This window comes from Cottoperca gobio, unplaced genomic scaffold (assembly GCF_900634415.1).
Source record: "Cottoperca gobio unplaced genomic scaffold, fCotGob3.1 fCotGob3_397arrow_ctg1, whole genome shotgun sequence".
NCBI classification, from domain to species: Eukaryota; Metazoa; Chordata; class Actinopteri; order Perciformes; family Bovichtidae; genus Cottoperca; species Cottoperca gobio.
Genome location: NW_021166986.1, coordinates 179,816 through 245,284, shown reverse-complemented (window position 1 = coordinate 245,284; position 65,469 = coordinate 179,816). Strand labels below are relative to the sequence as shown.

At 43.5% G+C, this 65,469-nt stretch overlaps 4 protein-coding genes and 1 long non-coding RNA gene across 7 annotated transcripts; 1 reads left to right on the top strand and 4 right to left on the bottom strand.

Annotated features, from left to right (window-relative positions):
- Positions 1 to 5,502: 5,502 nt before the first annotated feature.
- Positions 5,503 to 16,493, top strand: elp1 (elongator acetyltransferase complex subunit 1). The gene is given in 37 exon segments (XM_029427876.1): positions 5,503 to 5,652; positions 5,832 to 5,984; positions 6,075 to 6,156; positions 6,313 to 6,393; positions 6,518 to 6,603; positions 6,686 to 6,876; positions 6,977 to 7,100; positions 7,195 to 7,288; positions 7,365 to 7,595; positions 7,680 to 7,850; positions 8,167 to 8,245; positions 8,344 to 8,499; positions 8,582 to 8,688; positions 8,987 to 9,090; positions 9,191 to 9,244; positions 9,334 to 9,439; positions 9,826 to 9,941; positions 10,056 to 10,062; positions 10,065 to 10,128; positions 10,224 to 10,302; positions 10,396 to 10,475; positions 10,555 to 10,692; positions 10,817 to 10,902; positions 10,989 to 11,137; positions 11,266 to 11,389; positions 11,758 to 11,846; positions 11,848 to 11,856; positions 11,974 to 12,175; positions 12,260 to 12,321; positions 12,479 to 12,541; positions 12,619 to 12,679; positions 12,762 to 12,875; positions 13,252 to 13,351; positions 13,455 to 13,582; positions 13,725 to 13,876; positions 14,593 to 14,668; positions 16,342 to 16,493. Coding segments are annotated over 37 exon segments (3,939 nt in total). The 3' UTR covers positions 16,413 to 16,493.
- A 49-nt stretch (positions 16,494 to 16,542) lies between these two features.
- LOC115005910 (probable carboxypeptidase X1) lies at positions 16,543 to 31,350 on the bottom strand. Of its 3 annotated transcripts, none has more exons than XM_029427880.1 (15): positions 30,964 to 31,350; positions 30,064 to 30,231; positions 27,795 to 27,904; positions 27,554 to 27,693; positions 27,046 to 27,130; positions 22,074 to 22,233; positions 21,887 to 21,978; positions 20,689 to 20,812; positions 18,861 to 19,057; positions 18,582 to 18,761; positions 18,225 to 18,422; positions 18,029 to 18,125; positions 17,697 to 17,836; positions 17,508 to 17,610; positions 16,543 to 17,209 (listed from the first exon to the last, which is right to left on the bottom strand). In XM_029427880.1, the coding sequence occupies exons 1-15, from the start codon at positions 31,280 to 31,282 to the stop codon at positions 16,902 to 16,904; spliced, it is 2,421 nt and encodes an 806-aa protein (XP_029283740.1). In that variant the 5' UTR covers positions 31,283 to 31,350; the 3' UTR covers positions 16,543 to 16,901. The 3 variants fall into 3 exon arrangements, with proteins under 3 accessions (XP_029283740.1, XP_029283741.1, XP_029283742.1); XM_029427881.1 differs by having other exon boundaries at positions 30,076 to 30,231; positions 30,964 to 31,348; XM_029427882.1 differs by lacking the exon at positions 30,064 to 30,231 and having other exon boundaries at positions 30,964 to 31,339.
- Positions 22,161 to 26,480, bottom strand: LOC115005911 (uncharacterized). The gene is made up of 3 exons (XM_029427883.1): positions 25,909 to 26,480; positions 25,103 to 25,254; positions 22,161 to 24,696 (listed from the first exon to the last, which is right to left on the bottom strand). Exons 1-3 carry the CDS (start codon positions 26,143 to 26,145, stop codon positions 23,043 to 23,045), a joined length of 2,043 nt encoding a protein of 680 aa, XP_029283743.1. The 5' UTR covers positions 26,146 to 26,480; the 3' UTR covers positions 22,161 to 23,042.
- A 953-nt stretch (positions 31,351 to 32,303) lies between the features above and the next one.
- Positions 32,304 to 38,038, bottom strand: smu1a (SMU1 DNA replication regulator and spliceosomal factor a). The gene is made up of 12 exons (XM_029427885.1): positions 37,904 to 38,038; positions 37,165 to 37,375; positions 36,782 to 36,934; positions 36,279 to 36,389; positions 35,998 to 36,126; positions 35,765 to 35,884; positions 35,539 to 35,655; positions 35,102 to 35,229; positions 34,122 to 34,248; positions 33,825 to 33,992; positions 33,416 to 33,568; positions 32,304 to 33,142 (listed from the first exon to the last, which is right to left on the bottom strand). The coding sequence occupies exons 1-12, from the start codon at positions 37,927 to 37,929 to the stop codon at positions 33,044 to 33,046; spliced, it is 1,542 nt and encodes a 513-aa protein (XP_029283745.1). The 5' UTR covers positions 37,930 to 38,038; the 3' UTR covers positions 32,304 to 33,043.
- Positions 38,039 to 38,998: 960 nt separating this feature from the next.
- Positions 38,999 to 39,454, bottom strand: LOC115005914 (uncharacterized). Its single transcript, XR_003832000.1, has 3 exons — positions 39,360 to 39,454; positions 39,194 to 39,267; positions 38,999 to 39,098 (listed from the first exon to the last, which is right to left on the bottom strand). It is a non-coding gene; the product is annotated as an uncharacterized LOC115005914 (long non-coding RNA).
- Positions 39,455 to 65,469: the final 26,015 nt, after the last annotated feature.

Genomic DNA, 65,469 nt, shown 5'->3' with positions numbered 1-65,469 from the left:
TTTCCCTCAGACAGACTGAACGCACACGGAGCCTGAGTCTGGAGCCGGGGCTGCACAACACCTGAAACGCAAAAGTTAAACACGTTCGTGCTGAAAACATTGACGGATGCATCAGTACACCGTCATTACTGCGATACAATCACCAGATATCTGTCTGAGGTTGAGTTAATGTCATAGGATGAAATGCCTACAGTGTTCACATTAGAGTTCAGTGTGGCTGATCCTGGTGTGGACTATATTCTAAAAGCCCTAAAATATCATATCAATATTGAGACATTCCTTAAAATAAAGGACATCGGTCTTTGACACAGCTGTTAATATAAAGCTATAGTTCAGATCTAAAGCATTAGAGGCCTAATGTCTCACTGCCTGCATCTGTCTGCTGGTGTGTGGAGGAATTCAATCAATCCAATATAAAATAAAAAATATAAAAAATTATATATAATATATATATATATATATATATATATATATATATATATATATATATATATATATAGAGATAGAGAGAGAGAAAGAGAAGAGAGAGAGAGAGAGAGAGAGAGAGAGAGAACAACGCATTTGTGGATTCCGATTCACAAATGTAAATATTGTCTGTTCTCCATTTCATTTAATTGCACTTTCCAATCCTATGAGACACTTAGAAGGCATCCTGTTATCGGACAATACGGGTGTATGCTCTGTGTTGATGCTAACACAGCAACTACTTCCTTATCGGACACAGCTCTGTCCTGAGACTTTTTGATATCTAATCAAATTGGATTAATACTATTATTAAATTAATTAGCAAAAGACATGACAGCCAGGTTTATCATCATGTTTCGCATAATCACTCACGTGAATCTAGTATTTACTTGTTAGCCTCCTGAGCTTGTATCGGTATTTATTTTAAAGTATCAGTATCAATCCACAAAAGTCAGACAGGTAAATACCAAATAATAAGACATAATATAAAAATAATATAATATATAATAATAATAATAATAATAAATAATAATAACAATAATAAGAATAATAATAATGGTTTGTTTAGGATTTTCAGGGAGCAAACTGATGGTAGTAAAGGAGAGACTAAGCTACAGTGTGTCCGAATATGGAACCCGATGACGGCTTACCTGTTAAACTAGCAGGAGCGACAAGCGCAATAACTTAATTTTAAACCAAACAGAACATTAAGCTTTTAAACGTAAGAAAATTGCAAGAAACTGCAAAGACCTACACGAAAGAAGTAATAACAAGCTTTTTAAAATGTCCATCATCAACAACACAAAACATCTTGCATGTGGGCTGTCAGACCCATGACCTTTCACCTCTACGCAGACACTGAGGGAGCGGCGGTTGCGCCCCCAGTGGCGAGGAGTGGACATGCAGCCAGGAGTAAACTTTCTCCAGGACTTTTACATTTATTTGGTAAAGAACCAATAGAAAGAGGTGTTATCTGTTTACTTCAACTTGCCAAATTCCATAAACATAAATGAAAATGTTCTCCTATTTTATTTGAATGTATTACAGCTTTTGAAACGTTTCAAAATAAGAGAAAAGTTCATTAAGACACTCATTATCTTGATGATGATGATGATTTATAAGATTATTAGTTGAAACTTCTTTAATGTACTTCTTTAAACATTAACTAAATGCATTTCTATTGGACGTGAAAAGCACTGTGTATTTAAATTTTCCTGGCACTATGTTTTGTCTTTCCATCACTTATTTATGTATATATATTATATATATATATTAATATATAATATATATATATATTATATATATATATTATATATATATAGTATATATGTATATTATATATTTTATACTCTATATATTTTTCTATATAATGATATCATCTATATATATATCTATCTATCTATCATCCATATATATCATCTATTCATATATATATATATTTGTGTTTATTGTTGCTTTCACTAAAGGTAAAAAAACGTCCGTAAATGGAAGCTGTGCATGTCGACACCATCCCAATATGCTTTAAAACTTTCACTTCCTCAAGTAGGTCATATACATTTGAGACACCTACAATATTATATTCCTATGTATGGTACATATTAATTGGATTTATTTTTCACATTATGCTTAATGCATTATTCTATACTAGTAGCATATATGTCATATATGTCTATTATATACTACTGTATACATGATCGGAATAAATCAGAAAACTGCACCATAGATTTTGTTCATGCACACTTGTTATAATGTCCTGTATCAAACTTTCTATCTTTGATTCTTACGTATTTAAATGTATTTCTCTACCTGTGTGCATTCTGTTCTTATTTCTATCTCTTATATTGTTTTGTTCTGCAGTAATGCTAAATCTTCCTCCACCAAGTGCTTCTAAATTAAAATGCATTCTACTGTAAGCTCTCCTTTCACTCCACCTATAGTCTATACAAACATGCTGTTATTTATTTTACTTATTATTTCTTTTATTCCTAGCCAAGTAAAATATACAAACAAGACAGGGAATTAATATAAAGATAAGATAGAATTCAATCAACAACGCTGGAAATGATGGTGGTGAAAACAAAACAATAAACAAAGAGGTATCGTTCATCTGAGAATCCAGAGAGAAACATTTGAAAAAAAAGCAACAACAAAAAGAGAGAAATTTATCAGAGGTAAAATAAGCACGGTAAGAAACTGTTTATCAATTTTTATATGTGTTTCTCCTTAAAGCAAATGATAAATAAACACAGTGAAAGAGGGACTACTGCCTTTACTGCCTTCTACTTACAAGTATGATCCTATATTAACACAAGATTAGCAGTAGCTGAAATGTTTGCATTGTTGTTGTCCATAAATAAATTATAGTCCTAGTCAGTAAGTAAATGACAAATGTTATACATTTTTTAATGACAACCAATATGAATCTCACTCAAAACACCTGAAGAGTGCATGAACATTAAAATGTCATCGTTAATGGATGAGCAGAAAATACATGTTTTCGGCTTTTACTATGAAAATAAACCTGAATAAAGCTTTTATTTTCTAAAGAAACTGACAGGAAGTAAGTGTTGGTTTGTTCTGTCGCGAGATGACAGGCTGCTGACATGACACACAGTGAACGGGAGTCGTGACAGAGCGAGAGCGCTGCCTCACGGCGGGATTACAGACGTGTTGTGAGGACGGGGACAGAAAGGTAACGTTTCATTTCATATCTTTCCTCTCTGCTGTCTTTATCCCGACATGAGGCGGCAACAGACCGCAGTGTACCCCCCCAGACGAGGGGTTGTCTCTCTATCCGTCGCGCGTCGCGCAGTTTGCTAACGAGATGTTGATGTTTGAAGTCCCGCCGTCTTCAGAGTGGATCTCCAAGCGCGAGCGCATCAATCCAAATATCGTTGTTATTGGTTTCCGCCCACTCCTCTCATATCCTCTCATATCCCTCTCATTTCGCAATCAAACAAACAAATGCTGTTGTTGCTTCCTGTCATTTATTAACGTCACTCCCAAAAGATAACGTGTTGCCAACATATGGAGAGCACGCGCTACACACTGAGGTACTGCTTTATATTCTCATTTACAGGTGCTGCAGGTGAACGTGACGTTAACGGTTCACCTGTTTCACGTGTGCGTGTCAACATAGGAATATGTTGTTATTATAACATATATACATAACCTCTCGTGTAGAACCTGTGTGTTTGTGTGTTTGTGTGTGTGTGTGTGTGTGTGTTTGTTGTGTGTTCATATAACTGATTTACAGTTTCTGAAATCTATGCCAACTTCATGCCTTGTTATCTGTCAAATCTATAATAAAATATTTTATTATTAATAATGATAGTAATTATTGTACTTGTTTCAAAGTAAACTAACTCTCTGCCAGTATCTCTCTCCGAGCTTGGATGCCAGTCACCAACGTTACTAGTTTTCAGCACATCCTACCAGAAGCTACGTGTTTATGTGAAGCATCACGGTAGCCCAGGCGCGGACCAACCCTGTGATTACAGTCAAGCTTGGTCTATATTTAGCCCTCTTACTAAGTCTCTTCCTTCCACAGGCTCTGACTCTTCGTTGACGTTGCTCTTGTTGAATCACACCGTCCTCGCTGCACTGCAGACATCAGTCACTCTCTAAACTGTAACTCAAGGCTGCGTTTGAACATGATTTGTACACAGAAGTTTAGTGCACCTTGACATAGTTAGAGGGAGGGATGTAGCACATGTTGGCTGGAAGATGTTCCTGTAAGTGACTGTAGAGAGTTGTATATGCCTGAAGTGTGTTGTCCACTTAGCAGAAGCCTTATTGTGCTGTCAGCACACCTTCATTTGATCAATCAACAGTCCTGATAAGGAATCCGCCCTTGCAGCATTCCTCCCCTTACATACCGAATATGATGGAGATTAGCCTGCCTCCCTCATTCCAACCTCTTCGAGTCTGACTGCGATGATCCGCTTCCTTCGTTGTCCTCGGGGTTCGTCTAACTCTTTTCTATGTGGAGGCTTATAGGCACAAACTGAGAATGGGACATTGAGTCTGTGTGTTGGTCGCATCTTTGTTTCTGAACAAATGTTGCTCTTTAAGCTAAAAGGTGAGGGACAATCAGTACATCATAAAATAAGTTTTAAGTCTAACAGGAGTAAAGATCCTGCCTGTCAGTGGTCCATGATCTCAAACCACAGAGATTAGTTTAGAAAGGAATGACAGAACGTAACCCTGAACTCTGATAAAGCAGTCCCTGAGACTAGTACGCCAATTGAAAGTAAAGACTTCCCTCGGCACCATGAGCATGTCCAACCTTTATCTTACACACGTTCATCATCCCGGTCATACTTATTGTTTAGTTCACCAGTCCACGCATGCTAACACTTCAAACTACAGATTGTTAATAGTAGTAAACAGCGCATTTTAGCGTGTTAGCTCAAAATCACTGCGGTGTGTACGTACAGCCCCACACGGCCTGTGGCTTTACGTGCAGACTTTAATTCTTGTTCCAGATGCATTTTTTAAATGCTTTTGCAACACAAGTGGAGATTCTCTCCTTTGTGTCGTGACAGGTTGTCTCTATTACACCAGATTTACACAGCTGGATACCTCGAGGACAAACACACCCTTTTATACGTTAATGAATGAATGTTCATGCTCTAAAAATATATTAATAGTTCTGCAAACTTTACATTAGTGGCTAACTGGCATCCTGTGACGTGGGTAATGCCCCGTCCTTTAAATGCTTGTTAACTGTTTGAAATAACTACAACAATAAGCTTTTTATTGCCGTTGAAAAGTCCCAAGGAGTGAGCCTCTAAATCTCTTTGAATGTATACCCTTCCGCAGAAAAATTCCCTTTGCAATTTGGAAGAGGAAATGGGACGTCCCGCGGTGCTTTTGCTTTCCTGTGAGCGAAAACTTCCATCACTTCAACGGCTCGTTCTTCATTGGTCCCGTGCCAGTGCTTCACATCACAACTCACATAACAAACAAATCTAAGGTGTCGTCCCATTGGTCCCCTTCATGCCAACTGTGTGAAGACTTGTCGCCAATCGGGAAATGCGGAACTTGAAGCTGCTGAAGAGCCTTCGGAGCTCGGAGCTGCAGGGTCCAGGCTCCCCACAGTGTTCATCCGTGCGGGCTGACACCGGCTCGCTGCTGGTCGCTTCTCACTACTCCATCACAGAGTACGACCCACGAACTGGCCAGGTGAGCTGGACCCGACAACCTGTACTTGTCTCTTTGTCACACTAGCTCTGTCTTGTTTTGAAGTGTGTCCAAACGATAAACAAGTAATAAAGGAAAGGTGCAGCCTTTCAGTTATAAACTACATGTGGAGCTGAAAGTTGCTTCACTCATCATCAACTTTTCTCCGTTCTGTTCTGCAGGTGGTCAGTGAGGCGTCGCTGACAGCCGAGGGGTTCCTCCCGGAGGACGGCGGCGGAGCGGTGGTTGGACTGCAGGACCTGGCGGAGCTCGAGTCGGCATGTTTGGCCACAGCTGCTGGCGACGTCGTCCTCTTCAACTTCAACACCTCCCGGGTAAGCAGTTAGAATATTAGAGAGTTTGACGTTAAGGGGCTACACTGTCGCCGAGGGTCCTCACTGAAAGTGTGTGTTCATGTTCCACAGTTGGAGTGTGTTGGCAGTGTGGACAGCGGCCTGACCTCGATGAGTTGGAGTCCTGATGAAGAGCTTGTCGTTCTCACTACTGGTCAGTAATAAGCTGAATGAAAAGAGCGTTGTCATTATCAGCCTCTCTGCATCGCTGCACGGAGAACAACGCACCAAAACAATGGCCCAAAGATCAACGCTTAGTTAAACATGTAACGTTACCAGAGAATAAAACGGGAATCATTTGTGCTCGCAGGTCAGGAAACCATCATCATGATGACCAAAGACTTTGAGCCGATCACCGAGGTGGGAATCCACCAGGATGACTTTGGCGAAGGTACGGGGGCTCTGTTCAGATCACTGGTTCCCAACGCGAGGGTCGAGACCCACAGAGGGCCACAAGATGAAATATTTGTAATATGGCTAAACATGCTAACGTGTGTATGTTGTGTGTTCTGCAGGGAAGTTCATCACGGTGGGCTGGGGGAAGAAGGAGACTCAGTTCCACGGCTCGGAGGGGAAACAGGCAGCAAAGAAGAAGATCCAGGTCGGGGTTCAACCACAGAAACATCGAAGCTTGAAGAGCAAAATGTATCAAAGAATAACATGATGTTAACGTGCACCCACAGGAGGTGCAGCAGGCCGCAGCCTGGGACGACCGCACGCCACGGGTTACATGGCGAGGTGACGGTCAGCTGTTTGCCGTCAGTGCCGTCTGTCTTCTTACCGGAGCCAGGAAGGTCCGGGTCTGGAACAGAGAGGGCGTCCTGCAGGCCACCAGCGAGCCCATCAACGGCCTGGAGCAGGCGCTCTGCTGGAAGTACGGTTCATTTCAGTTCTTACTTTAGATTCAGATGTTTCCCGTGTGGAGAACGGGACATGTGATCCTGATCAAGTGTGAATTCATGGTGTGTTCTCAGACCCTCGGGCAGCCTGATAGCGAGCACTCAGCGTCATCCCAACAAACACAGCGTGGTCTTCATGGAGAAGAACGGACTGCTGCACGGAGACTTCACCCTCCCCTTCAGCAAAGACCAGGCCAGAGTACGTTCAGCCGAACAGAAAGATGGAATATGTATATATAATATATATATAATATATATAATATATATAATATAGGTTGATGTGCGTGTTTCAGGTGAAGGACCTGCTGTGGAACAGTGACTCCACTGTGTTAGCCGTGTGGTTGGAGGACATGACGGCTGGAGAAGACGAACAAGTCAACACTTTCAGTGAGTTCAGCGAAGGCTGTAGCAAATACACCATTACATGAAGGACCCACTTTAATGTGTCCGTGCCCCCCTGCAGTCCAGCTGTGGGTGGTGGGGAACTACCACTGGTATCTGAAGCAGAGCCTGGACTTCAGCAGAGACTCTCAGAAGGCTCCGGTGTGTGTCTGCTGGGACCCTGAGCGCCCCCTGAGGCTGCACGTGGTGACCCGCAGCTGGACAAGTATCACCTACGACTGGGGCTGGACGACTGAGAAGAGCCCCGGGCTGGACGCCACCGACAACGCCAACGTGGCTGTGATTGATGGAGGTGAGAGCCAATGAGGCGAGAGGTCACGTTGCTGCGGGATGGTTCCGACATTATGTTAATATCTATCTAAACCCCCCCCCTCAGATAAAATCCTGGTGACAAACTTCCGGCAGTGTGTGGTTCCTCCTCCCATGTGTTCGTTCGAGCTCCAGCTGACCTCACCAGTCAACCAGGTGACCTTCCTCTGCCGACCTCAGAGGACCAATCAGCTGGCAGCGTTGACTTCTGACGGACAGATCTCAGTCTACAGCCAAGGTGGGTTTTACAATGTTTCCCATGAAGACCGCAACTATCAGAATGAATGTGAATACAATGAAGTGGGGGGAGCAAAACATAAAGGATCTTGGGTAGAAGGAGACGGATGCTTACATGCTAACAAAACAAGCCCGACCTCGTCTGTTGCAGGCAAAATGTTCAAAACTCAAAAACTGACATCCGTAGAAAAGTTTCATTTTGAACCAGAACATCTGCAGATGATTCATACAGGATCTGATCTGAGCCACTTAATGCGAGTCAACTCTTCTGCTCTCTACTGAGTCTTTTTTGTTCTGGGTCTTGTGTGTTCTTCCAGATTCAAGTGAACAAGTTGACAAAACAGCCGATGGGTTCCGCATGTTGTCTCGTCCCCTGGTCCGCCACAAAACCTTCAGGTAACGAACCTGCAGCTGATCCACTGTCCGAACTTTAACCTCTTGTTTTCTGCTGTTATTAGAGTTTCTTCAGTGCTGATGATTCCTCTCTCCTTCAGAGTGTCGGTTCCCCAGGAGGAGCCTCTGGCCCTGCGGCAGCTGCTGTGGCTGCAGGACGAGCTGTTTGTGTGTGTGAGCTCCAGTCTGCTGCCAACCTCCTCCACCCTGCTGATCCTCCACCCTGCTCGTGATGCTGAGGACACACTCACTGTCAGGTCCGCGGAGCTGAACTGCAAACACTGTGGAATAATTCACTTTCACGGGAAACTAAACGAGGACGTGTTTCATATGTTGCAGGTGTGAGATGGAAGTGGACGGTGTCGTGATCAGTATGGCTCACTGCTCCCAGACCGGCACTGTGGCACTGCAGCTGGAGGACGGACAGATCAGGAAGCTGCGCTGGAGTGAGTCAACAACTCTTCTTCTTCTGCTGCTAAATGATGTGTTCATGTGTTCATGTGTCACTGCACAGCGTAGAGATTGTGCAGAGGGTTGGATTTACAGCCTCTTCGTGTTGACAGTCCTTCAATGAACTGAAGTTTCAAACGATCTAAACACAGATCTAAATGAGCTATTCATTAAAATAACATTTAAATATTTCTCATGTGTAAATGTTCTCTTTGTGCCTTCCTGCTTGCTTTCCTAACTGAGGAGAATGTCCCTGTTGAAGCAGGTGAACATAATGCTTTGAATGATCTGCAGATCATCCTGAGCCGTCAGTGGAGGATTGGCAGGACTCCAGCAGATGTAGCATCAACTTCCCCGTGAGCTGCGTTCAGACTTCCCTCTGCAGCATCAGCGGGGAGGTAGAAACACAACCTTATTATATACTTATATATATAATAACATGACTCAGTGAGTTCTTGTGTACAGGTCTAAGTGCACGTTTGTCTTCGCTGTCTTCAGGAACATCTTCTCGGCCTGACGGACAGATCCCACCTGTACGCTGGAGACACAGAGGTACGCTGTCAAATTCATTCCACCAGCTCTTCTTCATGTGTTCATCACAAGACGGCTCGTGTGTTCATGTCCGTCTGCTTCGTTCTCAGCTGGCCTCCAATATCTCCTCCTTCGCCGTTTGCAACGACTTCCTCCTCATCACCACAAACTCCCACACCTGCCGCTGCCTCCAACTGAGCGCACTGAGCGTCAAAGGTAAGAAACACACACACACGCACACACACACATGATGTTATTCCGCTCACATTAAACACAGTAAGGTAAAGGTTTATGAATTATAATTAGCAATAGTTCAGTTATAGATCCAGTATTTTAATTTCAAGTAATAGCAAATGTGCAATAATTATGTTTTCTGGCAACTTATTGTGCGGTTCCCAAGGATGCATTTTAACCTCTGTTCCAGGATCAGTGTGAATATTATTTCACCTTTCACCTGGAGGAGTTACGTCCAGTGTTTATAGGAAGTAGCTGCTAACATTAGCGTTGTTGTTCGCTGGCTGCTCCTCTGGGTAATGTGAACACGTGTGCTGTTTTGGTACCTTGTATGATGCAGCTGAGTTGAATGACCTTTGACCCCGCAGGGCTGCAGGCGGCCTTGGCGTCCGATGGAGGTCAGAATGACGAGACGCTGCGGCGGGTGGAGAGGGGATCCAGGATCGTCACTGTGGTACCGCAAGACACCCGAGTCATTCTACAGGTCAGATACACAGACATGTTGCCCGTGTGAACTCCACAGCACTGCTGCAAGTGGGATTATGTTTTTATACAGATGTGTGTGTGTGTGTGTGTGTGTGTGTGTGTGTGTGTGCAGATGCCTCGTGGAACCTGGAGACCGTGCATCATCGAGCGCTGGTCTTGGCTCAGCTCAGGAAGTGGTTGGACAGGTGAGTTTAATGTTCTGCTTGATGTTATGTAAACGTTGCATACTAATTAATACATTTGCACCATACTATATAAGTTAAACATGTTTTCTTTGCAGTTTGAGGTTCAGAGATAGTTTTGAGTGTATGAGGAAGCTGAGGATCAACCTGAACCTCATTTATGACCACAACCCAAAGGTACGTGACAGATTTAACCCTAACCTTTATTTCTGTTGCACAAAAGCAAAGGTTTCTGACGAGTCATGTTTCAATGTGCGTCTCTTCCTGCAGGTGTTCCTGGACAACATGGAGACCTTCATCACACAACTCGACTCCATCAGCCACATCAACCTGTTCCTCACTGAGCTCAAGTGAGACTCTTCACATCTGTCATCTTTTCAGTTGAGGAGAACTCCTCGCTTTACGTTATATTTCTTCTTTGGTACCCAGGGAGGAGGATACAACCAGCAGCATGTACCCCCGCCCCGAGAGCAGCCCGGTCCAGACCCCGCCCGGTTCTGGGCAGAAGAAGGTGGATGTAGTTTGTGATGCTTTACGGAGCGCCATGGAATCAATGGATCCGAACAAGTCAGTGAAACGTGTTCATGCGTCTGCTTAGAATCTTAATAATCACAATAACAATGTGTGGCCTCATCACTGCACAGCTGATGTTCTCAGAAGAATATAAAACCATCATATCGTCCACCTTCAGGTTCTTTCTGTCCGTACTGACGACTCACGTGAAGAAGAGCGTTCCAGAGCTGGAGACCGCTCTGCAGAAAGTCCACGAGCTGCGAGGTGAACAAAGCGATGAGCTGATGACGTTGTGATTACACTGACGTGGAGCAGATCCTGTTTCATCCTGTGTTTGTGTGTTTGTCCAGTGAACCCTCCTGAAGCTCCCGGCGCTGTGCGCGCTGAAGAGGCGTTGAAGTACCTCCTCTTCCTCGTCAACGTCAACGACCTGTACGAACACTCTCTGGGAACGTACGACTTTGATCTCGTGCTCATGGTGGCCGAGAAATCCCAGAAGGTATAAGATGGTAGAGGAGGAAGAGGAGGAAGAGGAGGAAACTTCCTCTTCATTATCTTGATCTTACAGTGTCATTGTTTATGTATTTATTACTGATGTACGTTATGTTTGATCTACAATCCCTGCAGGACCCTAAAGAGTACCTCCCCTTCTTAAACATGCTGAAGAGCCTGGAGCCAAACTACCAGCGCTACACCATCGACAAGCACCTGAAGCGCTACAGGAAGGCCCTGCATCACCTCAGCAAGTGTGGTCAGTATGAGCGTCTCCTTCAGCTCTGCACCTTTATGATGCTTCATTTTTATCAGGAAGCCATGCAGCCTCGGGTAACGGCCGCCATGCAGCCTCGGGTAACGGCCGCCATGCAGCCTCGGGTAACGGCCATGCAGCCTCGGGTAACGGCCGCCATGCAGCCTCGAGTAACGGCCATGCAGCCCATGCTAATGTTCCTTTGATGAGAACTTTGTTGATCTGTGCATCTAAAACGTGGAACAGTGCTAATGTTACGCAAGCCGGACAGGATGTTTAGTTTTTGTTCAGCTGCACAAGTTTACTGTGAGCTGATCTGATCTGATCTGATCTGATCTGATCTGATCTGATCTGATCTGCTTTGTGTTCAGGAGGGGAACATTTCCCTGAAGCTTTGCAGCTGGTGAAGGAGCAGAAGCTCTACAGTGAAGCTCTGCGACTGTACACAGCAGACGGTGATTTACTACAAGGTACAGACACAACTCTAATATTCTGTGTTTTACCCACAAGTTGCTCAAACAGTTTGTGATGGGCAGGTGTCATTCATTCCTGGGGTTTTAATAATGACTTTGATCTTTGACCTCTAGGCTCTGAGCTGCGCTTACGCCGAGCACCTGATGGAGCAGCAACAGGCGGAGCAGGCCGGCCTGTTGTTATGGCGATGCAGAGAGCCGGCCAGCGCCTTGCAGGCATTCGCCAGCAGCTCCAGTTGGAGGAACGCCATCTGTGTGGCGCAGCAAATCCCACTACCGCCCGACCAGCTAGCTCTGCTGGCCAGGGACCTGGCAGGTAACCATGACAACGGGTAGATAAGAATGCACGTTGTTGACAGACGGACAAAAAATCCTAAAAATGTTTGTTTCCTTCTTATAGAGAAACTGACGGAACAGAGACGGTACTCAGAAGCTGCTCTGCTGTTGGACCAGTACGCCAAAGTAAGATCCTCTAAAGCACGAAGCTGCTGCAGCTTCATCATAGACGTGCATACAAATATATAATATATATATATATATATATATATATATATATATATATATATTATTATTTATTATTATATATAAATATAACCCTTTCTCACGTGTGTTCCAATAGGACTGTGAGGAGGCCATCCTGGCTCTGGTCACGGGTTCAGTCTGGGAGGAGGCGCTCCGATTGGTCAGTCTTTAGCACTTTAGTTTATTCCTATATTTATTTTTGACATCACCATAAGATCTTTTCTTTGTCTGCTTCAGATTTACATGCACAACAGACATGACATCACTGAAACCAACCTGAAGCCTGCTCTGCTGGAAGGTAAGGCTCATGTTCAGAAGGAGCAGAGCGCTCTTTGTGAGTTGTTGTCTCTTTATGATGTTGTGTCGTTGTCTCGTGTCAGCTGTCAGCACCCAGATGGCGTTCCTGGAGGCCCAGGTAGTGACGTTCGCGCGGCACAGGACCCGGCTGGCTGTGGTTCGAGAGCAGAAAGAGAAGGCCAGACTGGACATGCTGGGTGAGAATACGCTTTTGATGACTTTGTCAACTCTATCTGTTGACTCCGTGTCAAAATGTAGTTTTTCACGGTGTAAAAGGTCAAAACGTTCATTATGCTCGCGGCTAAATACCCTCGATACTGTGACCAAAAACATTTAATGTGTTCAAACAAGTGAAACATTACTCTGGGATGAGGAGGACCTCACATGTGCGTATGAGACTGTGACTATTATTTATTCTTCATCATCGTTTGTTGCTATCACGATCATTTCGTCTTCAAAAGAGAGAAGTATCGAAGAGAGAAGCCGAAAAGGGATTGAGCTCCACCTTTAGAGAACCTTTAAAATGCTAATTAAAGCCGAGATGTGCAGTGACAGCTCTGTGCTCTTCATCAGATGACGAGGGTCCTGACTGTCCTGATGCTGAGCTGTACTCTGAAGCCAGCAGTGTGATGACCGGCTCCAAATACTCCCAGAGCAACTCCCGCGTCTCCTCGTGAGACACACACACACTCACACACACACTCACACTCACACACACACACACACACACACACACACACACACTCAACATTAACATGTCTCTGCTCCGTCCGCAGGAGATCCTCAAAGAACCGGCGGAAAGCAGAGAGGAAGAAGTTGAGTCTGAAGGAAGGCAGCCCGATGGAGGACAGAGCGCTGATGTACGCTCTGGGCGAGATCCTCACCACCGTGGACAAGATGAGAGGTGCAGACACTTACAGGCTCTTCATCATTTAGATGTACTGCACCACCATCATGTTGAACAGTAGGGGGCAGCAAGGCATGATGGGAAATCTTCTTTTCTAGAGAAGCATTAAATATAAGATATTAAATTCTCCTTCCTGCAGAGGAGGTGCACTGCCTGCTGAAGGCGCTGGTGCTGTTCCAGTTTGACAGACAGGCGGAGAAGCTGCAGCTGGCCTTCGAGGAGGCTCTGCAGATGATGGAGGCAGCAGTTCCTGAGGTGTGGCCCGAGAACCTGCAGAACAACCAAGCTCCGGTAAACATACCATATTACCGTATCTTTAGAGTTGCACTTGTTTCATCTCATTTTTGACGAACGAATGAGAAATGATTGTGCATGTGAGAAAGAATTACATTTAAAATATGAAGCAACCAAAAACAATGAGGAGAATATTGTTCATATTCTGGATGTAGGAAGGGATCAGCTCCTTCCTTACATCCAGGCCGCGGTCCAACCAGACAGCGCAGCGCGTTCACGTCGCTCTGCGTCGACTAATTGGCTCGCTGCGCCCTCACTACGAGTGGGACCCAGAGACCCTCAAACAAACCCTCCTGTTTGCTCTCCTGCTCCAACATGTCCTCCCCAGTGATGTGAGGACAGCAGACAGTCTTCACACCTGCAGACTGAACACTCACCTGTGTCGACTGCACCTCGACCCATGAAGACACTAAACAGCTGTTCTTTGTTTGTTGCACTTGTGTTGGTTTGGCTTGTTTATAGCTAATAGTTGAATTTGTATTCTGTTGTTTCTGGATGTTGCACTTAAACTGTTTGAAGACAGAGTTCACTGATACGATTGTGTTTGAAGCTGTTGTTCTTCCTGCTGTTCAGAGTTGTATCCTCTTGACTGTTTGCACTTATTGTGTCGCTTTGGATAAAAGCGTCAGCTAAATGATCTGTGATGTGATATTATTTTAGACGCTAGATACAAAGAAACTCTCTGGTCTCACGTGGTGTCTCTTACCTTTCAGCTCACTGGGCCAAACTCCACTGCAAACAGCATCATGGCTTCTTTCCAGCAGCAGAAACCTGCAGCTTCACAACAAGGTGAGCGGAAGACAGCTCTTATCTGCTCTGTGCCATCTGTGACACTCTGTGACTCTCTGTGACTCTCTGTGACACTCTGTGACTCTCTGTGACACTCTGTGACACTCTGTGACACTCTGTGACACTGTGACTCTGACACTCTGTGACTCTGACACTCTGTGACTCTGACACTCTGTGACACTCTGTGACTCTGACACTCTGTGACACTCTGTGACTCTGACACTCTGTGACACTCTGTGACTCTGACACTCTGTGACTCTGACACTCTGTGACTCTGACACTCTGTGACACTCTGTGACACTCTGTGACTCTGACACTCTGTGACACTCTGTGACTCTGACACTCTGTGACACTCTGTGACTCTGACACTCTGTGACACTCTGTGACTCTGACACTCTGTGACTCTGTGACTCTGACACTCTGACACTCTGTGACTCTCTGTGACACTCTGTGACTCTCTGTGACTCTCTGTGACACTCTGTGACTCTCTGTGACTCTGACACTCTGTGACTCTCTGTGACACTCTGTGACTCTCTGTGACACTCTGTGACACTCTGTGACTCTCTGTGACACTCTGTGACTCTCTGTGACACTCTGTGACTCTCTGTGGCACTCTGTGACTCTCTGTGACTCTCTGTGACACTCTGTGACACTCTGTGACACTCTGTGACTCTCTGTGACACTCTGTGACTCTCTGTGACTCTCTGTGACTCTCTGTGACACTCTGTGACACTCTGTGACACTCTGTGACACTCTGTGACTCTCTGTGACACTCTGTGACACTCTGTGACTCTCTGTGACACTCTGTGACACTCTGTGACACTCTGTGACTCTCTGTGACACTCTGTGACACCCTGTGACACCCTGTGACACTCTGTGACTCTCTGTGACTCTCTGTGACTCTCTGTGACACTCTGTGACACTCTGTGACACTCTGTGACACTCTGTGACACTCTGTGACACTCTGTGACACTCTGTGACTCTCTGTGACACTCTGTGACACTCTGTGACTCTCTGTGACTCTGACACTCTGTGACTCTCTGTGACTCTCTGTGACACTCTGTGACACTCTGTGACTCTCTGTGACACTCTGTGACACTCTGTGACACTCTGTGACTCTCTGTGACACTCTGTGACACCCTGTGACACCCTGTGACACTCTGTGACTCTCTGTGACTCTCTGTGACACTCTGTGACTCTCTGTGACTCTCTGTGACTCTCTGTGACTCTCTGTGACACTCTGTGACTCTCTGTGACTCTCTGTGACTCTCTGTGACACTCTGTGACTCTCTGTGACACTCTGTGACACTCTGTGACACTCTGTGACACTCTGTGACTCTCTGTGACTCTCTGTGACTCTCTGTGACACTCTGTGACTCTCTGTGACACTCTGTGACTCTCTGTGACTCTCTGTGACTCTCTGTGACACTCTGTGACACCTGTGACACCCTGTGACACCCTGTGACTCTCTGTGACACTCTGTGACACTCTGTGACACCCTGTGACTCTGTGACACTCTGTGACACTCTGTGACTCTCTGTGACACTCTGTGACACTCTGTGACACTCTGTGACTCTCTGTGACACTCTGTGACACTCTGTGACGTATGAAAGATCTTTATTTCCAGTCATTTCTCTGTTTTTGTTGCTTCATTCTCTTTGTTTTCTTCGTAGCTGCTGACGTCCTGACGGCACCAAAGATGAGAAACGGTGTGAAGTGGAAGCTCGCCGTTCTTACGTTCTAGTTTTGTTTTTATTATTTTTTAACTGTAAAGTCAAACTGGTAATAATGTAATAAATAAAGATTCTGTTAATGTCTCCTCTTACCAAATGTGTTGACTCTAAAGTTCAGAAATGTAACGACATGACATCTCGTTCAGGTATTCACATTACAGTTTAATGTTGATTTCAGTAACAGGTTGAGTGAAGGTGCACAATCATGCAGGTACTAAGACGGACTTCTGTGTTCTGGCTCTGCACACAATACATATGAACTGATGATGAGTGTCGCCCTCACTGGATCACAAGTGTTTTACCCTCAGAGTCCTTCAGTCCGGATCCAGATCCGCCCCCACAACGCAGGTGTAGACGTTCCCTCGTGTGCGCTGCTGCTCCAGCAGAACATGCAACAGAATCTCTCGGGTGTAAAATAATAACAGTGAAGATGTACAGTCTCTGAGCCCAGAGTGAACTGAACCAAGTCCAGCTTTGTTCTACATCATCTTCCATCACCATCACATCCTCTTCGCCCGTTTGGCGGCGGCGGCAGCGCGCCTCTGGTTGATGGCCTTGGTCGTGACGCGGAGCTTACGCAGGCGGAGCTGTCGCAGCCGGAGCTGCAGGTCCTTGGGGAGTTTCCCTCCCTTTGCCAAAATGTCTTTGAGTCTCTGTTGGGGCATCTTGGTGAGGCGGAAGTCGCAGATTGTGGGGAAGTGGTCGTACATGACCTGGCAGGTGCGCGAGGAGGGGAAGTAGCCCTCTGCGCTGGCTGTCACCCGGTACTCACCGGGATTCAGCAGCCGCCAGTAGTCTCCATCAGAAACTGGAAGAGGAGAGGCGGAGGTCATTAAGAGGGCTCTGAAGTAACAGACAGGATGTGATGTTACTTTGTTTAACTTATTACACGACATTTCTCAGGTCACAGGAAGTGTGTGATCAAATGTTTCCTTGTGTGTCAGCAGATTTAAGGAGAAGCTCCTGCAGCGTGAGCTGATGAACAACAAAGTGTTTATGTTGGATCGAGTAATGTACAAAATACAAAATGCCTTTAACAGAAGCTTCATATATTAGTTATACATACAGTTTTCTTGACGTGTATATAATCTGATGTGAGATTGTACCTGATCGAATATGATGATCAATGTCATCGACTTTAATGACGGCGTCTGGTATACCGGCCGCTGTGTCTTTGTCTCGCACCACACCCTTTAGTCCGCGGTGGACCTTTAACACAGAGATTACAGATTTATCTAAAGATCGATGTAGAGGAAGTGAATATGAAAAGATGTGAGCAGAACAAAGCAGCCGACCTGCTCCATGAAGACCAGCAGAGACTCTCTGTTGTTCTGCCACTCCATGGGGAGCTCACTGACGTGAGGAAACTTATCACAGGACAACTCCACGGTCACTGCGAAGCAGTTAGTGTGCAGGTAGCTGAAATCATTCATACCTGCAAGGAGAGAGAAACCACATGGAGTCTCTTCTGGGGTCAGGGTTCAACTTCTCAGATGGTCACCTGCAGACCCAAATCTCCCCTCACTATGGACAGCAACCCAAACTCTACCATACACACAAATATAATCATCGTATAATGATTTCAGCTTTGAATCAAACAAGTTTACTTTGAAAAACACATCCTTACTTCCTGGTACGGTGTGCCAGTCGGCTCCATTGATGATGTTGTTGTATCTTCGGAAGTCCTTGTTGTGGCAGGGCCGCCGGTCTGGGTTGGACATCACCTGGTTATATATGAGAAGCAGGAACATGTTGGTGTTTCCTGAAGATAGCGTTTTAAAAATGAGAGCAGGAAAGTGACAGGAGGAAGGGGGGGGGGGAACCTGATTGGTGCTGGCGTACACTGTGGCCAACCAGCGGAAGAAGCTCTCATCAGCAGTAGGCGTGTGCTCGCGAGGGGCCCAGTCCCGGGTCATGTCGTACGGGTAGGTGACCACCAGCTCTCCACCGTGGAGGTTGGCACTGAGAACAAACGGGATGTTCTGCATCCAGTTGATGACGGCTCGGGTCTCTGACGCCACCTGATGTTGGACATTCAGTCAGAGGATGGACTCAGTTTACACACATGTTGTACAAGACACAAGACAATGACAATAATCCGTCACCCTAAATGTCAACATGAGAGCAGAAACAGGAGGAAGACATGAGCGCGATGGATGATGTGTGCATGTAACACTCACAAAGGCTTGCTCGGAGGTGTACATCTCAGGGATGGGGAAGTAGTGGTTGATGAGTTTGGACTTGTCCGTCTCCAGCTCGATGGCGTTCCACATCTCTGAGTTGAGGTCGGCGAAATTGTGGTTCATGTCGATACCTTCGTAGCTGTAACGACCCCAGGCCCAACCTGCCAATTCTGATCCCTGCGGGGTACAGAAGGTGAGATGAAGCCTTTGCTCTTAAACTCTGGAGCCGTCATTGAGACCACCGCAGAATCTCGGACTGAATGCATTTCCAGGCACCTTTTTAAAGGCCATCTCGTATCCGTCAGGGTTCATGGAGGGCAGAAGGTGGATGCGAGTCTCTTTGACCAGGTGGACGATGCGCTGGTCGCCCCGCTTGTACTCTTGGCACATGTACTGCATGAGATTTAGCAGAATCTCTCGGCCCAGCACTTCGTTCCCATGCATCCCTGCAACGTATCGGAACTCTGGTTCTCCTGCAGGAGGCGCCAAAACACACACACACACACACACACACACACACACACACACACACACACACACACACACACACACACACACACACACACACACACACACACACACACACACACACAGGAGTTAAGAGCACATGTTCTGATATATATTTCATTTGACATGTTTAATGCTTCTATTATGTTTACTGAAGTCAACATTATTTAATACAGACTAAAAAACATCTATCTACAATCAAAGTCACCACAGAGCAAGACTTAAACGGGCAAATCAAGCATATGTTTGAGGAAGCAGTGTGCTACGTCATCCTCAAACACTTTAAGACTCCTACACTGTTTTCAAAACACCTCCTTTATCGCCCTCTTTCACGGAGCCCAGACTTTGCTCTGTTTCCTCTTTGGTCTGCGTGCACTGACAGGCAGCTCTGAAATCTCACACGTCCTCCTCACACTGCTTATGAAGACAGAGCTCACACATATTTGTATGGAGATGGCTTTACTTCACAAACTGGAGCTGGAAACACTACTGAGGGTCTTGAATCCATGTTTCGGGTGAGCCAGTTTGAGTGTGTTGTGGCACAAACCTTTTCTTCAGACTGTTTGATGTAAGTAGAAGTCTTTAGGAAACATTTTGTACAGATACAGTGTGTTGTGCAACTTCTGACTTCTGACTGCAAAATCACAGCGATAGTTAATCACTTATGTTCAGCGCTGCTCCTCGTATCTGAGGAAGGGGAATATCTCCATTAAATGTAAGTGTTAAGTCTTTCCAGAGTTATCCGAAGCAGCAAACAGAAGTCGGCCATTTTCTTTTGTGATTCTTGTGTTTTTTTAATCTATCTAATCTCTAATTCGACATATTGAGATACTAAACAAGTCTCAGGGACAAGACAGCAGCATCAATGGGAACAGAACAAAGACAGAACAATATTCAGAAAAGTTACGTAACCGTGATTATTTGAAGCCTGTTTGCATCTTCCAACTGTAACCACGGAGATGGCCGATGACAGAAAATACTGAAAACTCAGGAGCATGAGGTCGTTCCAACACGTGGACCGTAAGACCGCACCAGACCAACACTGGTCTCTGGGAAAAACCCTTTGAGGCCACAGACTGAGCAGAGTGGAATAATAATCTGCAGTCTTGACATTAAAAGACACAAAACAGAAAGTGCACGGACGTTTTGATGGTTTCTGTATTTCTTCATGCGTTTCACTCTCCTGCTCCTCTGTGCTGCCTTCACTGCCCTGTGTTTTGGCGGGAACAGCTCTTCACTCTGCTGCCGTGTGGGCAGAGCTGGGGAGGCCAAAGAAAACATTTGTCCACCTCAGAGCAAACGAAGGGGAACTGTGGTCTGTGTACGTTTCTGCTTCACACAGAGCTGGACTGTGTGGTTGTGCAGGGTCGGGATCAGTCTATGGTTGGGACACAGGACACAGGACGCCATTGCAGAAGTACCTTCTGACCCTTTAGATTACCGTGTGATGGCTGAAGATCTGTGCCTCATTAGAATAAACGATTCCTCTTATTGGAGCAGAAGCAGTGTGGCAGCATTTCAGATATGATAAACCTTGAATGAGATGTTCCTTTTAGAACAAGTGTGGTAGATTTGGAAAGCTTCACGTGTGTCTCACCAAGCTCGTGTTTCCCAGGGTTGTCAGAGATCTCCATGACGTAGAGCTTCAGACCAGAGTGACTTTTCCCGATGCTGTAGATACGAGTGATGTCAGGACACGCCTCGTTCACCGACTTCATCAACTGCGAAACAACAACAACAACAACGTTCAGTCAGAATGTGACTTACATTTATACTTGAGTATTGATGCTTTAAAAAAAAGCTTTTTGTTGTACAAGGAAATGATTTATTCTCCCGAGTAATCACCAGAATCAGAAGTTCTTTATTAGTCCCACAACGGGGAAACGTTTTCAGACATTTTAAAATGACCTGCGTTGATTGCCGTAGCCACCTGCAGTGAAAGAGGTAACTGACAAGATGTAAATGAAATTATTGTGGGTGGCGTGTCTCAGTTTCTCTAAAAAACGTGCACTTCTGTGTGACCCGTCTAAGCTGTGAATGCTGAATGTGGGTCCGCGTTTATTTCTGTGGGCTGACGGTGCACGGTGAGGACGCTGCCATGAAGGACTGAAGCCTCCTATAGTATTTGTTTTCAGGTCAGACTGAGACCACACACACACACACACACACACACACACACACACACACACACACACACTGTGGGAGCTTCCTAGACCGCACAAAAACAAAAGCTGGTGTGTCAACATGGGACTGGAGTTTTATCTTCTCTTTTTTATGTGCAGACAAAGACAACCAGTTCCCAACTACATACAAATTAAAAATATTTACTTGGAGACACAAATCTCTTGAATGCCTTCACAATAAAGATAATTCATCCTTAATACTAATGGAAGAAAGCCTCTTCAATTATAATAAAATGCTTCTTCGACAGTAATGAAATGTGTATGAAGGGGCTACAAAGCTTGAGGGTTATCGTTAGCACAAAGTAAAGACCGCAGATACGTCTCTAAAGACCAGCGTGTCTGTCTGACACTGCTGCAGGGAGGTCTGCAGGAAGTGGATGAAGGATCAGAATGACCCGTGTGCAGATCTTCATCTCTCTGAAGCCCTAAAGAAAGGGCGTCCTCACACTCTGATTGGCCGAGAGGGTAATGCACCAAGCTGCTCTCCATTCTTAATTAGGAGGCGACAGGTGATCTGAATATCAACTCATTCTGCTAAAATGAATTGGGAAAGGTGAAATAACTATCTTTACATTATGAAACTCATCATATATACCTCATACTGTGAGTTACCTTTCTCATCTCCTTGTAGTTGTGGTGTCTGAAGTCCAGTTTGTCTGTAGACTCTGTTGGCTCTGTCTGCCACGCATAGATGTTATTGGGATCTGTGATAATGTCACAGGTGTGTGTGTTACAGTGACCAAACAGTGTAAAAGTAAGATCAATAAAATCATTGTTTCCAGCAGTTGGCCTCCTGTACCTGGGAGTGTGCAGCCCAACACCTCGGCTCTCAGGCAGACGTCGCCCTGCGTCCCGTTCTCGTACCAGGTCTGTGGGTTGATCCGGATGTAACGGGCCACGGTGGAAGTGTTGAAAAGGGCGAGGACAGGAGTGTCCAGGTCCTGGTTTCCTTCAAATACCTGCAGCACAAGAAGCAGGAAGGAGACTCTGACGGAGAAGTTAAGATACAAAACATGAAATCACTATGCTGAAGTCCAGCCGGGGACGTATCTCATGATCTCATCCGTCCTCCTGTCCAACCACAGTCTGCTTGATCTTCAAAGCCCCGAGAACTGTACTCCATACGCAGCTTTTTAAAAGCTTTTTCAAGCACTTTCAAGGTATCTAAACCAAAAATGTCCATACTCGCAAGTCTTTATCGACACATCTAAATTGTTAAAGTAAAGTATACAGAATTCCTTTACATCCAGAGCAATCAACTTGGTTTTCTTTATTAGTGTGTTTACTTTCATTGGATGTTTTAATCATGAGTATTTAATGCTTAGCTAGCTCCGGTCCGCTTTAGTCTGATGCACCATGGAAAAAAGTCTTTGCATGATTGACACTTCACGGTCAGCTGTGGCTGCGGCGCATAAACAAACCTCACCACAGCTGCAGAGTTTCCAAACCGGTTTTGGCATCCTGAAGCCAAAGAGCTTCATGAGTTTAACCAAACCGTGCAGCCCTGCTGCTGCAGACAGGCTGCGTTATTACAATCAGTCTTTTTCTTTGAACTCTTCAAATCAATATTTTGGTCGCCTTGTGTTAGTGATTTGAAAGAAAAGATTGTCATTGAAAATATTATTTTTCATTTTTTTATTTCTTTTATGATGTCCAGTCTCAGATGAAACAGCGCCAGCTGGAAGTGCCGTGGGTGAGGAGGAAGGGTGGAAGGAGTTGGGAGGAGGGTGTGGGGGTTAGGGTTCTTCTCTGTCGACAGCTGCACTTCTTAGTCCTCCTTGTGGGTCAGTGTATTCCAGTTCCTCCTGATCTTGCTTGGAAGTTCCTGGAAGAAATGGATCTTCTTTTTCTGAGGTCCGGTGACTTCCTGCCGGACCCTGGAGGAAGCAGAAGTCCTGCTGAGGGTTCCCATCACCTGGTCGGCCATCAGCTCGCTGTAGAAACCGATGACGGCCTCGTACTTCTCGACAGACTCCGCCCAGTTGGCGGCAGCTGAAGCGTCGCTTTGGACTTGGATCATGTGACCCATTCCCCAGGATGGCGGAGGGAAGATGAGCGATGTCAGCAGGTGCTTCACAGTTTCCTCAACGAAGACGTACACCTGGTCAGAGGGCATGATGATGCCAACAGGACCTCTCGTCGGCTTGTTGAGTTCTGAATCGGACCAGCCCTTTCTGTTGGGATCCAGAGACCTGGGCGCACTCTGTGTTTGTTCCTGAAACATGCCAGCGAGCTTGTCGGCCAGTACCTTGGAGAAGGTGAACAGCTTGTCCTGGCTGATCAGCTCTTCAAAGCCGGTCACTGCTTCACTACTCTTGGAGCTGTCTTCTTTCAATGACTGCTCTGCTTCCTCCAGGAAAGACTGCACCACCTTTGTCATGCTCTTGATACTGGACTCACAGGAAGTGGTCGGTGTGGAGTGCACACTGCCCTTCAGGGTGTCCTCAGCACTCTCGTCACTCCTGCTGGACAGAAGTTCAGACAACGACCTCCTTGCCTCCTCCTTTACCACCTCCTTCAGCTTGTCCGAAGCCTCTTTGTGGGAGGTGAGAAAATTCTGCAGAATCACTTGCAAGTTGAATTTTAGCATCAATGCCGAGGAGGCTACTTTCTCCTCAGACACGATGGTGTTTTCAGACTGCTGCCACGAGAATTGTCTTGGCTGTGGCTGGCACAGTTTAGTTACACTGTTTACTACAATGTCGTGCATCTTTGAGGCCACAGAGTCCACAGAGTCCACGGAGTCCACGTAGCTGTCCTTTCCCTCGATGCAGTCCAAGGGAAACATGAGCAGTGACGTCCTGAGGAATTCCTTCAGTGCATTCAGGCTGTTTTCTCGAAACTTGCTGCATGAAAGGTCGATGGCGACCTCCTCAGAGGACACAGACATCGGATAAGTGGTGTTTCTGTCTTCAGGCTTAGCCTTCATGTCAACCTTTTGGCTCTTTGTCAAGGAGCCTTTTACTTTGCTGGTGCAGTTCTGAAGTTTCTTGCCGAGGTACCCCAAGCAGCAGCAGTGATACTCGTGCAAACTCTCCTGATCAAACTCGTCTGGTGTCTGTCTCTCTGAGAATCTCATCTTGATGGCCACATCTTTCAGGATTTTGTAAGCAGCGCTGTCCGTCCTCTTGGCTCCTGCTGTCCTCTCTTGACAGGAGAAGCTTTTAATGATAACTGTCATCACCTCCCCTGTTGCTGCATCCAGAAAACGTTCGATGTCGTGCCACGACGCCACCTTAGCGAGGGCCCTGGCCCTGGAGCCTGAGGAGTTCGTGGAGGAAGACTGGACTTCTGCCGCACATTTCAGGGCAGCGAGCGCATACAGACGCTCTGGCTGCACTACTTTTCCCAGCATGCACCTGTCTGACGACTGGGAGCCAGAGCTTTCTTTAATGTAGGGTCTCCCCTTCACAGCGGAGGATCTGCAAACAAACGGTTGTTGTTTAGTTCAATCAGAGCCAGTGCTCCAGGCAAAGTAAAAATAGAGTCACATCAATCGTTTCATTATTTGATTAATTGTATAAAATAAATCAGGAAATAAAGTTCACTTTTTGTCAAATAAATGAACAATGAATATATATTTTTTCTTATCAATAAAATCAATGAATCAACCATTTATTTCAGCCCTATTCTCTATAGGAAGACTCATATGCTCACATTGTTTCCCTGCAGCATCAGCCACCACCTCATTTACAAACACTCCTGCTGGATTCCTCGCTTTATATTTGTAATCGCTTCTATATTGCTAATGATTCTATTATACATTTAAAAGGAATTTAAAAGGAATATCTGGCTGTCAAAGCTAATGCGAGAGGTGGACCTTCCTACCCGCTGTCTTTGCTGGATTTGCTGGATGAAGACTCTGAGGTGTCTTGGGCCCGCAGACGGGACATCAGGGCCGGGACCAGCACCTGGAGGACGAGCTCGGACACCACCCTGACGATCCTCCTGGACACCTGAGCCAGGTGAGCCTGCGTCAGCTGGAAGGGAAAAGCACAGATTAATATCGACTGTATTGCAGCTTCTGTATTCCAACACTCGTCTGGGTTTAGCAGAAACTGTACTTTTCAAATTAAGGAGAATTATTTAAGAGATAAAACAGAATAACATTTGAAAAGCCTTGGGTTTAGCATATCAACTTTCTAAAACAGTGCAATAATAAAGCAAATCAAGGCAAATTAAAGCCGTAAATTCAACATGGGATGTGTGTATAATGAGGTTATGGAAGAGCAGTTTTAAGTTTATCATATTATAAACTTTTTATGACTGCACATTCAGCTCTACTTCTGTTGAATCACATGTTGCACGATGCTGAGAGAGAAAAGGAATGTCTGCAGTTTAGACGTGTTGGTTTAAATGCAAATATATGTTGAAGTTAGTGTTCAGTTCAAACAATAACAACATGCAACTAAAGCAGGGCCTGGCCCGCCATAAGGTTGAGTTTGTAGAGTAAAAGAAAATAGCTTTAAATGCATTTCAATTAAGGGAACATGGGATCCGAGTACAGTTTTGCATCTTAACAATGCAATGTAATACAATAGGTGTTTCAGTTGTGGCCCCCCAAGGGACTACTTGTTAGCTAACTGAAATGACTCTGACAGGTGTTTTAAGTGCAGCAGATTAAAGTTACTCACCGGTTCTCTCGACCTCTCCCGGATGCTCTCCCACTGCTGGTCCCCCAGGCTGTTGATGAAGGTGGAGAGGATGTCGAAGCAGAGATCTTCCTCCTGCTCCTCCTCCTCCGTCCCGTCTCTCTGAATCCTCTCCGACACATATCGAAACGCCGCCGCCCGGTCGTCACAGCGGGCCGACGGTGAGTCGGTGCCGGTGCTTCGGCTCACATTTGTCTTCATTTCTCCGCCGCCCTCCATCACGTGAGGATCAATCTCCGGTCACACAGTCCGTGAGGGGACACGGTCGCGCTGGGGTGGGTCGATGAAACTGTTGTTGAGTTGTTTGCAGTAAATCCGCCGTTTGCGTCCCGTTTCAAACCGATCACCAAACGTTCAAGTGTTTCGATTTTCAAAGATAAACATTCATTCCACGTGGCAACCGAGTCGTTATTATTGTAACCATGACGACTGATGAACCGCAACGTGTCTCTAAATAAAAATAAACTTTGTTTTTTTACCCTTTTTTTATTAATTCTCTTACCAACATAAATTAAATCAAATGAATTGGTAATCTGTTTTTATTTAGACTAGGATTATTATTATTACTATTACTATTATTATTATTATTATTATTATTATTATTATTATTATTATTATTATTATTATTATTATTATTACTATTATTATTATTACTATTATTATTATTACTATATTATTACTATTATTATTATTATTATTACTATTATTATTATTATTATTATTAGTAATTTATTTTACTTCCTCATCGCCCTGTTTTATTTTATTTTAATTCCTTATTTTATTTTATTTATATGTATACGCTACACTTTTGTTGTTTTCAGCTCTCATATATTGTGTTGTGTTGTTTTCTTTCTGCTAAATAAAGTTTTGTAAAATTTTTAAATCTACTTAAAGTTATAACATACTTTAATATAGTGCAAACCATCCTCTAATTCTTAAATGTACAATATATATATATATATATATATATATATATATATATATGTATATGAAATGATTGATCTGGCTGAACGTCATGGTGCTTTTCATGTGTTTTTCTTGCTTTCAGTCATTTTCATTCGATCTTTCTACCTGTAGAATAATTACATGTTGTAGAAGAAGAACATTTTATTCACTCACAGCCTCTTCGCTCCCGTTCAAACACGGCTTCCAGAGCAGCGAGTCGTTACTGAACTGCACCTTGTAGCTGTGCACCACGTTCCAACTGTGTGTGAACACAAGAAGTTATTTAGTACGTATCATTTCACATGTGATATACAGGAGCTCTGGTCCAGAATAAGACCCCCATGCACACCTACGGACAAAGTATTATGCATTTATCTGTTTTTGATAGGACTAATACAAATGTATATACAGACATATGGAAGTCTGGTATTTATGTGTCTTTAAATTAAACCAAAATATTCAGTGACAGGAAATAAAAAGGAGTTTTGAGTTATTGCTTTGTACTTGATTGATAAAGACGTTAACATCCATATCAGACCAACAGTATGGTAATTAAAGCCATTTATACAGGGGAGAGTTTAACAATGAGAAACATGAAACATAAATGTATATTCTGCTCTACAAAACTACATTTACCAGTGTTCATTCTGACTCTATATAAACCCCGACCTGCAGCACTGACCTCCAGATGGAGCTGCGACCCTGCAGGATGACGCCGGTGAAGCGAGTCAGTCGCCGAGCGTCCACCTCCAGCCACTGCGTCTTGTCTCTGTGCTGAGCACACCAGCCTCCATCGTAGATATCACCGTCCTCGATCCCAGACTGCAACACACACACACACACACACACACACACACACACACACACACTGTTTCTCTGTAGGTGGCATGTAATAGATTACACTTGTGGTTTGCTGTTGTTACCTGGATGTTGAGCCGGCCGCGGTGAGCGCCCAGGCCTCTGCGTTTGTAGGAGGACGCTCTCAGCTGGGTGTCTCTGACCTTCAGTGACTCCAGACCCAGGGGGGGACATTCTGACAGGCAACAGGGATTCAGTCATCGTTTGAGTAATGATATACAATGACAAGTGTTCCAGAGGTAATGTTAGTTTAATGTTTGCACACAGTGTTCAAAGATCAACCGTTTGAGCATGACATTCAGTCGAGTCATCAAGTGAAGAAAGTGTAATGTGTATTCATGAGGAATGTTTGGTTCCTGATATGAAGAAAATAGTTTTTAAGGTTTAAAGTTTTAGAGCCTTGCTCCTCGGTATACTCTGATAACACAGCGTATGCATGTTTGCACACACACACACACACACACTCACATGTACATATATACAACTGAATGTATATATATATATACACACACTTGACCTTGTGAGAGCTCAGAAATCACAAGTGCAATTCTCAAAAGCAGAACAGAAGAACAAACGTTGTCTGTTAATGTGTTTGTAATGTTAATGTTATATAAAGCACAGGGATCACAGTATGCTACACCAGCGGAGCGAAGCAGAGAGAAATGACACATTAAAGGAGAAAGATGAATAAATTCCACTGAACGTGCGATGTGTGTGAACATTATGATATGGCCATTATACCAAATCTCAACTGAACACCTGTGAGGGGTGTGATCCATCAAATGAGGGATTATTACAAATCAAGGCAAAGAAGCAAGTTGACAGAGATGTAAGAAGGAGAGCAGGAAACAGAGAGGGTGAAATGTCTTTAAAGCTGTCCCGTGTCCTCTGCAGCCGTATTAAAGCCTCTGACAGACTCTCATTGTCTCTGGGTTCAGCTCAGTTCACACGGCCTCTTCCTGCCAGGAAGCTTTACTGGCTGCTAAGAAGTCTCAGGCCGAAGTATAGCAGCAGTGTAAACGAATGCTAAATGTAGGTGGCGTTCCCTATAAAGACCCTTTCCACCCTGATGCCTTGTGGTCCAGCTGGATCTCTGTGGAGCTGCGTGACTCAAAAGGTCGGCGAGTACACTTCTGAAACATCTGAAGCCAGAGAGACGACAACATCTCATTTATTGTGAAGCGGTGCACAACCCCGAGTATCTGGAGAGGGAATACGTTCAGAGTGTTCGAGTGTTGACTCTAAAGGCTCCACTTGTTGCAAAGTGAAGAGTGAGAGGCAGCTTAGTATTACTGAGACGTTACTTCCTACCATGTGGACAGAGGTAAAGGAGGTACAGGAGGTACAGGAGGTAAAGTTAACCGGGTGTGTTGTATGTGACCTCTCAGTGCATCTCATTGGCTAACGCTGGCCGTCTCTCCTTCATTAAAACAACGTCTCTCACAGAATGACCAGCGCTGGGAGTGAAACAAACACTTGAAGGTTTCAATACATGACAAAGTGACCGGACACTACATTTCAGTAACACACACACACACACACACACACACACACACACACACACACACACACACACACACACACAATAGTTATGTACAAGACTTTGTACATGCAGACATAAAACAGCTGGTAGAATAATTGCAGCTCTCTGGAAACTGAACTCGAGGAAAACTCAAACCACACTACGTGTGTGTGTGTGTGTGTGTGTGTGTGTGTGTGTGTGTGTGTGTGTGTGTGTGTGTGTGTGTGTGTGTGTAATGTATTCCAAGGTCAGGTTTTAGGGTTATAATAAGTGACCTTTGAAGCCCATGACATTAGGTTTGTGTGTGGACAGAGACCGGCTGGAGAGAAGCAATACAGAGAAAAGACACGTTGGACAGAGAGGAAGTCAAAGACAGGAAGAGGACGGCAGACATTGACAATGTCTGCAGAGGCCAGCGAATGAAGAGAAACTCCTTCCTACTGCGAACCAAGAAGATTATCTGCGTGGGATTAGTTCTTGTGTTTTTCTTGTGCAGCATAAATGGACTGAGTTACACGTGGATGTCACTGTGCAACACAAACGATCCTTGAATTGACCTGTTTCACCAATGACAGCGGCGTTAGAGGTGACACACAGTGTGCACAGCCTCAGGATGAACCACGTCTCTGAACTTAAATTAACAATAGTTTCATGGTTTCTTTGATGGGTTTGCATCAACAGACAATTCAATGTGTCTCACTGAGCTTTAAATACACGTGGTGTAGAAAGTATTAAGACACTTGAATTGTCCCCACACAGTGAAAGCACTAACATGTGACCCATGTCTGACGGACATACTGCATACAGCTCACCCCCATACATACGTGGGACGGTCTCCGTGGCCGCTGATTGGCTCACACGGTGTTTGACATGAGGTTTGACTTTCTTAACAACCTTCGGCTTCTTGGTGATGAGTTTGGATTTCTTCAGGATCGTGTTGGGCTTCTTTGCCACCTTTACGCTCCTGCTGGATCTCCTTTCTACAAAGATGCAAACCATTTTATGCACAGTGGGAAACATACACACGTCCTCGAACATGTCTTCTCTGTCTAGTTACAGTCAGGCCATGCGGCTGCAGCTTCTCACTGCCTGCATGGACAACATCACTCCACTGGGTCTGAGGCATCACACAGCGCATCTGGTTTTCATCAGCAGAAAACACACAGCTAAAAGTCTCCGTGCGTACAGGGTAGAATGTGGAACATCCTCCCCCAACCCTCGGACACTGACTCCCTGACCGCAGATATGCAGCGCTAACACAGCTCTCTTTACACTCGGAGAAGCGGAGGCTTTGAGGAACCCTGAAAGAAAAGGATTTGAACTGCGACTCCTTAACCAACAGGTCATGGACCTTCGTAGCCTTTGACATGTTTGGGTCTGAGGGACCTGAACCCCCACCAGCCCAGAGTTTAGTGTATGCATTTTATAAAGATGCAAACTTAACAACAGAATGACCCTTTCTCTCAGGGAGCTTCTGTTTGTGTGCATAGTAACACATCACTGCACACTTGAAGTGTTAACTTTAGCAGCAGGCCTGTTTCTGTTTGTGGGGAAAGCACAGACGTAAAACCAGCGAGCGATTAGTCAGGGTGTAAAGTCAAAATAATCATACTGCAAGAATGCTTTAGAGATTCTTCAGAACATTATTGACTATCAGTCACTCTGCAGATCTCCACACAAATAAAACGACAGGATATAAAATATCCACTCACCCAGTTCCAAAGGACCTTCTTCTTCTTCTTCTTCTTTAGTGTCCTTCCTGGACGCTGGTCTCTCTGCTGCTTCAGTCACATCTTTAGTACTTTTGGTGCTTTTGAGAGGTTTAGCTGTTGACTTGCTGTAACTGCTTGTGAATCCCGTGCTTGGAACCTCAGTGTCGTTGGTTTTCCCTGCAGGAAAGTGACTCTCAGTTGTAAGAAAAGCTGCATCCACAGTGGATCTCACTGTCGTTGTGTCATCAGCAGGTTTGGCTGAAGTGACTGATCCACAATGCAGAGAGAACAGCAGCATGAAGTGCAGAACTCCTGCCATCGTAACCCTTCCCTGCAGAATCCCCTCTGACACTGAACACTCATTCTGCCTCCCTGACCTGCCGCTCTGCAGCACCATCAAGTCAGCCACGATGCAAACTCCACTTCCAGTCGCAGAACAAATAAAAGCTGTTGTACAGTATGTGTTTGGGTCATACAGCAGTGACGGAAGAGTTTAAAGTTAAGTTAACATTAAGACACACGCTTAGATGAATACCATCTTCTGCTCTGGGAAATTATAACATTTCTTACTAGATTCTGATATTTCATTGACAAAACAAATACTGTGTAGATTAATAAATAATTGCTTTTACCCATAAAGTAGAATACAGAAAGCTACATGCAAGGAGTGCAAGTCAATGTTTCCCTTCTAATGTAAGTTGGATATGGCAAGGGGGGGTTCACCAACCTTCAGATTTCCTAATTTAACATTTAATTGTCTTACTTACAGCTATATTTTAAGGAACAAAAAGGTTTACGGAACATTTATCCTTTAAGACAGAGTATCCAACATAACGCACATCCACGTTTGAAATGTATCAATTGATATAATTATTAAGATTATCAGAAGTTCAGTCTTCAAGAGCAAGTTTGAAAACACAGATACAGCAGACGCAAAGTCAGTAATGCTTTCAAACTCTTAAACATACGAGTGAAATCTGACCACAAATCCATGCTTTTATTTTGAAGGCGTCCTTCCATTGGTCTCGCTGACTGACTTGACTTCTCCACAGAGCTGCTGCACCAACAATCCTCCAGACAGTTTATTCAGGGATCAAACTCCTTCCCCTCGCCCTCTTCCTATCCCAGCGGCAGCATGCATGGCTGGAATGTAGTTATTCAGGGTTTTTAAAGTTTGAAGTCCCCTTAAAACGATGTTTAGTAATAACTACAAAGTGACACTTGGGGTCCTTGTTTCCTGAAACCTTAAAAACAATCATATTTTCTGATCAAATAAACTGTGTGTAAACCATTTAGTCCATATTAAAGTTGTCCAACACCCCCAGGTAAACACACTGCTCTTCACGGTTCTGGTTAAATAGCTTTAATGGCACAGACAAGATATAATAACGGGAGATTTGTACATCCAGAAAGTTACAGAACCTTGAAACATTAAGTCTCATTCCAGATGTGTGTGGGAGAAAATGTATTATTTAGTTTTCCATGTTGAAAGAACTAAATAATGATGTCAGAATTCAAAATATATATATAAAAGAATTTTGAAATGTGATGCCATTCAATGAGTGAATTTAAAAAAAGACAAAACTCTATTTAACCAGATGTTCTTGGAAAAAACTAAAACAAATAAAATGTATTTACAAAAAAGTGGAATTTTCAAAACAAAACCGAGTCTAGTATTTACCCCCCCCCCTCTCTGAAGCTAGAGCCTCTGAACAAAAGTTATTGGATGTCTGTAAAGCTCAAGTGTTGAACAGCAGAGCCACAACAATACGACACTTTATTCCTTCAGCACGTTCTTCAGATGCGTTGTGAGGATTTGTAGTGATGATTTCAGAGATGGCATGAAAGTAAAGCTCTGAGGGTTCAGAAGGCTCCAACTGTGCACTCCGCTGAACTAAACTAAAGAAATCACCAGAACCCGTTGAAACATGCAGCTGAATATGTCAAACTTATGGTGTTATTGACATCATGTATATCTCAAAACCTCGAGTTCACAGTGATCCGAGAGACAAACACAGAAACAACCAGAGGGAAGACGAGCGTCCAGAGAGGAAGAGAGCAGCCTGAGAACTCCAACACATCAAGGCTTCCAGAGCTTCAGCAGACCGTCCTCGCTGTAGGTGCCGATGAGGTTCTGGTGGGGGTGGTGGGCGATGCCGATCACGTCCTTCTCGTGGATCTGGAGAGAGGAAGGAAATATAGTTTATTGCTCCAGATACCCAAACATACAAAATTACGCTGAGATCATTTCTGGGCATCAAAGCAAAAACATTTTCCTGGTGGTAATTATTATTAATGTACGAAGTAGAGCAACATTAGTGTCACATTAGCGAGACAAAAGAACTTCAAGACCTCAAGCAGAACCTTTCAGTCAGAACCTTCTTGCTATCCGAGTGCGCTGAGATATTTCTGTACACTTTGATCATCTGTGCTCCCGAGAGCAGCAACGTACCGTCAGCGTTCTCTCCAGCTTGCCGGTGACGGTGCTGAAGCAGTAGAGCACAAAGTCCTCCCCCACGCAGTAGATCCATTCGCCTCGGGGCGACAGAGTGCAGCACACAAAGTCACCACCTTCCCTCTTACCGGAGCTGAAGCTCCTCACGATCTGCACGGAGACACACAGGGGCATTGAGACACAGACACACAGACACACACAGACACACACACACACACGTGGAGCGGCTCGTCCTGCACGTGTACTAACTGTTTAAAGCTGGTGCTTCTGCAGAGTCGCAGATACAGATGAGGCTACACTAATATATTGTAGATGCTGCAGAGGATCGTTTCAGACGTGTGTGATCCAAACATTTCCAATAACAACTCCGAGCGCTGTAATGAGCGGCGTGCAGATTTGAACTGACCTGCCCCTGCATGTTCATGATGACCACAGTGTTGGAGCGGTTGCACACGACAAAGTGCTCGGGGTTCTTGGGCAGCTGCATGACGTTGTTGACCGTGATGTCGGTGCCGGCCGACGTGCCCAGAGGCTTGAAGGTGTTGGAGCACTCGGTGGTCTTCATGTTCCACATCTGAACACAGGACACACACACACACACACACACACACACACACGTCAGACGCAGATACGCCGCGTGTGCACAGGAGCAATAATATCAATAAAGAGAAAAGGTAACGAGGAGACGTCTCGCTTCTCTCACCTTGACCGTGCCGTCCGAGGAAGCGCTGATGACGTTGTGGCCGTCTAGAGTGAAGGTCGCCTCGTTCACGAAGGACGAGTGGCCGCGGAACTCCTTCAGAGTTTTACCCGACTTCAGTCCGTGGATTCTAAAGAGAGAATAAAAGAAGTTAATGCTAAACAAGGACAGGTAGATGCTCAGTGAGGAGGAGGAGGACAGGTAGATGTTCAGTGAGGAGGAGGAGGACAGGTAGATGTTCAGTGAGGAGGAGGAGGACAGGTAGATGCTCAGTGAGGAGGAGGACAGGTAGATGCTCAGTGAGGAGGAGGACAGGTAGATGCTCAGTGAGGAGGAGGACAGGTAGATGCTCAGTGAGGAGGAGGAGGACAGGTAGATGCTCAGTGAGGAGAAGGAGGAGGACAGGTAGATGCTCAGTGAGGAGGAGGAGGACAGGTAGATGTTCAGTGAGGAGGAGGACGACAGGTAGATGCTCAGTGAGGAGGAGGAGGACAGGTAGATGCTCAGTGAGGAGGAGGACAGGTAGATGCTCAGTGAGGAGGAGGAGGACAGGTAGATGTTCAGTGAGGAGGAGGAGGAGGACCGGTAGATGTTCAGTGAGGAGGAGGAGGACAGGTAGATGTTCAGTGAGGAGGAGGACAGGTAGATGCTCAGTGAGGAGGAGGAGGACAGGTAGATGTTCAGTGAGGAGGAGGAGGACAGGTAGATGTTCAGTGAGGAGGAGGAGGACAGGTAGGAGGACAGGTAGATGTTCAGTGAGGAGGAGGAGGACAGGTAGATGCTCAGTGAGGAGGAGGAGGACAGGTAGGAGGACAGGTAGATGTTCAGTGAGGAGGAGGAGGACAGGTAGATGTTCAGTGAGGAGGAGGAGGACCGGTAGATGTTCAGTGAGGAGGAGGAGGACAGGTAGATGTTCAGTGAGGAGGAGGAGGACAGGTGCATCGTTGAAAGAGGAGGAAAGCCTGAAGGTGTTTGGAGTTTACCTGATTATCTGGTCGAAGGAGGCGCTGAGGAGCTGACTGCTGTCTTTACAGAAGCTCACGCACGTTACTCCTTTACTGTGGGCGCGCTCAAACCTCCTCAGACACTGACCACTCTGGATCTTCCACACCTGTGCGCACACACACACACACACACACACACACACACACACACACACACACACACGGTTTATTTACCTTTAAATTAGCGTCGTCTTTCTATACCACAAATGTTTTACTTCTTTATTTCCAGGTACTCAAACTAATAATATTTGTACAACACATTTCATTTCAATGTCCCCCCCCCCTCGACTGTTTCCTTGTTTGTTTGACGTACTATGAACCAGCTCCGTGTAGTCGTATATATTTGGTACAAGTTGTTCTTTAAGAGACGGGACTATAACCCACGAGCACCAGAGGAAGAACCTGCGATAGAATACCTTAATCTTTCCATCCTGGGCTCCGGTCGCCAACATCTCTGTGTCTCGACTGAAGCCCATACACAACACAGCATCGTCCATCATCATGAAGTTATCCTGAGCCTGGTACTTCAGATCCTGTGGGACACAATCCATGCACACACTGATTTCAAGCCGGCAGAGATCGTTTTGAAATGATGCGATGATGAAGCGTGACATCTGGTTTATGTTCCTTTGTTTTCGTTACCTTTCTGATTTTGCCGGTGGTGAAGTTCCAGACTTCGATGAAGCCGTCCACAGAGCCGGTGACCAGGTACTGACCGTCGGGGGAGAATCGGGAACACTCCACGTGAGACTTCTGTCCAAACTGTGCGGGGAAGAAAAACAACAGCGGTCAGAATGTAACGTAGCAGAACAGATTGGAGCAGTGAACTGGTCACGGTGCCTTCTACCAGCCGTACGTCGGGACAGCGCGGGTACCTTGATGTGTCTGCTGAGCTGCGTGGGGAAGCGCTCCTCCTCCACATCTTTAACGGCAGCTTTACCCCTGAACAGATCGATAGTCATACCAGGAGGCAGGAGGCCCTGATGCTGCTGCCACTTCAGGGACTGAAGGAGGAGAATGTCGACCAAATCAGAACTGAACTTCACAAAACGTTTATGTTTGGGGAATATTAATCACGAGGCGGATACGTTGCAAATATGTCAGGAAGAAGCTACAAATGACACTCGTCACACCTGCAGGCTTCTAGATCACTTACCTGTCCCAGCAGAGCCATGAGACGAGAGGGAGGCACCACGCTGACCTCCCCTGCCAGAGCCTGGGCGATGGCCGCCCGACGCTTCTCCTTACTGCTGCCGTCCGGGTACGCCTGATCATCAAGAAACACAAACATCAGAAACTCTGTCCGCCGTTCTTTTTATGCAACATTTAGAATTTAACCAATGAGTTTTGTCGGCAGACGCAGATATGATGTATTGTAATATATGTCTCTCTATTGTTCTTTAGGCTAATCCTAATTACATGGACCCATGTTTCCTGAACAAAGTGTTCGCCGCAGCTTACAGTAAATAAAGTTCTGATTCTGTACTTAAATAATGCAGTTGTCGATCTGCCTGAAACATTGGTACAAAACATAAGCCTCTGATGAAGAACCAGACGTCTTTGGTATTTTGAAGCCAAAGCAAAATGACCAAATGATCCTCGAATGATTGGCTGGAGGAACAGGGAATGCATCTGGTTATACGTTTGGTTTGGACTCACCTCTCTGGGATCGAAGTACGAGCGAGCCAGCAGATTCTCCAGGTGGATGTATCTCTCTGGCTGCGTCTGTTTCAGCATGATCATGGGGTCAGTCTGCCTGAGGAGGGAACGGGCTGCACCCAGTTCTCTCAACTCGATCAGCTCTAACACCACCTGGTCGGGGAACAACAAAAACATTTAGAGGACACGCAACTTTAGGTTTGATTCACCCGATCCAAAGACATGAGCAGTAACAGAACTAATGCAGGGTCAAAAACAACAAACACATCTGGATTATGAAGCGATTAGCAAGAAGTGTTAAGTTTAGGATATCAGAATATAGTTTTAAAATGTCTGTAGGGATATCAACATGTAAAGTAGACCATGTGTATACCACAGTGTACCTGCTCATAGAGGTCTATCAGGGTCTTATCTGGCAGCTTGAGGGACTGGATGGCCTGCAGGACAGTGTCCCAGTGACCGCTGTTTATGTCTGCCACAAAGCTCTCTATGCTGTCCACGGTGTTCAGAGACACGGTGGTCTCCTCCTGCAGGGTGACCAGAGTCCGCTGCAGGTTGTTCTCCTTCAGGTACTGCATGATCAGACGGATCACACTGGGAACACCAGATGATGACATTTGGGGAAACAAAAAAATGCAAATCAGTTGAAGCAATTCAAATTACAAGTGGAGAATTTAACAATAGGGATATAAATAACAATCAACTTTTAAATCATTTAAATTTTAATTATTTACTTTCCCGAGTCAGAGACGAATGTCTGGTAACTGGCAGGGTTACGTTAGCTAACGTTAGCTAATGCTAACTTATCCTAACTCCCCTATCTTTCAATTGTGTTACTCCTTACAGAAGTACTGCAAATACACAATAAGGTCGATTCAATACTTTACATAACAGAGCAACACTACAGAATAAAATTACTGCCACTTCGCTAAAGAAAAAAGAGAAAAACTACTATGAGTGTGATTGTTAGTTAGCTTGTTAGCTTAGCTTAGCTCAGGCCGCTAACGCTAGTGGACTGCAGCCACGGATGAGGGAGGCCTCATTGACAGGAAATATTATAACGCGAAGTTATTTGCAGGCGATTTATTATGGATTTTAATAATATTTAACTGGACTACTTACTCTGCGGATTCCACCTCCAGAGACATGGTTATTTAGCTCAGAATATAAGCCACAAGACACACTTGAGTCTGCAGGAGGAGCAGCAAGACACGCAGGATAGACGCAAACACGGAAGTACTGTGCGGAGTCAGGGACCTTCAAAATAAAAGGTGGAAGATTACCTCTGAATTTGTGATGGTGACAGTTAAATAGGAACATCTTTTCTAGCTGACGTACACAAAGGCTTATAAAATTGTATGAAATGTACATTATATAATTATAATAATTGTATTAGTTATTATTAATAATAACATTATTTAATAAATATAACTTAATATGTCTATATATCTTTATGTGTTTATTTGTTTCACTTGAGGTCAGTGATATTAATCATTTTGTATGTAATTTAATATTTTCACATAATTCATATAATGTACTTTTTATAGTGTGTATTTTGCAAATAGTTCATGTTATTTTTTTATGCTGCTCTTTAACTTTTCTTTGCCTATTTCTTTTAATGCAGCTTACTCCTGTAGTGTGCAAACAAAAAATCTATCTATCTATCTATCTATCTATCTATCTATCTACTATCTATCTATCTATCTATCTATCTATCTATCTATCTATCTATCTATCTATCTATCCATCCATCTATCCATCCATCCATCCATCTATCTATTTATCTATCTAGACATATATACATCTATATTTAATTAAACTCCATACTAATAAGCCTTCAAGCCTTCAAATCTACTTGTATATCAAATAGATTTGATAGGACCTATACTGTGACTGTCATGTCACAGTATAGGCTCATATCGTGCTCAGGCATTAGTGTGCACAGCCATTCACATCTGCTTTGATATCATCTCTTGTTTTCTTCCCCAGGATGATCAACAGGGGGCACTATCTGCACAGCGATGACTCAGAGGCCCTCTTGACTCTCTTCTCTTCGCCAGTGAAGGTCTTTCAAGGTTATGATGATGATAACCGGTGCTGCACCACTTCAGTCTGCAGCTCCACGGCCTGGGTTTGATTGTTTTGGGCAAACATGACATAATCCCTCTGTGAGCCTCATCCACATTGGAAATGTATTTGGCACCACGAACACAGCAGATCTCCTTTGGTTTCATTTGCTTTTGCAGATGGAGGAATATATTGGGAAGCGATGAGGAGGATGGGGACGGGAGGAGAGCACCATAACACCGCAGTCATTCTGAATATATTAACATAAGAGCAGAAGAAAGACGTCAATTTAATTTAGCCATCTTCTGGCATGACAAAGCAGAGGCTGTATGGAGAAATGCTTACCAATGAGGGAGACGCCACCACGCTGGAAGAATGACAGCGACACAAAAGGCTGTAATGTAATCACTTCATCCTTCCTGTGAAAAACAAAGAAAATTCTAAATTTATGTGAGGTGCCATTCTCGCTGCAAGAAAGTTGTGCTTTTCCATCCTAATTAGAAGACATTACCACCACAACGAAGCGTAGCCTTTCTTTGGTCCGTCAGGAAGGAAACTAACATTTTGTGAGAATAAACACACATGAATTCCACCTGCTCAGTGACGGTGGACGTGGCTGTGAATTAATGTCTGGCATCAAAACCCTTCCCAGCTATGATTCCTCTAGGATCCCACAACGTGTTCAGGCACAAAAAAACAAAAGAGAAATTATTAAAGTGTAATTTGTTCACTCTGACATTATAGCGTGTTAACTATTCTGCATGTATCCACGATTCACTGCTTCTGCAAAACACGATTAACAATTCTGCTTTTTTTTTTTTTTTGGAACAACCCTCACAATCCTTTGTGTTCTCATGGAAACCATTAAAGAGACACACTGAAATGACCACACTGAACACTGACAACAACAATAAGGCACCGAGGCAACTTGTTTAAGAGATAAATAGATAAATGAATCAATTGGTGACATCACTGCAGCACTGCAAGAAGGAGAGGATAATGAGGAAGAAGGGGAGGAGGAAGAGCACCCAGGGATCCGTGCAGGGATGACAGATTACAACTTTGAGACACCAGACAGCTGTCCTACTTTCTAAAATGTTACTCCATTCTGTGTGTGTAGTATACTCTAACTGTCTGCACACTTTTGCACAGTACGAAACAGAAAGAGGAAACACTTCAGGAAACGACAGGACGTATAAGATATAATAAATAATTTAACCTTGACCACAGAGCTTGTGATGCAGAGTTCATATGAGGATGTGGAGTTTCTTTATGAGGCACTTACCTGTTTAGCTGTGTAGGTTTGAGGACTTGTTGATCATCTCAGACACTAAAGATGAGCAGAATTGAACATCATTTGTATTCCTAACCATATTTAAAGTATGCCCTAATAGAAATTGTTCTCATTTCTATTGCAGTCACATGTTTTTGTTCACAGACTAAGTTTACTTCCCTTAACCATGACCTAATTTACATCGATTTAAAACATTTATGTCGCTTTAATCTAACAATTAGTGTGAACTAGAAAATACTGCATCATACAAGCATGAATCTATCATCTAATCCTCAACCAATCGATATATATTTAAATCTGCATCTCGGTGTGCAGTGCAGAAAAGCAGCATGCATGCAAAGCATATTTGCTGTTCAGATCGCAGAAAAGCCAGAGCCTCCTATTCCATCAGCAGCCCTGTAATCTCCTCTTTAGCTGACAAGACATCGCAAAGATTTACTATTATATTTAACATATTCTCATCTGGTTTTAAGCCCATTAACATTTAATGGTGACAGAATCTCAGCTATGACAGGCAGCAGGCATCGCTATCTTCCATGTTGTAATTTGCATACTTATAGAGAAAGTGCAGAACACAAATAAAACAAAACAACAGGAAGTCGTCTTTGTTTTGTCAAGTCACTGCTGAATATTTAAATGACACCTTCAACTCACCATACGTATTAATAGATCTTTCTAACAGACACAATGCTTTTAGCTGGCGAAAGGCTTCATTATTTAGTGTTTTCATTAACGCCACTGCTGCTTCCACCTTGGCTACCGAGAGCCGGTGGTCATTACGTGCACAACTGCAGGAGAATGCTTGGAAGAAACCAAGTACTCAAGGGTCACTTGCTGGAGGACGACCACACTCATCTTGTAATTAAAATCTGATTTAATGGAATTTTACTTCACTGCTCAGTTCATATTGCCAGTAACCAGCTGATGCAGAAAACATCACAAATAAAACTAAATATAAACGTCTAAATGAGCCTCGTTGCTTTGTTTGGTTTTGTTTATGTCTCTTTAAGAGCGTTGCCTTGAGTGCACCTGATGGCCCAACACCACCAACAAAGGTCCATTAAATTGCTGCCAAGAAGCTCCTCACAAATCCTTACTAATTGATGATTTCTCCGCCAGTCAGTCAGCCCTCAGGTCACAAGTGGTAGTGGGCGGGAGGAGTGTGTGTGTGTGTGTGTGTGTGTGTGTGTGTGTGTGTGTGTGTGTGTGTGTGTGTGTGTGTGTGTGTGTGTGTGTGAGAGAGGTATTGGTGATGGTGCTAATGGTAAATCTTGATGGATCTGCCCCTGTGGGTTGTTTGCAGCTTGGGTAGGAGCATCAGTCCTATTGGCATGTCCATTACTCTCAATGGGCGCAAGAGAAAGCCAAAGACGACTCATTGCAATACTCAATCTTCTTGACACAATAACAGGAATAAGGAACAACACTGCAGCTGCACAACTGTATTCAGTCTGCAGGAGAGGAGGTGCACGAACCCTTTAGAGAGACGAAGGATTGGGTTTGTTCATGCTGGAGCAGCTTTCATTGGAGCGCGATACATTTCAGGTCATCAAGGTGATAAAGCACTGAGCTGGAAATGGGATTGTGCTCATAAGGCAGTGTACCAGGCAGCACACATGTGCACTGATACAGGCCTGTGTTGGTCCCTGAGCAGTCTGGATAAGAGAGATACCCAGCAGGGCACGTTTCTACCCGTGACAATGTAAATAGAAGCGATCCACTTACCGGGTGAATGCTGCTGGCGCCGCTCAGCTGAAAAGCTCCCGGGGCAGTGTTGTATTTACAGGAAGAACACCCACAAAGTGCTGACACAAGTGGAAGGTTTTGAGAATCTCTTTTCAATTACTGGTCTTTCGCCGCTTGTTCCAGCGACTGTATTCATGTGAGTCTGACATCTCCAACTCCAGGCGTCTTTCTTTTCTCAGGTTGTTTGGGAATTCACTGGAGGGCTTCATGAACATTCATGCAACATACCAGAAGCTTTTCAGCTGGAGTGGAGATGACAGGCGTGCTTTTGGAAACTTTTAAAGGCTTTTTCGGTGAGGTCGCAATGAATACGATGAGCTTTGAGGCGTTAAATGTCAGCCGATGCTTAGCTGCATGAAGCAATAAAAGCTTGCATGGCAGTCTGTAGTTTCAGGCATTATGAGTAATTAAGAAAGAGAAGTGTCTGGAATAGAAAAACAGGAAAAGCTTTGAAAGGGTTCTGACTCCTTTAGAGGCTGTTTTAGTGGAAGCTGCAGAAATCATTATTACTTTGATGAGTTTCTTGACATATTTAAGCCGTTGGCTTCCGAGCAGCTTTTTTTGGAGCGCGATACATTTCAGGTCATCAAGGTGATAAAGCACCGAGCTGGAAATGGGATTTTCCCCTTTTTGAAATCTAAATGGGACCATTTTACAAAATGAACATCATGCTGTATTGAAGAAGATGAGAAACTTGACCTGTTCTCGATGTCCACACTCAAACCACCGTCCTGTTCCCTCTCAAAGAACTCTGTGTCCTTCGCATGCTTGTGTAATCTCGATGTGACGATGGGACAGTCTCTCTTCCTTTGTGAAGCCTATTGATGTCAAATATTTGCATCTATAGACCGCATTCTTTCATAGCTTTTACTCTTATAGTTTATGTCTGACCAGGCAGTAACACCAGATGTGTCCTCTGACACTATCAACAACAATCTCATGGTAGAAACAATCAGAAAGGATTGCAGACGAGGTGTAGATCATCGATCTAGAGCTGCAACGATCGGTTATTTTCATTATCTATTCATTTCTTGAATAAATCCATAAAATGTTAGAAAATAGTGAAATCTTTATATCCCAGTTTCTCTAGTTCCAAGGTGATATCTGTAAATGTCTTGTTTTGTCAGTGCAAAGATTTAATATGATATAAAACCGACATTTGAGACAAAGGAAACTGCATATTCTGCAATGTTTGACTCGTTTATCAAAACAACCACATTATAAGATCTATAAGATCTATAAGATCTATAAGATCTTATTTAATCTACCTCATGCAAAAACCATATGCACTGAGATGTTTGGATGCACACCTCACACCTCACACAAGTCACTCTCTAAGCAGCTCCACTGCTGAAGGAAAGAAAGATGTGTTTGCCTTTATTTCTCAAGAATGAAGCTGACAACCTTCATCCCTCCTGTGATCCTGTACAATCCTCCGAGCTGCAGAGCCACAAAAGGCTCTGCTCGTTCTATTGAGGCTCACAATTAAAACCTAATTGTGTTCAGAAACCAATTCAACAGAGCTAACAGTCGGCAGGTTACAATGAGGTTATTATGCAAAACACAGAAGACAAAGGGAGGCTATCTGCAGTCAATTAACGTGGTCATTTTCTTAGTAACTGGCTAATAATGTAACGGCAGAAGGAATGTGGATACTTAGGCCTCTCTGCATGCTGGAGCGATTGCCTCATTTGTTACCTGGCTCGACTGTGCATCTGTATGGCCCTCACACTCTTCCCGGGGAGTTATTGATTCCCAGCGTCTCGCTCATTGGCATGCACAGCCACGATAATAAGTAAATCCATCTTCTGTCCGCCCCCGCTGCAGGGAAATTCTAAGGGGAAGAGGGCAACATATTCAGGTTACATTTTCCTGTCCTTTGCTAAGGATTACCATCAGATTGTTTTTCTCCTGCACAGTCCCAACACGCTGAGCTGCACCAGCGCATGAAGTGCGCGGGGACTCGGGCACATGTGGGACACTCACCGGCAGAGGAAATCCAATAATAGAATACATTCATCCGTGGTGGTTTAATTAACGTGTGCTGTTGGAGTGGAACAAATAAAGTAGACGGGAGACAAACACTCAAACAAAGACATAAGTGTAATTCATGAGAAAGATGTACATGGGAGACTATTTTGTCCCTCTTGACAGAAGACATGAAGAAGACCAAAAGACATACTGAGATATCTAACTAATGTATTTAAACAGAAATGTAGCCCCCTTCTTGTAGCATGCCAGCATACATGTCAACTCTCCACTTGGCCTCTGAGACCCCGCTGGGTTTGAAAGAAAGTTCTCAACATTTCTTTGCCGATTGAGGTTTTTTCCACAGCGGCACATCCCAGCAGGGAGCCGGTCTCAAGCGTCAATGGGCCGTGGACTGTCACTGTGCCCCATGTGTTGTCATCCGTAGAGACAGGACTGGTGTGCGCACTTTCTTTTCAAATATGGGATCGGGCTGAAAATCACTCGCAGACTGCAGAAAAAGGAAGAAGAAATCTGAACTGTCACCGCCTCTCCTCGTCTGTCCTATAGCACCTCTCTGTGTTTGATTATTTTTTCAGTGGCATTTTGTCTCGATAGGAACAGAACAGGCTGTCAGAATTGAATGAAAGTAAGGGAATAACACATTTGCAAAGGTCACAGCCGGATGTTCTTATTTCCTATCTGTGATTGAAGGTATGATGTGTGATGCATGATATGATAAAACATCATTACTGTCCATCAAGGAGAAATTATTAGTATTCTCAGTGCTGGAGATTGATACTAAAATACATGTATTTTTGTAAGAGGTGTGTTAGTATAAAGAATACAAACCTTTTCCCTTTTGCCATCATTAGAACATTTTTATTTGCATATCAAATTCACCAATCAACACGTTCATCAGATGCTGGTGGCAGGAAGCTGAAACCTCCCAACAGACGAAAACACATTTAGACACAGATGAGGAACGTTCTGTAAAGATGGTCAGTCTATCACAAGACACTTCAATTATCAAATCTGATCAGGATCTATCACATTCATTTCAACTGTCTTTAAAATGTGAAATCTCAATTACAAGTGAGTAATTGGGAAACTCCATTCATGCTCCCAAAACCTTTTAGATTTTAAAGACGAGGTTTTTCCTCGCGAGCCGTTCTCTGTAGAAACCTCCACAACTCATAACGCTAGAAATAGATTGAACACTTTGCTCTTGCGCATGTCATTATAATTACAGCCTCTAGGGGGTGCTAATATGTCTTTCTTCACATCACAGATCATTTAGCGACGCAATAAGTGCAAACAATCAAGAGGATACAACTCTGAACAGCAAGAATCTTTCAAGAACATCAGCTTCAAACAGGTACAATCTTTTAAGTGAACACTGTCTTCAAACAGTTTGAAGTGCAACATACAGAAACAATAGAAATCAAATTCAACTATTAGCTATAAACAAGCTAAACCAATATAAGTGCAACATACAAAGAACAGTTGTTTAGTTTTCTTCATTCGTCGAGGAGCAGTGGAAACAGGTGAGTGTTCAGTCTGCAGAAGGTGTGAAGGTCACTATGAAGGTCTTCATAATGTTCTATTGTTCTTTTTCTTAATATATATATATAAAATATATAATATATATACATTCAATCAGAGGTTATTAAACATTTTGGTTTGTGAGCCTAACAATGGAGCAGAACTTAGGACCCCACAGGATACACGCGTCGGTGAGCAGTTCTGCTGATTGACAGCAACCCGACAAAGTAAAGCGATGCAATATTCCACAAGAGTAGATCAATCAGCAGGACTTCATTTTATTTTATACGTATTTTAAAACGTGCTGCAGATTGCAGGAGACACTTTTCTTTTCTGTATCTTTGAGGATGAAAGCTCACTGATGCAGAGAAAACACCTGCGAACAACAACATGGACGCATTCACACACACACACACACACACACACACACACACACACACACACACACACACACACACACACACACACACACTCAGGTGGACTGGAGTGTGACGCAGAAGGAGCAGAGCCTGAGCATCCGTCAATCTCTCCCCACAACATCCCTGAGCTTCAAAGCGCGGCCCGATGGGCAGGACGTGAGGAGAGAGAGCACGCCAGCTCATGTGGTGTTATCTCCTGCAGCTGTCTGAAGCAGCTCCACACTTCGGTCGGATCGATGCGATCTCACACTGTATACCAGATCGGGCTGTATTGTATGTGCATCGTGCATGCTGCTTTTCTCTCTGTGTTTGTTTATAATAATTTAAGTGCTTCATATTTAATCTCCCCCCCCTGAGAGAAAAAACACCTGCTGCGTATCAAATGAAACTCACAGGTGCATGGTGAGTTCAACACAGCATCAACGTTAATTACTGATCCAGAGACAGAACTGGCCAAAGGCCACAGAAAATATCTAGAAAGTTTGAATGATGTCTTATTACACACAATCATTAAGTGGATTTCATGACAGTAGGAGAGTTGGGTCCAGCGGACTGCTTCCTCCATCCCTTCCAGTACTTCCTTGTTCATCTTCAAAGTAAATCCTCGTGGAGGTTTCGTGCAAAGTTTAGCCTTTGAAACCTTTGACAAGTAATTTCCTCGACTGCGTGCCACCTTTGTTTTCTTCTATCAAAAAACAAAAACTGTCCTAGAAATGCTAGTTGTAAAAGATAGCTAGTCATGCTGCTACCTAGCTAGCTTGCTCCTGGCAAATACAATCAAAATTGCAATGACACACGAAGGATTGGATGCTGCTGTGACCAGGCTCTTTCAGCACCCGTGGGTGCTTTCAGACTGAACGCAAAGCACGTTTTCATCCCAATGTATTTGTGTGAATTCACTCCCAAGAACGTTTTGCCATCTGTGTGTGTGTGTATGTGTGTGTGTGTGTGTGTGTGTGTGTGTGTGTGTGTGTGTGTGAAAGAGACAGCTCTGACTCAGACAGGAAGTCAAGTTGTTTCCCTTGTTTTGCTCCAGACCCTGTCGCTGATGCTGTCTCTGTACTTTCATGGAGTCTTGCAGCTTTGGGAAATATAGAAACATTTAAAACCTGAACGTCTCCACCTCAGTTTTTGCTTTGTGCAGCAAACCCACATGTGTGTGTGTGACTCCTGTAAATGCAGTCACGCAGCCTCCAACATGTTCTGTATGATGTCAACACACTTTAGATAATATTATGGTATGTTTCCCATCCTTTGAGGTGGTAATCTTATACTTTCTGTAACAGATAGTGTGGCTGGTATGTTCCTTTGTTTCCTGCTCATCCCATCTGCCCACTTCTACTAATCTCAAATCTAATTGTAGTCTAAAATGACATCACTTCCTGTTCACCAGACTCGAGTTATGAGACAGTACAGCACAACAAATACACATAAATATAACATGTTCACCAAGTTGATGTATGTTTTAATCAGTAATACATGAACCAGACGTGTTGGTGTTAAAAGGGTGCAGATAATTAGTTTTAGACACGCAGGGAATCAATAACCCTTCTCCCTGGCGACTCTCTACATTCCTGTTAATCAATTTCTATTCAGAAAATCATTATCAATCCCATTTTTCTGATTTACTTCTGAGAAGAAGCGTAAGAAAAAATTATATCCTCCGGCATCTCCTGTTGACGAGGGATTATGTAACACTGAATGTGTTTGTGCTCGAGTATAATGGAAAAAATAAATAATGTCAGAGAGCAGAGACGCTTCGAAACCTCCATTCAGGGGAGCAAGAAGCTTATAGAACAGGAACGCCCACGCAACGCAACGCTGGAGAGCCGATAAGACGCAAACCCAGTGTGTCCACAATTACTAAAACACTAGTGCAGTCCAGTATCGAGTATCGCTGAGAACTGCTCGTCCGAACAAGACATGTGTGAAGACATGCAGACAGAGAGAGAGTCCTGCAAGAGCAGTTAGATCAGAGGTAAGGTAGAGACTTTAACGTCAATCTCCATTACGTTTAGAGGGAAATGTATTTCAGGATTTGTCCATCATTGACCATCCTCCCCATGCAGACTAGGATTATTAATCTATTTGTAAAATGTGATCCGGGATAGACAATGGAGTGTCAGAAAGGCTTGTGTTCAGACCGTCAGTGGCAGACAGCGTGTTGTTGGTGGTGTTGAAGGGTAATAAAGACGACAGCAGCTCCTGGTCACATCAGGCAGGTTCACACTTTAATGCTGTTTAATGAACTATCAGCAGACTGATGTAAACACTTCACTTTCCCTCGGTGGATGTTTGTTTGGTGGCTCGTTCAATAAACTAGGTTGCAGGAGAAGACGGGTTCATGTGTGTAGATGAGAGAAAAAGGACACGTTCATTATTAAATTAGTCTCCTTCAAACATCACGTGAGATCAGAAGCACTTTTAGGTTCTCCAGAGACTGAAAGACGAAATGTCACCGCTTCCTCTCTCTGTCCTGCGGCTCTGCTGCTAAATGAAAAGGACATTGTGCTAGTGGAGAAATGATCGAGGCTGTCAGAAGTTAGTGAAATGAAATAAGTCCGCTGTTTGAAAAGGTCAGAGCTGCTGTTCTTCTTCATGTCCTCCTTTCAAAGGTAATTTTCATGAAGCATGATATAATTACTTTGTCCTTATTGCTGGACAGTTTATTACACCGATTATTTTGACAAAAATAATTCCCAGTGAAGGTCCACGCACGTGGGGAGTTTGCTCAGTTGTCATGGAGATGGATCTGTTGCCATGCGAGCTCAGTTGCACTTTTACAACTTCCTGTCTGTGTTATCTTAAGAATTAAGCAAGAAGCTCTGAAGGCTCATTCTCGCCCCTGAAAACAGAAGTTAGATAACATTTCCACTCAGGGTACACTTAAAAACCTTTAATCTAAGCTTTCAAACATCTTACATGGTCTTCATCACTGGAAATATCTTGCATATTTGATTTTAGACATTTTCTATTTATGCTTCTGGAACCAGTTGGTCTTTGCCTTGTACACTTGTTCAGTGTGTTGAGATGATATAAAGTGCTTTACAACACATGTCATTCACACAGAGCCAGAGGCTACCGTTCCAGTAGTGTAACCATTCACACACACTCACTTACTCAAGATATGCTGACTGCAGGGGCCGGGGACCGAACCACCGACCCTCCACCTCCTGAGCCCCCCCGCTTGACTGCATGTTATATGAAGAACACGCTTCTAAACCATTGTTTAGCTTCTTTACATGCAGTACAATACAAGTACTTTACTTAAAGTAAAAATAACTGAATATTTGAAGAACTGTTTTTGTTTTTGCATTCGTGATGTCGGTTAGATTTGGTTTGGTCTTTGGAATATTAATCCATCTTCGCTCACTCGTTGTTCCCTTTTCTCACCCTCAGATGTGCAGAAACTACAGTTTTCTTATCGGCCATGAGCAGCAGGTCATCAGGTCATCAGGTCATCAGATCATCAGATCATCAGATCAGCAGGTCATCAGATCATCAGATCATCAGATCATCAGGTCATCAGTTTATCAGGTCATCAGGTCATCAGGTCATCAGGTCATCAAGTCAGCAGGTCATCAGATCATCAGGTCAGCAGGTTATCAGGTTATCAGGTCATCAGATCATCAGGTCATCAGGTCATCAGATCAGCAGGTCATCAGTTTATCAGGTCATCAGGTCATCAGGTCAGCAGGTCAGCAGATCATCAGGTCATCAGATCATCAGGTTATCAGGTCATCAGGTCATCAGATCATCAGGTCATCAGATCATCAGGTCATCAGGTCAGCAGGTCATCAGGTCATCAGATCATCAGGTCATCAGATCATCAGATCATCAGGTCATCAGGTCATCAGATCATCAGGTCATCAGGTCATCAGATCATCAGTATCGGCTTTAAAAACATCCATATTGTGCATTAAAATCCAACGTCTGCTCAGGAATGTATCTTCAGGATGAGATCTTTCATTGCTTTAGATCCCTTTCACTGATTTCTCATATCTAACAAACTCTGTCAAACTACTGAAGTAAGAAAAAGAGATAGAAACATTGTCCTTGTGACTTGTAAGAGACATGAAGTCGTAAAATCATCTTTTATTCTCTTTGAACTGCATTATTTTTCGAAAGAGGAACTTCCTCCTTTATAAGTTGTAATTCTGTAAGTTCTGTAACTCGCTGTGGTCCTGCTACAAAGAAAACGTGCAGATGTATTTTGCCGTATATAAAATGCAGTTCTTGGGAATATAAGCGTGTCAGAGTGAGATGATGTGTGCTGTTGAATAGTGTGAGACAATGCTGACTCAGTGCAGAGGTCTCGTTCCTTCTCTCTGTCTCCTCACATGAACTCACTCTGTTTGTATTCAGTCAGTGACTCCCGAGCAGTTATTAAACATCAGGAAGATCTTTAATATGTTTTATATTCTATTGCAATCTTTATTTATATCCTTCATTGCCTTTTCATTCTTATTTCTTTGTATCTTTAGATCTTTCCTTCATGCACACATCTCTATCATCTCAGCGAGCGTCTTCCCCTTCAGGGATCAATAAAGTTTATTTGATCTTTTCTTGCTTCTTCAGGGAAAGTTGGCTGAGCGTGAACTCTCTTTATCACTAATGTGATCAGACTCAGTCACAGCTAAATGAATTCAGCCTAATACAACCACAGTCTGCTGAACAGTGACTCAACGACTCCCCCGGAGCAGTCTGCTGTTTCTCTGACTTGCTCAAGGGCGCTCTGACGGTCTGCCTGAGGGCGGCAACGGTTCCTCATGCAAGTTTTACTTTGGCCATTTATATTTTTGGTTACAGTATCAGAGAGGAGAGGTTTCTCTGCAGAGTCGCAGGTCTCTCCACGAGCCTATTTCAATCATTCCAAGATCTAGATGCACTTTGGTGAAGACAATATTATCATAAATAATAAATGGAGCCACAAGAACAAAGTTAAACCATGTTTTTCCCATATCTGGATTTAGAGTTCTGCGTCAAGTGTCTCGCATATGAAGTGATTTAAACATACGCATTGAGCGTCACGGCATCACCACAATACCAGATGTATTCTGTGAGTCCCACATTATCAGGTATATCATGTGACTAACCTCAACTGTCATCAGACAACTAGAAACACCCGCAGCCGAAGAAGATTCCAGGTCTTACAGTCTCCACTATGCTATGCTATGCTAGCTACTTGCAGACTCTGCTGCTACATCACAACCTCCTAATGTGTTTTTGTGCTCAAGTAAAGTAAGTAAGTAATTTCCTGCATTTACTCCCAATCTCCATTCTTGCATCTTTCCACTGGTTTGCTGTGAGTTTTAGAATTGATTTTAAGATAACTTTTAAGGCTCTGCCGGGCCAGACTCCCAGTTATATTGTTAATTAATCTCTTATGAGCCACAGCGCAGCCTGAGATCCTCCGGCAGCGCTCTTCTAGCTGTAAACTGGTTTGTTTACCATTGGTGACTGGGGCCTATTCAGTCCGTGCACTTTAGCTTCCGGACTCGCCTCCCTTTACAAGCGTTTCAAAGAACTACGATGGCCTTGAGGGAATTTAGTTTGTCCATTCTGGGCTTCTGTAGAAACGTGGCTGTGCACAATGGAAGAGGACCAGCTCCCTATCTACATATGAAAACAAACATTCTCTGCCAAAGAAAATCCATTTATTTACATGAATAAGAGAAAGACACAGAGTTATCTGGTGGGACCATGAGTGCAAAGCAGTGACCACACCCAGGAGGGCATTTCTTAATCACTGCAGCAAGGTGACAAGTTAAACCAAGGAAAACAAGATGTGCAGCTGCTGGTGAGTCTTTAGTGTTTGCAATGGATTAGTTGCAAACAACTGCAACTTCCTGCTGCTTTTTATTTCCCCCCAAAATAGTTGCACAGTATTTCAGATCCTGTCAGTGTTAATAATTTGTGAACAGTTGTGGATTTTAAACTTGGTCGGGGGTCCTCCCAGTGCACTTCTGTCTTGCTGTGTTAATCGCTGTGTGAGCTCTGAAACTCAGTGAGGTGTAAAACACAAGCACAATATCCCAGCCTGGTCTGCCTGGTGGTTCACTTATATATAAGAGATTCCAGTCATACGTCATTATAAGTCCTTAACAAAGAGACTTCTCAACAACCTAAATCCTTAACATCCATTTATCAGATAACAGGAATGCACATTTTGTCTTGCCAATAAATTATTAAAAGATATAATCAAGATTTCTTGTCACATTTGTTTTTCTCGCTGAAAATGTTGAGCCAGCCTCAGTACTCTTCAGATCTGTCGTCACACTCACAGCTGAACAAGGCTTCCTTCTTTAGGGTGTAAATACAGCAGCGAGCTTCGGGAAGAACTTCCCTCTCTCCGGCAGAAACAGGAACAGTCGTAACCACGGTTCCATATCATTCCTTCGTAAGAAACTCCAAATCTTCTTTTGATGGCATTTCTTGTCTTTTTTGTAAACAGTCCAGTTAGGGACCTCGGCACAGAACTATTTGTACGCAGCGTGTTGTACGCGGTGTTGTGAGGGCAGCAGTTTAAGTCAGCATGGATGCAGACTCGCTGTTGGAGGGTTTAATAACCCACTTCTTCTTCCCACTAATTGGTTTGGATGGCATTTAATATGTTGGACCCTCCACGCAAACTAAGTGGAAGGAAGTAGGGAGAAGGTGGAGGGTTGGAATTCAGCCTAAATCTTAAGAATGAAACACAGTCAGAACTCCTTTCCATAGTTTAACTTCCACCGTAAAACTGTGCAAGAAAACACACACACACACACACACACACACACACACACACACACACACACACACACACACACACACACACACACACACACACACACACACACACTACTTGGCTTCAGTCTGACCTCCACAGCATGACATTTCTCCAGACATTCAAAAGTGAATTTCTCATTAACACTGATGACATTTAGACTTTTTGGGGTTGGCTGCTCTTTAATAGCACACGCTGTATCAATAATTTACAAGCGCAGATGAGATTTGCATCTGGGGCCAGATTCAGATGAATGAACATGGTGCTCATCTCAGGACGTCTCCGCATGTGAACCTGGAGTCGGACTCTTTAATAATGCAGAGTTTACTTTAAGTTTTTATTTCTGAAACCAGAATAATTTACCCACCACTGATTCCAAATTGGTGATTAAGCTCTGAATTACTTTTTTCCTATTAAATATTATATTAAGTTTCTGTCACTGTGTGATCTATTTGGAAAAAAAGGAATAAATGGACGTTTGGGGAAGTACGCCTGTTCCTTTTTAGATTAAAGACCGATACCGCTCATGTCTGTGTGTTTGGTACGGCGCTGAGGCTGCGACCTCACACTCGTGCTTTGAAAGGCAGAGACCCACCCTGCATGTAGGACATGCTCACGCCACACATCCAGACGACCATATGCACATGGCTCATGCAGATGCTGTCATGATCGTGATTTTGTATATCCTGTTTTATTTGTGTGTTCACTCCCCCTTATGTCATGTCTAGTTGTACTTCCTGTCTGTGTGTTTGCCCCCTGTGATTGTTCATTTGTTACTCCTGTGTCCGTTCACCTTGCCCTTGTGTTTTAGCTTGTCTCCCCAGCTGTGTCTCGTTCCCCTCGTTTAGTGTCGGTGTGTATATCCCTGTCTGTCCCAGTGTTCCTTGTCAGTTCGTCATCTAAGTGTCACCCTGGCAGATGTCTCCTCGTGCTTCCTCGTGTCATCCTGGTTTGTCTTTTCAGTTTACTTTTTACCTTTTGTATTTTTGTTATTTTGTAAGTTTTTTGGAATAAAGCCCTCTTTTTGTTAACTTCCTCGTCTGCCGTCTTGCATTTGAGTCCTCACCTTTTCCCCACCGTGACATATGCTTGTTTATCCAGCCAGTGATGCGTTCAGGGAGCGGATTGCTTCAGGATAAGTTGTGGAAGCAATTAAAACGAAGGGGCCCGGCTGCTGCTCTAACAAGTCCCGACTATTTGCTGTCCTGGCTGCACAATTTAACTTGTCTACACATCTTCTGTCACAGACTGAAAACTCATATCAGACTCCACATTGATAAAATATAAAAAAACCACCAAAGAAATAACATTTCTATCTCCTATTCTTTGTCTCTAAATGTCTTTGACTTGCACTTCTTGGGCTTGTACCCGCACTGTTGAATGCACTTCTTTTAAGTCTCTTTGGATAAAAGCGTCTGCTGAATAAGTGTAATGTAATGGAGCTGATTAGCGTAGCTTAGCATAAAGACTGGAAACAGTTCAAAAGTTCCTCATATAATCCCATTTGTAGAGCTGTCAAACCACCAGTATAACTCTTTTTGTTTTCAATGTAACTAATACAAAAACCACAAATGTAGAAACTTAAACTTTAAGATTCTGAATTCGACCAAATGGAGGACACAGCTTTACAACACCTCGTCAGTCAGAGCCTGCTGAAACGTCTATTAGAGGAAACTTTGGAACCAGAAAAGGCACAAACTAAAGCTGCAGACACGAGTGACAAATCGCCTCCTTTAGCCGAGATCGTATCTGAAAGGATGAGAATCTCATCTTCCCGCTTCTTATATTGACTATCAAAGTCGGCCTCTCTGCCGTCGGGCTGTAAATGCACGACAAACACAATCAGAGCGGCTCAGGGGGATTCCAGGGCAGATTCGGCATGATATTAAAGGTCATCTCATTTTGCTCTGATTAACTAACTCCCTTGTCTTTTATACTCTCTCAAGGCAATAAATCTTTTCACCCTGCTTTCCTGCGAGCTCCTTCTCATACTCTCACACATACAGTTTTAATCAATCTTCTGCCTTGAGACTATAATGGTCGGATGTGTGTGAATCGCTCCCCCCTCCCCCCTTGGAAATGTTACGGTGATGGGATATCATTCTTCTCATTCCCCAAAGTGAAACATAATTAGTTCAAGTCTAAATACTGAGTGTTTGTATGGAGGAAATCCCTCTCAAAGCTCCAGTGTAATCAGTCCTGGCTGTAAGTTCCCTATACCTCCTCTCCATTACGCTTGATGACTCCGAATATGCATCTTGTTGAAAGGCTTCTCACAGTGAAGCCTGCAATTCATTCGAAGGAGTCAATGAGACTCAAATAGTCCCTCGGACAAAAATCAATAGCATTGTGAAGGCTGTGCTTGTGGTGAATTATGGTACATCGATGGTGTTTATCTTCAGAGCTGGGGAAGGAAATTCCTACATGCCATTCACAATTCATGAACTACTCTGTATGCCCATCAACTTCAGTGTTCCTACACGTTACTGGTGTTATCCTGGTAAATATTGTTTCCCACATTATCTTTGTATAATAATAAGCTTTATTTGTATAGCACCTTTCATACAAGAATTGCAGCACAAAGTGCTTCACAGCAAAAACATAACAATTAGTACAAGGACAGAATAAGAGCATTTACAGTACAACAATCTCAGTGTTGATGTACATGAGTCTGAAGTTCCATTATACAAATAGCAGAATTAAAATAGTATACAATAACATTGTAAATCATGCCTAGTTTCCGTATCTGTGCCGTACTTAACGACCCTACTGCTGGGAAACCACATTCATCACCATTCTTGTAAATGTTTTAAACTATCAGAGTCATATTTTGAAAGCATGAGATCAACAATGCTTCCCTGAGGCCCTTCAGCTGGTTTACTCCCTTCGGTTAAAGCCAGTTCTTCTCCAATACATATTCATCAGAGAAACTTCCTCTTGTTCCCGTGGTGAAACAGTCTATTTGATCTCAGGCTTTTCAAAAATACACACTCTGAGATTCATCTGTTACCTTTATAAAAGGGAGTAAACACACATTACGTCGTGTGCACAGTTGTTGCTGTTCCTGCGTGTTCCTCGGCTTCACATCATTCCTTTCAATACAAACCAACATGTTTGTTCTGTAAGATACAGATCACCATCAGGACCTTCTCCTCAGACCAAGGCTTAATAATCTATCTGCACTAAATGTGTTCATTACTTTTTTGAGATATCTTAATAAACTATCGGTGAAAGTATTTCAATTTGAAATCGTACACGTCATTGTGGCCCTTGGGAAGACGTCCATGACACACCGGCAGGGATAAAGATTTCAGAGAGCATCCATCTTCAGATGCACTTAATGTGAGTGTTTTTCCAGTGCTCTAGAATATCCATCAGTGTGTGTGTGTGTGACTGTGCATAACGTCTCTTCCTGGTGCAGGTAAACAGCTCTTGTTAGAAGCAGATTATTGTGATGCTTCCTTATCTCTCAGATTCCTCCCTGAGGCAGGTCCTTCCCCCGAGGCTCGCCTGCCAGCCTCGCCTTCCTCTGACTTTCCCGCGCCTTGTGTCCTCTCATCATTTGTGACAATAACACAATGGCTGTTGAAGAGCTAGATGATAGCGTAATCACATGTTGCCTCGGGAAGCTGCGCACACGTCCGGTCTCTGGTGGCCGCGGCAGATAACCGAGTGTGTTCCTCTCAAAACAGTCGCCGCCATGCAGATTGTGCTCGCTGTTGAAGTGGCACTTTATCTTGCAGCGCGGTGAAGAGTCACGCCGTGAAATTCACTTGGCTTTTACTGAGATTTGATGAATTTCGTTTTCATGGCAATATAAAACACTGATCTTGTGCGATTTCACAGTGAAAAATGAGTTTGACTGGAGTCACAAGTTCTCAGCTGTCGTGATGTATTGGATTACAAGCGTTATCTCAGTATCTGCTCTCAGAGATACAAGGCAGCAAGAGTTTCACTGTGAAATGTGGTTTCATTCAGACGCCATGAGCCTGAAGGCCAAACAAATGCTGCAACTGTTCGGTCCACCTCAGTGTCTGGTTCATTTGAGTCTGATATGTGGTGAGAGATTCAGGGCTCTCGAACCCTCTCAGAAATGGAGGACGTTGTTATGAGTGAGTGATCCGTATGAAAAACCTCAATCTTAAGACAACTGACATTTTTGGAGTTGTATCTGATTGTTGGATCCATGAATAGAGGATTCACATGCACTATTCCAATGATTGATAGGTGATAAACGCCAAGAAACACAACACCAGTAAAAAGCAGGGACGAAGAAATCTCAGCATAATACATTTGTTTGTTTACAAAATTCCTCTTCCTCCTCCTCCTGGCATCTCTGCCCTCAGCCTCGACGGAAGAGAAGTAGGAGAGTGAGGTGTAGGAGGAGATGAAAAGTGACAAATTGATCTTTAAAACGGGGTGTTATATCATCAGTGGCTGACGGCAGAGGTTGTAAAGTCCCGCTGCACTCTGGACCGGCAGAAGCTGTAATCTCCGTTTAATGGGAGATGTTTTCTGGCTTTCTCTTCTTTCCTCTCCTACTTTATTCCTTCATACATCATTCTGTTCTCAACTCCCTTCTCCCTCTAACCTTCCTTATCTTCAGTCTCGTACCTTTATTCCACCGTTTGTCCTCGCTCCCCTCCCTCCCTGCGCAGCTACCTAACCCTCTACTTTCACTCCACCACTCGCTCCATCCCATCCTTCAATTTAGCTCTGCTTCCATTTGTTTCCTCCTTCCCTCCCCCGACGATTACAGTAAATCAAAAGGGTGAGGCAAAGAAACCTCAATCAGGCAGCCACAATGGGACATCTGTGTGTGTGTGTGTGTGTGTGTGTGTGTGTGTGTGTGTGTGTGTGTGTGTGTGTGTGTGTGTGTGTGTGTGTGTGTGTGTGATGCAGACACAAACACACAGAAAAACACAAAATTGGAGAGTAACACACAAACACTTGAACACTCACACACACCACCAGGACGAAAACATCCAATTCAAACCCACTGACAAGCTGATAAAAAGCCAATCACACACACACACACACACACACACACACACACACACACACACACACTCACTCAGGGAGTCTTAATCAGTGGGATGCGACAGAGAGAAGGGGAGTGCTGTGGGACTGTTAGGAGGACTGTACCTCACCAGTACAGGCAGAGCAACCTGCAGATGAGCCTTTGGACAAATGTAAACTTCTCTTCGAACACACACTTCAGTTAGTCAACAGAAAATAACTGGACAATAACAGTGTGTGTACTGCAGAGCATTCGGGCAGGATGCAGATACACACACTGAATCAGGGGTTTTAGAAAAGTCACACTGCTGTCAATCAATTTCAGATTTGAATTCCTCGTCTTGTATTTCATGGCTCCACTTGTCGTGTTGAAGCTGCTTATTAGTCTTATTTTGATAGGAAAAATATGCATTCGAGAATCTTTTGGAAAAATGAAGGAATGAGTTGATCTGATATTATTTAAAATGAAATATTGTGAGCCATGTTAGTTACTCGGTGCCTTTATTGGTGCATGTTTTGCAGCTGCTGCGGAGGTGAACACAGTCTGACAGTCTGCCATGTGGCTTTAAGCTTTATTAAATCAGAACAGGTTTTACTGCCTCTCTTAATGATCTGCTGGCACTGAGCAGCTTCACTGGATGGAGGTTGAGTGTTTTGCTCAAGGGCACCTCAACTGTGCTGATGAAGTATCCATAATGCCATAATGTTCTCCGAGCAGACAGAATGGATTGATCTGGGATAATATTACCTAAATATATATATATTTGCATTATTATAGTGTAAAACCTCTCTGCATTACGTGGCTTTACTATTGATATTGTACTTGAACATGTAATATGCAGTATTGTGTTTGAGGCAGCTCCCTGGGCTCTGGTTGTGTGTTCACATAGGAGATAAAACATAATTAGAGTAAAGGATTAATTAGGATTAGCTGGAGAACCCTGGAGGATATATGGCTAGATGGAGTGACCTTACAAACCCCAGTGGGTACACTGTCAGGGCTCTTATTTGTTTATTTTATCGTACAGCGATTTATTTTGTGTTTTCAAATCTGAATGTTCTTAATGCTGAAGTGGATCTTCTGCTTAATGTACACCCCCTCCCTTATAGAAACCCACATGGCTCTGACATGCCCTCTTCTGCATGTCCTCCCTCGTTGCTCGTCGTATTTTCCTTTTCCTCTTCTTCTTCTCTCTCGTCCTCGCTGCCCTCTTGCTCTGGCCGCTCTCTGCTAATGAGGCTGACACGGTCTGCGTCTTCAGGAGCCAGAGGCCCGGCCCCCGCCTCTTCTGCTGTCTTTAAAAGAGCTGTGGGACACATTCAAACACACACTCTTTGCACAGCTAGCAGAGAGGTGATTATTAAAACAAACGTAATTGTTTTTCCTGTTATGCTGAGCTTTAATTTAAAGAATGGAACACATCATCGTGACTGTGATATTATATTAATATATATGTATATTAAAGCCCTTCAGCCCTGTACATAGAGGATAGAGTCAACAACACAATATTTGCAAAATGCTCCAACATACATTAACAACAAGCTTAGATAACACGTCGTGTAATTTATATACGACGCGCGCTTCCTGCTGGATTTCATATGGAACTTTTGCGCATGGGTGGGCAGACTCTGTGAGAGATTGAAATGAGTTTCTTCACACTTAACTGGCTTTCAGTTGACTCGGCATATAAGAATAATGTTTTACGGCAGATAGCAGCCTATTGGAACCCAATGCAGAGGAATGAGGCAATGTAAGCGTGATAAATGTCCTCTTCAAACACCTCCACTGCACAGCGGTTTATATCGTTAATGGTGCAGAGCCTTCCTTTTGGGGAAAACAGATTTAACTTTAAATTAAAATTAAACATTAAAGTGTGACATGACGTAAATGTTTAAACACATAATATATAGTTTTCTTCAGCTGAGGGTCTGGTGACGTTGTGAAATAGTGTAATTAAAACCATGAAAAACACTGAATAAAGCAGTTTTCTGCGATAACTTAAGATCCAGATGTTAAAATATGTAGTTTAAAACGACCAAGATCTAAAAAATTACAGATTTCCCCAATGTAAATACACAATACAACATATATAACAGTCGTTTTTAGACACTATAATGCGGAAAATCTGACTTTTATATGAATATTTTCACAATAAATCTTATTTTCAGTGCAGACCTTCACTTTGCCTGGCACGTTTTTAAACAGCTAACAGCAGAGGAAGCCTAATAGGAGATGTTCACATCTCTAATTTACAATAGGCCAGTCAATGGACATGTAGTGATATAATATGGTTAATATGGTTTGGTGGAATCTATTGGCAGGCTTATTATCTTCTAACAACGATCCATCTGAGCTGTCAGAAACACCAGTGGTCCAGGCTCCTCTTCTTCACACACACCTGGCTCTACTGATCGGGCCGATACAACAAAAAAGTGTCAGTCTGAAGTTGATTGATGTATTGATATTTTGCTTGTCATCAAGGTCCAGCAACTCACCCTGAAGGCCGTCGTGTCACACAGTGTGTGTGTCGCTCGTGTTATAAACATGGTGTGACAGCGTCTGACCTTCAGGGGTTCCAGTTACTGACCACTGTCTCCAGAAGCCGCCGTGTCCAAAACATCTGGTTTGGTCACTTCTGAAGCCCCCTGAGGCTTCGGATGGTAAAGACTATTGTCATGGGTTAAAAAGGGAAAGCGTTTTCTAGGTTCTGGGACTGTTTGGGGCACACATGGTCTTTTGCAGGAACCATGTGATTCATGCTCACATGAAGGACACTGTGCTGATTTAGTCGTATTCATGATCTTCTCAGAGTACTGTACTACAGTGGTCCCCAACCACCGGTCCGTGGGTCATTTGGTACCGGGCCGCACAGAAAGAATGGATAAAAACATATTTTATTTTGAAAGAGGTTTTATTTTGAAAATGACCAGATACATCCGTCTGTGCATCTGTGTCACTTATCACATATCAAGACCAGAGGTCAAGACGCTCGTCCCAGTCAAACATTAAGCCCTCAAGCAACAATGAGTGGAAAACAAACGTCTTTAAGAGACCCAATGAGGAGACAGAAGACGACTTCCAAGACAAAGAAAGCTGCATTTAAAAGACAATATCAGGAGTCCTACTTAAAATACGTGTTTACCGCTACAGGTGATTCTCATGCGCCGCTCTGCAGAATACACAGGCTCGCACATGAGGCAACGAAGCCTTTAAAACTGCTTCGGCACCTGGAGACCAAGCACCGTACTGTACCTCTACACTTCAATCTTTAACATTCAGTTCATCAATTACTGGAAAAATGGTACTAAATATCGATATATTGAAGGTATTGACGTCGGAGTTGGAGATCCCAGTATCGTGACAACAACACTCTACATACCGGTGTTGTCTTTAAATAGTTTGTATTGCAGAGGAGAAACCATGAAATAAAGAAGTTTGTTATAAACCTTATAGTTTGTCAGTTCCTCTGCAGACTCCTACACCCGAACAGACGCTCTGTGTGCGGTGATGCACTATATTTCTCGGTTATATAATTATTGCACTTGATTGACACTCTCCAATCTGCGGGGGATTTCTGCCCTGCAACGGCATGCCGGGGGCGGAGAGGGAATCCCCATGTGGCCAACACAGCTGTCAATCAAATCTTTTCAACATGAAAAGTCCCTGAAATATTCGTCTCCACATAGGAACAGGTAACAGTTGCAACAACAGGAGAGGAATGAGCAGAAAAGCCACCTTAAATAGTTTATATAGTGCACACCTGCACGCAATATAAACTCCTTTCAGGACATTTGGGATGTTTAGGTGCATTTAGTCCAAGCAACAGTGGTATTTCTCCAACCCCGTGACTCATGACTAATATTCCTTAGTGTGAACTAACTGGACCAGACTAAGACACATTACGTCAGACGATGTGATCATTGTGTCAGACAGCATGTTGAGCCCTGCGTATCATGCAAGGACAACTGGCCAGTCAGGATAAGGTAGAGACAGACTTTCTGTATCAACAACCACGACGCTTTAGGTGTTACAGAGCACTTGTTTCCAATTGGAGTCGAGGTTCTGGCCCCTTTGACAGAAGTAGGTCTAATATTCAATCTTCTTTTAGCTCTATTTGGGTCTCCACCTTCTCCTGAGGGGAATATCTGGCTCTTTAGGAGCTACATGTGCCACGTTTTCTAGCTAGCTAGTTGCCTACTCTTTCTGGTTGTCGTTTAATGCTTGAAATAACTAATATGTGTATATATGTATATATATATATATATATATATATATATATATATATATATACTATATATATATATATATATATATATATATATATATAGTGATAATTCTGTGAATTCATCACTTTGTGCAATTATTTTCCGTGTTTAGGTATCTAGTTACTGATGACAGTAATATTTGTCATCAGTAATATTTGATTTAGCAACATTAGTTAACCACTGATAAAAACATATATATTATATCATATCATATTCAGTGATCCTTGTGTTCATCATGGTCATAACTAAAGCATCGATAACATAGAGCTTCTGTTTAATATATTGTTTCACTGACACCTCGTTTATTCACTCACCTGGTGAGAACCGGTGAGTGATTTCATTTCGCTGGCTCGATGTCTACTTACTGCTAATAAATAAACACACAGAGAAACAGACACACTAACACCCCATGGCAACCGAGCTCAGTCATCAGTGCAGACAAATGAGCCTATCTGAACCTAAACACACACACACACACACACACACACACACACACACACACACACACACACACAGACACACACACACACACACACACACACACACACAGACACGCATCAGTTATTTTGCTAATCCAAATATAGATTTTTTTTCTGATCCTGGTGGGTAGTTCAGGGAATCAAAACACTTCACCTGCATATCTGTGGAGCTGAGAGACGCTGCGTGAGAGCTGCTGGTGCTTCGTACTGATTCACACTTTGACCTAGAAAGCAGTCAACAGCGTACGCTGAGGCTGCATGACACTTAAAGGTTCAGTGTGTAAGATGTGCCAGAATTTAAACTTAAAACATTAAAACAATGAACTAACATTATCAACAGAGTGTGAAGAGGTAACAGTGTTGAGACGTCGACGCTGCGCTCCGTCCTGTGTGTAATACCACTTGTTCCTCTAGAGGCGATAGTGAGTCACTGTAGCGCCTGCCCTGCGTGTGTGTGTGTGTGTGTGTGTGTGTGTGTGTGTGTGTGTGTGTGTGTGTGTGTGGCTGTAAAGCTCATTCATACATACATGCGTTCAATTTATTATCATTATTTTGCTCATTTGGTCTTTTTCACTGAAATCTGCAGTGGACTCAGTTCTCTCCCCGACGTTATTATCCTTTAATCTAAGTTTTCATGTCTCTCAGTTGATCATTTATATATATAAACTAAATGTTTTTGACACCAGCTGTACATACATCTGCAGTTCATTTATGACCTTGAACATTTACCTAATTTCTTATGTTAAAATGAAGCAGGAACCTTTTCAAACTCAAATATCTTGGCCCGTAAACGGTATCCTTCAGGTTTGTTGGCAGAACACTGACATACACACGTGAGATCAATGCCAAGAATCTGTAACACCACCAGCTGGCATCCTTCCAGCCACATCCAGCCAGCTGGGTGGGTGGGGTTAAGTGGGGAAGTAGCAACGTACTTGAAAAGAAAAGGGTTCATTGGAGTTATTTCAACAGTAGAAATGTATCTTTCTTTCTTATTTTCATAGTTTTAGACATTATATCTATCAGCTATGAAAACTATTATTCACCAATTTAATTGCTGAGATCTGGGAACAACAGAGTCCAACAGTTATGGGGTATCATCAGTAATCAGTTTATTTGCATTGAAAAACTGCATCCAGAACTGTTTCCTTATGCTTTATTTATAGACATGTTATTCATCAGACGTGACTATAAATACATACAAATATGTACATATGTATATGTACAAATATGTACAGAAAGCTCAAGAATACAGTAAAGAAAAAAAGAAAAAACTCAACGCAACAACATCTGAAACAGACAGACGACAAAGAAATACAAAAAAATACAAAGAGATACAAAGAAATACAAAAAAATACAAATTAATACAAAGAAATACAAAAAAACACAAAGAAATACAAAAAAATACAAAGAAACACAAAGAAATACAAAGAAATACAAAGAAATACAAAAAAATACAAAGAAATACAAAAAAATACAAAGAAATACAAAGAAATACAAAAAAATACAAAGAAATACAAAAAAATACAAAAAAATACAAAGAAATACAAAAAAATACAAAGAAATACAAAGAAATACAAAGAAATACAAAAGAAAATACAAAAAACAAAGAATACAAAAGAATACAAAGAAATCAAGAATACAAAAATACAAAGAAATACAAAAGATACAAAGAAATACACAAGAAAATAAGAAATACAAGAATACAAAAAAATACAAAAAAACACAAATAAATACAAAAAAATACAAAACCATTGTTGTGTTTTAGTGTGTTTTATGCAGATATAGGGCTTGGATTTGGAAATATTCTCGCAATTTTAGCACATTGAACTGTACATGTCTTGTTCTTTAACATCATATGTTTATTGCTTCTCAATACAATAATTCCCGGTCCGAAGACGTTCCCCATTCAAGCAATCTGCACAAACTATTCAAAGTTTCACTGAAAACTTTTTGATATTTAACGAGAAGAAAAAGCCAGCGTGAATGATCTACCATTTGTAGTGTGACTTGTAGAGCACTAATGTAGAGGAGAAGCTAATGGAAGTGCTGCCAAGGTTTCATGCAGGTACGATGTGAGTCACTGTCTAAGGCAAATAATGGATGAGGCTCCAGAACCTTTCTGCATGCTGCTCGCTGGCACTTAGCACACCAAAGTCAGTCCCTTCGACTGCAAGTGCAGATAATTGGTTTTGTTACAAAAAAATCACCCGGAGTGTCTGGCTGCAAACCATATTGTGCATACATGTGGGGACAGTACAGTTCTGAGGTTTGATGAATTGGTCAGCATGATGAATCCTCAAATGTGTCCGTTTTTCTGAGGAGCGCCTTCACTTTCATTTTGCAAGCATTGCAGGACAAAAGAAGATTGTGTCAGGGGACAGCAGGTCAGTGACACCAGCAGCATCCAGAACTTTCTTCAGGTCAGCAGCTGTATTGCTCTGGCAGTGGCAGGGCTGTCTGAGCTCAGGGCAGAAGGAATCCGTGATGTGTTGTTGCCTGCTGAGCCGCCCGGAAGATACTGATGCAAGGAGATGTCGCCTGCTGCTGTGACACACACACGAAGGGGCGAGAAGTTATCAATGGCCGAGTTTGTTTTCTCCTACACAAGTTGGGTCGGGAAATGAGTTTTTAAGCACATTGCCATGAAATCACTGAATCACTGATGTTGCTCAGCAACCTTAACAAACCCCATGTATGTGTGTGTACCGGGTGCTGCAGGCAGCAAACATCTATTCATTGATCTGTTCATGATGATCGACAACATACTGTCCACCAAGCATGACATATACACATGTATATGCAAGCACACTCATAAACAAGATTCAACACATACACACATGCAAACACACACATACACATGGAAACACACACATACACACATGGAAACACACATACACAAACACACATACACACATGCAAAAACACACATACACACATGCAAAAACACACATACACACATGCAAAAACACACATACACACATGCAAAAACACACATACACATGGAAACACACACATACACACATGGAAACACACACATACACATGGAAACACACACATACACACATGGAAACACACACATACACACATGCAAAAACACACATACACACATGCAAAAA

What these genes read in the sequence shown, in the direction of transcription:
- LOC115005911 (XM_029427883.1), bottom strand. Translation starts at nt 26,145, where the DNA reads ATGGAGGGCGGCGGAGAAATGAAGACAAATGTGAGCCGAAGCACCGGC. An exon ending in GGGAGAGGTCGAGAGAACCG is followed by an intron (nt 25,255 to 25,908) that starts GTGAGTAACTTT and finishes TTTCCCTTCCAG; the next exon opens with CTGACGCAGGCTCACCTGGC. An exon ending in AAATCCAGCAAAGACAGCGG is followed by an intron (nt 24,697 to 25,102) that starts GTAGGAAGGTCC and finishes GTTTGTTTGCAG; the next exon opens with ATCCTCCGCTGTGAAGGGGA.
- LOC115005910 (XM_029427880.1), bottom strand. Translation starts at nt 31,282, where the DNA reads ATGGCAGGAGTTCTGCACTTCATGCTGCTGTTCTCTCTGCATTGTGGA. An exon ending in TGCTGGTCTTCATGGAGCAG is followed by an intron (nt 17,611 to 17,696) that starts GTCGGCTGCTTT and finishes TCTGTGTTAAAG; the next exon opens with GTCCACCGCGGACTAAAGGG. An exon ending in TGATCATCATATTCGATCAG is followed by an intron (nt 17,210 to 17,507) that starts GTACAATCTCAC and finishes CTCCTCTTCCAG; the next exon opens with TTTCTGATGGAGACTACTGG.
- smu1a (XM_029427885.1), bottom strand. Translation starts at nt 37,929, where the DNA reads ATGTCTCTGGAGGTGGAATCCGCAGA. An exon ending in TCATGAACATGCAGGGGCAG is followed by an intron (nt 33,569 to 33,824) that starts GTCAGTTCAAAT and finishes GTCTCCGTGCAG; the next exon opens with ATCGTGAGGAGCTTCAGCTC. An exon ending in AGCTGGAGAGAACGCTGACG is followed by an intron (nt 33,143 to 33,415) that starts GTACGTTGCTGC and finishes TCCTCTCTCCAG; the next exon opens with ATCCACGAGAAGGACGTGAT.